The sequence below is a fragment of the Pelophylax lessonae genome (genome assembly GCF_965119305.1).
Source record: "Pelophylax lessonae genome assembly, chromosome: 5".
Classification (NCBI taxonomy): Eukaryota; Metazoa; Chordata; class Amphibia; order Anura; family Ranidae; genus Pelophylax; species Pelophylax lessonae.
Window position 1 is genome coordinate 148,459,097 of NC_138772.1, and position 72,089 is coordinate 148,531,185.

Genomic DNA, 72,089 nt, shown 5'->3' on the forward strand with positions numbered 1-72,089 from the left:
TAACCGGTCTCTTTGCAGTTCGTATGGGTTGTTATTGTTCTAGTTATTTGTAACAACTATTTTATTAAATACATTTTTATACACTCATTTTTTTTGACTGTATGACTCGTTAGATTTATAATACGCCCTCTCACGGATGTTCATAACCAGGGGTTAAAATTTAGAAGGTTAAATATAATGTTTCAAACCCTTTGGAAATAGTTTGGTAATGTGAATGGCTAATCAGCACTCAGCCTGACTCAATTTTGTTCAGGGAAGAGGATGGGATGGTCATTTTAATTATTGTAATGTTCCTAATCCTAACTTGCATGAAGATGCTGATCACCAATGATCCCCGCCCATCATCAAAGAATAGTGAGAGGATGAAGGGGAATGGAGAGGTCACATGATGGAGACTTAAGCCCCGTACACATGTGCAGATTGTCGGCCGAACGATCGGCCGTCTTTTGTCCCCGGGCTGTCGTGTCCGCTGAAAAGTGCAAAAGACTGCACACGAATTTTGTCCGCCAACAACAGCCGACTGCAGAAGTAATGTCATGTGATGGTTAACTTTCCCTGTGTTTTTTCTTTTCTGAGCATGCCCAGTCTTGCAAATCTGCTGTCTGTCGGCCGAAATCTGCACGTGTGTACGGGGCTTAAGTCTCCATCATGTGACCTCTCCATTCCCCTTCAATCGGCATACAAAAATTTTAATGCTTGCACGACAGATTCTGTTAGACCGAAAGTGCGCTGTCGGAAGCATCATACTAACAAGCCGAAAATCGGCCGATCGGTCGTCGGCCGAATCTTTTCGGCCGACAATCTGCACGTGTGTACGGGCCTTTATAATTGATTTTTGACGGTACTCATAAAGACAGTTTGGTTTTATAAAACTGTGATGATTGATCAGGAGAAAAGAGGAGGAAAGTTGGTAATAATCGATTGCTTACAGAGGTTCTGCTTTATGTAAACCTCCTACTTTATTTGAAAAATGGACCCCAGCTTTATTTCCCACTATGCAAAAGCATAGAAGCTCCCATGTCTCCATATACATAAACAACTAAATAATGGAAATGGTTCTTTTTTTTATACAGAATAAACACAGCTTTAATTTCCCTTTTTTTTTTTTTTTGCGTCAGAACATGTACTTTGACCTGTATGCACTTTTTTTCTTTTTTGATATCTTTACTAAGAAGCAAGAATTATTCTTCATGACAAGCAATTGTTATGAAATGAATCACTGCAGCAACAGCCTATTAGTCATGCAAATCACCACAGTTAAGCCTAGGAGACAGTTTACGAACTGACTGCATTTTTCCCTTCCACCTCTAAATCTTTTTTTTCCTTTCCTATAAGATTGAAATCCAGCAGATGCCCTCCAGGTGTACCACAGAGCACTTCTGAAAGATTTAACTGACAAAAAAAAGGCTCATCTCATTAACCATATTGAACTTTCATTTGCATTTCACCATAAAATTTCTATTAATCCGCAGCTACTGGCATAAGATAAAAATATAAATGTAATTAACTCCTCATTTTGTTAAAGCTCAGGGATCTTTTGAAATCTACAGCTACACTTGGGAAAGCACCAAGGATCATTGAACATAAAGCCACTAACGGTCTGCCTACGGTAAAAGTCATCCAGATGACAGGACTCTGGAAGGTCACATTTGTTGCATTTATTGAAGATTTTCTTAGATGTAAACGTTATTTTTGCTGCTGAAAGCACTTGTTATCAAAGGCATGCTCATCGTGAAAGGGCAATGGACAAGTGATATTCCCAGAGAGCCTGTCCTTCTTATGACCGTTCAATAGTGATACTAAATGAAAATTTAATGTTGTTTGAATGGAAAACAGGTTCAGTGCAAAATCCATTCAAAAAGAAAACAAAAGGGAATCACTGAGCTCACTATAAAAAGAAACGGTGTCTCAAAATCACTTGGCAGCATGAGTAGTTACTGTAATAAATGGCACTAAATATTATTTCCCTAAAAAAATGTGTTATATTGATTTTAATTATTTCCTTTAAGATTCTTTAATTTAGACACATTAACCATAATATTTCTTTTCTTTTTTCTTGCCATGTGCTGTACATATGCTCCATGATCCCAGCCAGAAGAATTACCAGCAGAAGAGTGGAAATCCCCTCCACGTTGGTGCCAGAAAAACACTGCTCTTTTCCAGGCCGTATGAATAAACATTTGTCAAGCTTACCTCCTACTACTTTATGTCCACGTTGGCTGATCTGAACTGCATAATGTAGAATTTTGCATTACTGCTTAGAATTGATGGTTGAACAATAAAGTTAGATAATGCTTGTATAAAAAAAGGGCCATATATATTATTAGGGCTTGAGTTAAGAGGATGTGAGTTATAGAAGCATCCAAAGATATGGGACTAGAGGCTTCCTGAATAGGTGGCTCTTTCATTAAAATGTATGTAAAAAGTAGTGAAGGGTTAGATACTCAAGTTTTTATTGCTGCCTGTGTCCTGACTGGGGAGATTCACCCTTTCGTTTGTCCTTGTGAACATTGCCACCAAGAGAAATACAACAATTTAAATTTTAGAGCAAAATAATGAGGGAAGATACTCCAATGGGAACACCTGTTCCTGTGACAACTCTTTAACCACTTAAGGACCGCCCCACGCAGATATACTGTGACAGGGTGGCCCTCCTGCGTGAAATAATGTACAGGTTATTGGTGATTGGACACAGCGGCAGCCAATTAGCAGTTCCAGTGGCCACGATGGCCGCCAGGACCCTCCGATCATTCACAGGAGAAGCAGAACAGCAGTCTGTCTATGTAAACAAGGTAGATTGCTGTTTTGTGAGGGAAAAAGATAGAGATCTTGTGTTTCTGCTAAGCAGAAACATGGATCTCTGGCTTCCTCCAGTCACAGCATTCCCCCCAAAGTTAGAAAGCACTCCTTAGGAGCACACTTAACCCTTTATTCACCCCTGATGTTAACCCCTTCCCTGCCAGTGTCATTAGTACAGTGACCCTGCATATTATTTAGTACTGATCACTGTATTGGTGTCACAAGTGTCAGTTAGGTGTCCGCCGCAATGTCGCAGTCCCGCTAAAAATTCCATAAAAATATCCTATAGTTTGTAGATGTTAGAACTTTATTTATAACATATTGGCCTAAACTGATGTAGAAATTTGATTTTTTAATTTTTTTACTGGATGTGTTTTATAGTATAAATTAAAAAAATATTGTTTTTTTTTTTTTCTTTTTTTAATTGTCAGTCCTTTTTTTGTTTATAGAGCAAAAAATGAAAACCACAGAGGTCCTCAAATACCACCAAAAGAAAGCTCTATTTGTGGGGGAATAAAGGACATATATATTTTTTGTGTACAGCATCACACAACTGCACAATTTTCAGTTAAAATTAACGCAGTGCCGTATCACAAAAAAATGGCTTGGTCATGAAGGGGGATAAACCTTCCGGGGCTGAAGTGGTTAAATAAGAATTCTGTTTGCTTTGGAAAGATTTTCTTTAATTTCATGATGCATCAGGAATGAATTGAAGGGAAAATGGAAAATTGTATCAAATACTTACCGTCATTTTCCTTTCCTGACGCCAATACATGGCAGCATACACATGATATAGCTCCGCCCCTATATCCACCCACAGGACCTGTTTAAATCTATAAAAGTGTGACTGAGAGCAACCTCCCCATTCTTCGTAAAGAGCATAAAGATCAAAAGGGAGGGTCCGTATGCTGCCATGTATTGGCGTCAGGAAAGGAAAATTACGGTAAGTATTGTTCTGGCTGAGGCATCCTTCCCCTTCATTTTCCCGGAAGGAATGATGAAAAGCCTCTCAGATGGTCTGAAGGCAGCCGTTGCCTGTAGATAGGCCTTTAGGATCCTGGGGATGTCCAGTTCCTAAGGATTAGCCTCTGACCCCTCTGGAAATCCCGGGAGTTCCCATTCACTATTGAGATGAAATATTGAAGCCACTTTAGGCACAAAGTGATCCAGTGGTCTTAGTACCACTCTATCCGGAAAGAAAGTTGTATACGGGACAGTAGCACCCAGGGTCTGGAGCTCTGACACTCTCCCGCCCGAAGTTATGGCAATTAGGAAGGCAGTTTTCAGGGTGATATTCCCTAATGAACAGTCCTACGTTGGAGCAAATGGGGGTTGTGTCAGGAAATTTAGGACTACCCCCAGGTCCCATTGGGGAAACCTATTCCTCTTCGGAGGACGAAGCCTAAGAACTGCGCTCATGAACCGTTCCACTAGCAGATTTGCTGACCATTTTTTCTGCGTAAAGGCCGAGATGGCCGAAATTTGAACCTTCAGAGAGCTTAGGCTTAACCCTAGATCTAGCCCCGTTTGCAGAAAAGAAAGGATCTACGAAAGATTGGGGTTACTTGGTTCGAACTGCCGGTTGGTCGCAAAGCTTGCGAACTTCTCCCATATTCTGGTGAATATGGTATTCATGGGGCTCTTCATGGAGCTTTGCAGTGTACGTATGACCTCTGGTGAACATCCTAGGTCTTGTAAACCTTGCCTTTCAACCTCCAGGCCGCTAGGGTCAGCCGAGATGGATTCGGGTGTAGGATGTCTCCTTGCACCAGGAGAAGCTGGGTTTCTGGCAGCATGACCGGAGGATACATGCTCAGATCCATTGCCAGGGAAAACCATGGTCTGCGTGGCCAGTATGGAAGTATCGCAATTACTTCCAGATTCTCTGCCAGTAGCCTCCTCAGACACCTCAGTATTAGTGAGACTGGAGGAAAGGCGTAGGCCAGTTGTGCCCTCCACACGTGTCAAGGCTTCGGTCCCCTCCGCCATTGGGTGAGGGTAGCGCGAGAGGAAGCGGGTTACCTTGTAGTTGGTTGAGGAAGCAAAGAGATCCACTTGCGGGAGCCCTCACTGGAGGACGATCTGCCCAAACACTTCCGGGTAAAGAGAGCCCATTCATTGGGGTTCCTGAATTGCCTCAAGAGAATGTCCGCTTCCATGTTTTGCTTGCCTGGCAGATATCTTGCCCTTAGATCTGCCAGGTGTTGTGCCAATGTCATTATTGGTTCTACCTCTGCTAGGAGAGAACGACTGTGTGTTCCTCCTTGCCTTTGTACATATGCCACTGCTGCTGTATTGTCCATGCGTATTAGGACTTGACGCCCACGTATGTAGGGTAGTAGGGTGGTTAGAGCCATAAAGGCTGCCGGAGCTCCAGGACGTTGGAAACTAGGCCCTGTGTCGGGAATTCCCATCTGCACTGAGTCTTGTGTGTTTCGCAGGTAGCTCCCCACCCTGCTGCGCTTGCGTTTGTAGTGACCGTGATCCAATCTTGTGGACCGAACAGCCGGTGTCCCAATAAAGTGTCTTGGCGTGTCCACCACCAAAGACTTTGGCTAATTTGGAAGCTGACCCTGATGGGTTGAGCTAGTCTCAGTTTTCTCCACTGTGCTAGGAAGCCCAGCTGGAAGATTCTGAGTCTCTGATGTGCCCATGGAAGCATCGGAATACAGGACGCCCTGGTCCCTAACAGGCTCATACATTGGGCTGCTGACATCACCGATATTGTTAGGGTCTGCTGTATCTTTTTCCCTTATCTTGGGGAATTTTTGGAAAGGTAAAAAGACTGTGGCCTCTTGGGTATTAAATTGGGCTCCCAGGTAGACCATATTCCACGTAGGTTCCAGCTGGCTTTTCTGTAGGTTTACTATCCAGCCGGATGTCCTTAGGGTGACCAAAGTCTCTTTGCTGTAGTAAGAGGTCTAAATTTTGGGCTATAAGAATAATATTGTCCAAAAAATGGTGGACCCTGAGCCCCTTCTCTCTGAGGGGGGCCAAGACTGCAATTAGTACCTTGGTAAAGGTTCGCGGGGACGTTGACAGCCCAAAGGGGAGGCAGACAAATTGAAAGTGGTCTTCCCCTAACGCAAACCTGAGGAACTTTTGATATGCTTTGTGTATTGGGACGTGCAGATATACGTCCTGTAGACCCACTGAGATCATCCAGTCCCTTGGCTGGATTATTTAAAATTATCGTGTTGAGGGACTTCATTTTGAACCTCTCCAACCTGATGAACTGGTTCAACCTCTTGAGGTCTATTTCTGGCCTGAAACCTCCTGTTTTTTTTTTTTTTGTCTGGACCAGGAACAGAGGTGAGTAGAACCCTGTAAACCTCTGATAGGCAGGAACTGCTACGATCGCCTCCTGATCCAGCAGGATATTGATATACTCCTGCAGTGCTGACATTTTCGAGGGAGACTAATGTCTTGGTGCGGGTAAAGGAATGGCCAATAGTGGCCCTGCCGAACTGTGGACTGCACCTGCCAGTCCTGACAATGATCCTGCCAGATTTGGGCAAATCTGCGCAATCGCGCCCCAACCGTTTCCCTCTGGACTGGTTTGGCGTCAAAAGGGTTTCTGGGAGGCAGGGGGATTTGTAGGGGCCTTGTTTCTTTGATTTCTCAAGAAGGTGGAGTGAGTGCCTCTCCAGTTCCTTCCGGAGTCTCTGTTGTACCGAGAGTTCCCGTATTCCTGGAAATAATTCGGTATCACTCTGGAGGGTTGTCCCCTCTGTCGCCTGTTTTTTCTGTCTTGGGGCAGAAGACCCGACCTTCCGGCCGTGTCTCTGGAGATGGCCGTCTCCAATTTTGGCCAAATAAGGCTTTCCCGTCGAAGGGAAGTTTGCAGCAATTTTGCTTCGATGAAGGTTCTGCCGCCCAGGGTTTTAGCCATAGGGCCCCCCTGGCTGTCACCGAGCTGAGCATTGCTCTGGCGGACCACCTAATAATGTCTATCGCTGCTTCCCCTTTGAATATCGAATCATTGGGAGAAGTTGAATGGACTTTAAGGCACAAATAAGGGTGAAGTAAAAAACATTTTTATTGATTGGCTTCCCCTTTGAAGTCTGCGGAAAGTTTAATTTCATCCAGAGCTTTAATGATCTGGTCTTTCGGCAGTTGGCTATTGATGGCGCATTCCAAATTCTGCGTCCATACTCTTATGGTGCCTGCCACAGATGTTAATGCTGGTTTACAGGCACTACCTGCTGCAAGGTAGGCTCCTTTTAAGTCAGTGTCGATACACCTGTTTGGAACATACCTGAAGGAGGAGGAATTGGGAGGGTTACATTTATGGCCAGTCTGGTGACTGCCGCGTCCACCACAGGCGGATTGGATAATGACGCCCCGTCTTCTTCTGTGAGGGGGTATAGCTTCTGGAGTCTACTGGAAGAAGCGGATCTTCTTTCTCCCTTCTCCCATTCTTCCTGAAACAGACCTCTTATTTCTGCCTTAAGAGGGAAGGTATCGACCTGCTTTTGCAGCCTGGGGTAGTAAGTCTTCCCCATCTTTTGGGGGGGGGGGGGTTCCGGGTCCTCCCATTCCAGTGCCGCCTTTACGGCTTTTATAAATGGGGAAACCATGAAAAATTTGAATCCGGAGTCCTCTTCCGAGGAGGCCTGGATGGTAGGCTTATGAGCCATTATGGGGGCCGTGACTTGCCCACCTGCCATTGGTTGCGTCAGGCGCCCCGAAAATTCCGCCAGTGAGTCTTGAACTACCCTTTTCAGCAGGGTTGAGACTTGCTGGCTTTCAAGCTCCTGGTCTCTGGCTAGCTGTCTGAAGCAGGGACTGCACATTAACTTGCCCTCCATTTGGTCATCTCTGCACGACCAGCATTTGCCTCTCGGGCGCTGCGCCCGCTGTAGCGATGCTGTGTTTTTTCTTTTTTTGAGAGCATTTGCATCCTTGTGCTTGAGGCCTGCCAGGACTCGAGGAGTCACTTTCTGCCCCCTTTTTTTTTTTTGGAGACACTTTGGTGATCCAGAGAGGCTCTGGACCTCGTGTAGCGGGAATGCGAGCGGCTGGGGCTTGAATAGATAAAAAGGCACGCTCGTCAGGGCATAGGGCACTCTTTTTTCCCGCTTCTTCTTACTTACCCGATATTGGCTCTTTACCTGATATGGTGGTGGTCTTGTGTGTGTGGCGGTAAGCTCATGTTGAAATGGGATACCGAAAGGTGCAGGGGGGGCTGCATAGTCATAGAGAGGAAAGGAAAGGAAGAGGAAAGATTTCTAATAATTTTCTTATCTATATACATGCAAAGATACCTTGTGACATGAAATGAACACCTATGTTTATTTAAATCTATGCCCACACACTGAACCTTTATATATTTTTATCACTATCCCCTCCCACCGCCCTTTCATAAAAACCCCTAGAAAAACATTTTTTTTTTTTTTTTTTTATACATACACGTACACACATATATACATATATACACACATACACATACACACACACATATATATATATATATATATATATATATATATATATATATATATATATATATATATATATATACACATATATATATATACACACATACACATGCACACACACATACATACACACACATACACACACAAAGAAACCCTTTTTTTTTTTTTTTTTAAATAGTCATAAAATACAAAAAACTGCCTTCTCTCTATTTCCTATCCCCCTCCAACGTCCCCACATAAGACACTTACCTGTTTTAGTAGGCTGTCCGTGGCGTGCTGCTTTCTTGGCATCCTGTTCCTATGGACATGTTTTTCCTTGTTGGCTGGGGGTTTAATTAGGCTGTTGAAATAGCCATGACCCTCCCCCCCTCCCAGCTTTTTATAATAAAGTTAATTTGGATGAGGGAAATTACCTTTTCAACATACAATGACTTTTTTCAACTACAAAACTAGCAGTAAGAATACAAAACTGAGTTTTTGCACACACCAGCTACTAGATCACCAGGGAATGTTATATAACAGTCTACATATCGATATACATATAGGGGAATAATTTTGATGCAAACCCCTGCCCCCCTAACAGAGAAACATCAAGGAAAGGAAGGAAAGAACCATGAGATATGCTGCCCCTGCTGCCATAAACAGATCCCACAACATGGAAGCCACGAGAGGGACACTATCTCTACCAAGAGAACTCCTCACCCCAGAAGACCACCAGAAGGGGTTCCTCACCTTGTTGGCGCCATTGGCATGCCTAAGATGCAGGACTTCGACCTGGGAGAGGCTGAACCCAGACGGAACTGCGACATAGTCGGTAGGTAAGAGCTTTTGTCTTGAATATGATGGTCTGTAGGTGTTGATCTTTTGAGGACAAAAAAGGAGAATGGGGAGGTTGCTCTCAGTCACACTTTTATAGATTTAAACAGGTCCTGTGGGTGGATATAGGGGCGGAGCTATATCATGTGTATGCTGCCATGTTGGCGTCAGGAAATCTCTCTAGTAGGGCACAGAAAGAGTATAACCTGATAGGGGTTATAACCATGTGGTATCTTTAGAAAAATATAAGCTCTATGTACAACTTAGATGTCAGGCTCAGATTTGCTGTGTGAAAAAACTGGTTTTACCTAAAGGAACGGTCAATCTGAACTGTGGGCTACTGTTAGCCCTTGTTTGCTGCTCATCACTATTCCAATAAAAAAAAAAATAACATAAATAATTGTAACCCATAAACAATGTCATTTGCATGTGTTAGAAAAAAAAAAAAAGGAAATACATTGTTCCAGCAGTGAAAGAGTTAATACAGCATGCAATATGTTTAAAAATGTCAGCTTAATCTAGAGAGCTCTGCAAACAACAGGCTTGTTTCAGCAAAGCAAGTAATAGTCTGGCCAACATATGACAGAAGAATATGCGTGTTGGATAACGTGCAATAAATTATTACAGGAATTGTCCCAGTTTTCTTACCATTAATAATGCGAATGTTGTTTGTGCTATTATGCAGTATTTCTTGGTTTATTAATAATTATGATGTGGGTAAAAAGCACAATTTTTTTTTTTTTTTTTTGTAAGGTGCAGGATCTGGGGTTAAGGGCAGAGGAAGATGAAAGAAAAAGAGAAAAAAGAAAATGTCATGATTTAAGGACTATGGCACACTAACCAATATATGGGACCTAGGCACAGAAAAAACGCAGGCATGTTCAAACTCAGCAAGAGTTTAAAACCAACATAATTGTTGTTATACAGTCATATTATAATAATTCTATATTAGAACAAAAGGAATTGTTTTCCCTTGCAGATAGAATAAGGGAGGGTTATACCCACTGATAGTTTGTTTACAATGTGTGTCCTATTGGGAAGATTTCCTTTCATTACCTGTCACATATCCACAACAGAAAGTTAGAGGAAAACACTCCCAAATTATGAAAAATCCTTTTTTTCACCAGGATCACTAGAACTGGTGTCCCCATTGAAGGATTTCCCCTCTGTTCCTGTTCTGGTGGCAACCTCAAATTTGGGATTTTCTTCCACTTGCACTCTTTGCAGGGCTGGCCCAAGACATTGTGCTGCCTGGGTCCAAGAATGAAATGCTGCCCCCCCAAAAAAAAAAAAAAAATCACGCCCAACAAAAGGCTCCCGCATCCATTATTTTATATGAATATAACTACTAGAAAATATTATGTATACTGTTATCTTCTTCCATAACTCACCACCGGACTGGTCCACCAAATACCCATATCTGTCCTCAACCCTCCTATCACTCCTGTGTCTGCAGTGCCCCCCACCCCCTAGAAGATCCAGCCTGCCCTGCGTGGGATGGAGTGCGCTGATGTCTGAGGTCACTGCGCACACCACGATCACGTGAGGGAAGTTCCCTGGAGGAGACACTCTGCCTTCTCATGCTCATCAGTTTGCACTACAGGCGACAGAATGAGATGGGGAAATGCCACCCGTAACGCGTCGCAAACTGATGACACCTTAAACTGCTGTAAAAAAAATAATCTTAGGAGTCAATTTGCTGCCCCTTTCAAAGTTCTGCCTTGGTCCAATGGACCCAGTGGGACCCATGGTAGGGCCGGCCCTGACTCTTTGTAATAACTGTAAACAGGACAAATAAAGAGGGCGAATATACCCAACAGGGGCATAGACAGCAATAAAAAACTGGCAGGTGTTCTATTCCTTTTCCACTCTATCCAAAACTACAAAAAGTATTGCTTTTAGTTATACTGTAAACCACGCTTAGTAACTGTGGCATTTATTCCTATACATTTAGATGACAAACACAGATATTGGTACAGTTATGGTTCCAGGCAGATTTTAATCAAATTTTTTAGGTTATTATTACCTCTCTTTATCCCAAGACTTTCAAGGGTTGTTGACATTCTTTCTGTGTAACCTGTCTTATGCATTAATTATTATTAATGCGTAATGTAAGCTACTGTATAGGTAATTTTTTGGAACCACAATCTAGGATTTTTATAAGAAAGTCATCTGACAAGATGAAAGGCCTCTCCAGATGTGACTCAGGGGGAGATTTACTAAAGCTGGATTACTCAGAATCTGGTGTAGCTGTACATGGCAGCCAATCAGCTTCTATCTTCCGCTTGTTTGTATAAGCTTTGGCCATTAAACCTGGAAGCTGATTGGTTTATATGCAGAGCTGCACCAGATTCTGCACTCTCCAGTTTTGGTAAATCTTCCCCACAGTGACAACTTTTGGTGGAGACAGTAGAGGAAACCTAATAAAGCATTTGTGACATTTTTGGCTGTATGGTCCCTTTAAAAAATAATTGTGCTTAATTCATGAAAGCCTTGGAACTGTTTTAGTAAGAGTTCCGACGTGTGCAATAGATTCAGGTAGTTGTAATTTGTGTCACTTTCACAATGAGTAGTTATGGATGAGACAAATTTAAAAAGAATTACCACCAGTTCGTAATTACCAAAGCTAGAAGTAATTTAGAACAGCACTAAGTTGGCAAGCAGAGACATGCCAGAGTTATCAAAGTGGCATTTTAATATTGAAAAATGTTAATAATAATTTAAAAATAAATGTAATTTAACCAATAATGGGCACTTTCACCCCCTTCCTGCCTAGGCCAAATTTCAGCTTTCAGCGCTGTCATTTTTTTAGACAGTTAGAGATTTCTTTTGGTTGTAGGTATTCATCACTGGGTTTTTTATTTTTTAATAAACAAATAAAAAAACACAGAAAAATTTGAAAAAAAAAAAAAACCCGTTATTCTTAGTTTCTGTTATAACATTTTGCAAATAAGTAATTTTTCTTCTTCTCTGATGTGTGCTGATGAGGTTGCACCGCTGGGCACTGATAGGCTGCACTGGTGGGCAATGATGAGGCAGCACTGATGACTAATGATGGCTACTGATGAGGCGGCACTGATGAGGAGGTGCTGATGAGGCTGCACTGATAGACACTGATAGGTTGAACTAATGGGCAATAATAGGCAGAACTAATAGGCACTAAAAGGCAGCACTGATGGGCACTAATTGGCACTGATGGGGCAGCACTGATGATCAGGGCACTGATGATTAAAGCCCTGATTATCGGTGTAAATGTATTGTGTCAAAATTGCTGGTTACTGGCTGTCCTTTCCTGACGCTGTGACAGCACATGAGGAAGGGAAAGCTGATAACCGGCATGTTTGTTTACATGTGATCAGCTGTGATTAGACACAGCTGATCACATGGTAAAGGGCTGCTGTGGTTTGCCCTTTAACATGAATAATGATTAGCTATGTCTGAAGGACACAACAATCACAGAGCCCACTACATGCGTGCCCCAGGGGGTGCGCAATGTCCATGCATGCCCTCCCAGAACTGGACAACCTCTCTAGCCCTCTTTTGGCTATAGTGTGGTCATGGAGTGGTTAATTTTACACTTCTATAATTTTCAAATATCATGTTGTGTATTAACCGAGGTCCTATTAACTAATGACACTGGGCTGAATACTGACAGTGGGCAGGGCAGAGGGCGTGTGTTCAGTGTGACTGGCATGGAAGATGATGTGCTCTGTTTGCAATGGGGTATCTGCTTGCAACCTCCTTCCTAGCAGCCGGTGCCCCAGTTTTCCTGGGACTGCATCTGTGTCACAGAGCCCCTGTGTATCTAGTCATATGTCACAGGGAGAATATGTGAGAGGATCCTCAATAGTTCCCCTTTTCAGGCAATAAGTCCAGCCCACAGGCATGTTGCCTTGTATTGAAGGAGGTCAGATGTGTTTTTCACTCCCTTTTCCTGGTCACCCAGACTGTATGCCTCAAAAAGGGCTTAGAATATAATGGGTTATCCCAAAACAGCTGTACCAGATTCTGTGTGCACCTGTTTTAGTAAATCTACTCCATGGTGTTTGTTGGATTGTTGCACTTCAAGAATAAACAGGGTTTAATAAGGGTATATTGGCTTGTGGGATAAGGCACTTGGAGAAATTACATGGCGAAGAGTAATTATTGAACTGTATTGGCACAATTAATATGAGCTGGGACTTTAGTCAGCCAAACTGGCAAATTTGGACCAGTTGGTTCAGCAGTGTGACAAACCAAGAACAGACACACATTTGACCCCACCCAGAATCTCAGCCCAATCTGTAATTATTGAAACTGTTTCACACACTTTTCTTTTTTTAGGATTAGCCAGGAAGTTCTTCTATGGCTGTGTTCATATTGGTGCGTTGTGTGTGCAGCATGATTGTATACGTGGTTTACATGCTTTGTTAGGGACGCTTCCTATGGATTCTATTAGACTGTGCATTTTCATGAAAGTGCAATCAAAGTCCTGCATGCTGCATCTTTGATGTGCTTTCAGAAAATGCACGGTCTAATAGAAGTCAACGTGAACACGGGGTAATGGGCCATACACACTATAAGATTTTCTGAAGACTTTTTCCTTTAGACTTACCAAAACCATATAATATAAGGTCAAACCTAAACACTTTCAATTTGTATGCAATCTGGCAGGCCCTTGCACTACATAGAAAAGGTAAATCTGAAGGAAATCTACCAACAAAAGTTGGATAGTGTGTATCCAGCTTAAGAGTAAAGGAAAGCTCAACAGCTGATCTTATACCATACAACAAAATATTATTCTTTTCTTGCCTCAAAGAGTTCTCATCTAGGAAAGAAAACAACATTTAAGGGAAGAAAAGTAAAGGAAAATTATTTAGTATAAGGTGGAAATCAGTGCACTATATTGGTAATTACTATGTCGTTATTCCAATAAGAGTCCATTCAGACTAGCGCGACTTGTCAGGCGACTTGGTCCCCTGACAAGTCGTGGTCGGTCGCTGGCCATTGAGTAGTACAGGACCCGTTCTAATAGGAGCGACACAAGTCGCTCGGACTTAGAAAAAGGGTCCTGTACTACTTTGGGGCGACCTGGAGGCGACTTGCATTGACTTCAATTATATGAAGTCCGTGCAAGTCGCGCCGAAGTCGCTGTGCACCGCGACTTCACAGGTCGCCCCACAAAGTCGTGTCGCGCCAGTCTGAATGGGCTGTAAGGGTTACCTGTCAAAAAAACTTTTCTGTGATGATTTTCTTATCTGTGCGCTAAAATGGTCTGACAAATATAAAGCTGTTGTGGTTTAATTACAATCAAAACAAAAAAGAAAATGGGCATAAATGCATGTTTATGTTTTTCTTTTTTTTTGGTTAATGCTGCATATTTTTTTTATTTTTCCAATTAGGGTTTAAACCCGTCTGGAATCTTATATGTCTATAGGGGATGCAAATTAGTGATAGGGGTTCATGTGATCATAAAGTCCATCTATATAAAATACAGCAATCAGGAAAATACCTAACCTCATTACTACCATTAGATAGAGCTGACAGTCATAGGAATTATACATATTAAGTACATTTTGAGGATTATTTGCAATGGCTGTATAAATGTTGAGGCTTTCACGCAACATAATAAGGCTGCTAAATTTGGTCAGGGCATCGAGGCTTCCTTTACCCTTGGTTAAATGGTTAAACGTGTGTTGATTCTGTTTTGCATGAAGAAAATCCTAAATGTATAGAAAAAATGGAAATGTATGCAAAGTATAGCCCTGTTATGGGGGGGTCATATGAAGTTGTCCTGCACACACAGGTTATGGCACTAACCTGCAGGTACTCAAATGAGCCAGAACCTTCACTAAAGGAAGAGTGGACTATAAATATTTAATTGGCAGTGCCTCCACCTAGAACAGGGCTCCAGCGTATGTAGGGGTGATCCCTTTCTAGGACAATAACTAATAACTAACCCAAAATAACGGACAGCAGTAGTACTAATACACCCAGCATAGATTTCAAAGAGTAAAGATATGCAGACAAACCAGCATGTGATTAGTGTAACTTTATACATGATGAAGTGATGGCATTACATACAACCAAAGCAATAACTGGAAGAATGTACAAGAACAGTGTATATATGTATCTATATATATAACTAAAGGCCTTTAACACCAATACCTCCAATTAGCCACTGTGACACAGTTCAGTTGCAAGGGCCCCTGATGAGCTGACTTAAGGCATAACACAATCCCGTTTGAAAGAACGAATGATGACATATCTGTGGAGTGGTGGCTTCCTAGGGACACTTGTGCAGATGAGTACACCGATGGCGAAGATGTCTGGAGTGTACCACCTGCAAGGCAAATCAGGCCTATCTAGCCTATCTCTTGGTCCCTAACCTGACTATAGGCTATCAATGCTACCAGGCCTATACCTATCTAAATGGACATCGGAAGCCTATCCTGTCGTTACCCTGAGCTGTTTACCGTTCCCTAGACTAATACTAGATAGGAACCCCTCAGACCAAAAAGGGACACTGTTGCTTTAAATAATGAAGTGGTAGATATACATTTCAACACAAACCAGTCACTTGAAATGAGCTTTGGTCTCATACACATGAGAATAGCCCAAATATACTGCAGTATGCAAATAGAAAGTTTCAGTGAATCAGAGAAGCCTCTTACAGATATCTCTGATTCCCACACGGGAGGGACAGTAATATAACAACAAACAGTGAGCTACACAGTGCAGTAACACGTGCCTATTGTCCCTTTTCAGTCTGGATGGATGGATATAACACAAAATCAGCCTTCAGGACCTTTGGCTTGCACAGCATGTGGCTGGCCACCCTCCCTCCACCTTCCTGTAAGACAACCATATATATATCCTTGAGGGGTTTCCTGACCCTTAAGCAGGGACAGGAAACAACCTCTTAACAGGAAGAATCTGTTTGTAACAAGAACTCTAAGGTAGATACCAGACATGAATGTAAACAACCTCACAGACAGTACAAAAGAACACTTCCATACAAAAGTAATACACTGTTTTCCAGTAGGGTCACAAAATAACCACTCAAAACTGCCATTTTTGCTTTTTTTCTAGATGCTAGAGATTAAAACACATTGATGGTTTATTTTTTTTATCTCTCAGTTGCTCCAGAGTTGAGATGTCTGCTCTTCCCAGGTCTATACACTCACTACAGCCATTATGAGGTGTTTCCATGCTCCCTGCTACTGTATATTTTATCTTTAATATTAAAAAGTGGGTAGAACTACCGAGATTTGAGAGTCCAATTTAAGAAACATCACAATAAAGATCCAAAAGTCCTGAACATTTGTGCAATAGAAAGAATTTATGATCATTGGAGGGGGGGGGGGGTTATAAAAAACAGGCCATTTCACAAAATGAAACATTTTGGATTCAAAGGCTCAATACTATGACACCTGTGGGTCTAAACGTTGAAATAGATATACATTGTTTCATACACAATTATTAGGGAATAGAAAGTAAAATTCATAATAAGAAATTTGAAATAAAACATCTATGAGCATCTAAATGTAGTATAGAACAATACAAGAGTAAGAACAATGGATGAACAAGGGGAGGTTTTATATATTTTTAGAGGGAAACTTTCTAAGACTCACATGCATATTCATATGTACAATTACGTTTTTATCGATAAAAAAAAAATTATGATGAATAATTTTTAAATATATTTAAATATACTTTTAATTTTATTTGTATTTTTATTTTTATTGTTGTTTATATTTTTGCACATTTATTATGTTACTTATGACTCTAATAATGTGAATGTGGAGATGTGTAATGCTGCTCTGACACAGTTGACATACAAAGTGAGTGGGAAAAAAGATAGAAAGGTAGAGTCATAGAAATAACCAACAGTGACATAAAAGAAAATCAATACAATGTAGTCACACAGTGTTCGGAGGAAGGGACTGCAGATGGGAGGGAAATAAATGAGCAAACAGGAAGGAGTAAGTATGGGTGTAATAGATAAAGGAGGAAGTAGTGATGGTTGTAGTAGGAGGTGCTAACCATATAAATATAGAATCCAATACCATAATCTCCCAGCTTCTGAGGACACTTCCTGGGTGGAGTGAAACGCATTAGGTAGGTAGATACTTCTGGTTATGTCACGTCCGCTCTTTGGAACGCAAACCACGATTTTTGAATTCCAGAACGGCATCATTACATGCTCACATGCAAGAGAAGAGTTTTGTAAGTGCACAATTGGCTTTTATATGTTTTTTTAATAATAAAAAAAGAATTACACTATGGATTTCTCCTGATTCTATCTCCCTACACTCATATGACACTATGGATTTCTCCTGATTCTATCTCCCTACACTCATATGACACTATGGATTTCTCCTGATTCTATCTCCCTACACTCATATGAGGTTCTTTAACCTACCTGCTGGAGTCACAAAAGAAAGAAAAACATTTTTTTTGCCACTGGAGGATTATTTTTGAAACACAGGCGTTTAACCCATCACTAGTTGGTAAGTAAGCACACATAAGGAGGAAAGCACAACAGCACTTGTTGGAAAATATAGGCACTGGAAGAATAAGATAACCAGAACTTTAAAGGACTAATTGTTCATGCACAATTTTTGCACTGCTTGCACTTTTATTTTTTTAAAAGTATGTATTGTGATTTAAATATTATGTTTCTGCACAAATAATGAATAGAAGGATATATTAAGCACTTTATCCCTTCTAGATTGTAAGCTCTAACGAGCTCTAAGGTCAGCCCAGCTGTTTTACATCTTATATGCCTGTCTTTCACGGATGTCTGTAAGTGTATCAGCTTTATTGATATTAAATTGATTTTAGCAATATTACGCTATATGTCCCTCCATTTCTTTCGGTTTTACCACCCACCATGTGGAAGGGGAATCTCTGAACTATTCCATCTACCGGAGATTTGCATGGTTGCCGTTGGAATCGGTGAAAAATCTGTGGGGACACTCCATCATTTTTAAGCCTGTTTGACTCCTACACTATAAGGTGTTTTGGGGTCCCATCCATCTGGTGAGCGCAATATATTTCTACCTTCACTGGTGACGGGATTTGCTGCACTTATATATGATTTGCACCATTATATATTGGACTTTTTCTCACCATCAATTGTTTACGTTACTTGTGGAATGTTTCCTGCGATTGGACAATTTATTTTGTTGGGAATTTTTTTCTTCTAGCGCTGCACATATTTTTGTATTTATTAACAAATAATACATGCTTTCTAAAACAGTCTTACTCTCCCATAATTAATTGTCCTGTATTCATTTTTTTTTCAATTCTTAAGTATGCTGTAAGACCCTATTAATTAATTTCTCCATCCTGGCATCAGAAACAATGGTTTTGTACATATGTCATATGTAGAAATAAAATTAGTTTCATACTTTGTGAGTCACTTCCTTTGAGATGAACATTATGTCAGTTTAAGCATTGACAGATTTATGACACTCTGGTTTATTTCCCTTCCTCTCTGGATTTCATTTAGAAATGATGAAGGATAAATATTTGTTCTCTATGGAAAATTTAATTGCAATAATATGTGGAAATCAGAAAGATCACTGAAGTGTTTCTAGTACTTCAGTTTTGCTGATGTCTATGTTTTTATTTTTAACTTCCTGCTGTGTTTTATGCAAGCGTGTAACTGTGACTTCAATTTCTTGTAAACATCTAGTTATTATCTCTACATGTGTGACTAGTGGGCTACAGGCTTTAGATTTTAATAAGTGAGTAAGTGGATCCTGTAGTCACTCAAACTTCAGCCCCTAAAGGAACCTCTCTGCTAGAATTATCTCTTTTTTGTAAAAAAAATATTTTCCTATTTTCTCTTTCTTAGGTGGACCTTTTTTTTTTTTTTTAAAGTGAAGATTTGCTATGCTACAAGAGGCATCTTAGAATGTTAGATGTGCCTAAACAACACCCTAAAAGATTTTACTTTTCTCTTCCTCCAGAAATGTAGTTCAATAAAATGGGTAATCAGTAGGGATGATCGAACTTTTGAAAAGTTCGGTTCGGCCAGAACATCCGAACTTCCTGAAAGTTCGGCCCTGATTTCAGAACCCCATTGAAATCAATGGGACCCGAACTTCGGTAATCAAAAAACACAATTTTTAAGCCCTAAAACCCAATAAATGCCCCTAAAAAGTCCCTAGGGTTCTGGGTCATGCTCCATTAACTATTAATCACACAAAAAAAAGTAAAAGTAAATGATTTCATTAGCGCAAGCATTTATTTCTGCTACTATCACACCTATATATGTCTAGGGGTATATATACAGACATATATGTCTATATATACCCCCTATACACATGTTCAGATGTCATGTTTGACATCAAACATGTCCTCAAAAAAGCACTGGCAGTGGCAGCCCCTGCAGCATGAAGAATGCTTGGCTGGTGAGAAGCCATATTCCTGTCCCGAAGCAACTCAGAGAAATGATCATTTCTCTATAGCGGTAACCCTGCTATGGAAGGGTTTTGTCACCCTTCCATAGCAGTCACTGTCAGTTAACCCTACACTACACTACGGTCCCCTTACACTTAACACTTTCCCTACAGAAACTAAATTTTTGAAGCTAACTTAAGTGTAAAGGAGCACTCTAACTACACTAGATATCCCTTTCCTCACACTAAAAATAGCTAAATGACACTTTGTAACACATTAGAACAGAACAGCATTCCACTCTCTTCCATGTCCCGTACAAGAATGCTAGGAATTTGGCGGGGGCGATCTTATATACTGGGGGGCGTATTCACTAATGATTGGTCTATGGACCCCCTAGTCACTCCAATCACATTCCTAGCATTCTCCTGCCCCCTCAATTGGCTTTTGCTAATGGTTCTGGTCCAATCACGGGCTTTTAAAGCCCATTTCCTGAAAAATTGCATTTTGGTCGGTTCTGGTTGCCGAATTCCGAACTTTTTGGGCAAAAAGTTCTAAATTCGGCCGAAGCTCGAACACCCAATGTTCGGGCCGAACCGATGGTGGACAAGAAACCGTTCGATCATCCCTAGTAATCAGCCAAATGATGAGACAAATTATTTACTAAAGCTAGAGAGGGCAAAATTTGTCACAATTCTGCAGAAAAACCAATCAGCTTCTAACCTCGCTTGTTTAACCACCAGGCCATTTTTTTGCGATACAGCACTGCATTCCTCTAATTGACCATTTTCCCCACAAACAGAGCTTTCTTTTGGTGGTATTTGATCACCTCTGCGATTTTTATTTTTTGCGCTATAAACAAAAGAAGAGCGTCAATTCTGAAAAAAAAACAATATTTTTTACTTTCTGCCATGAAATTCTCTCAATAAAAAAAAATAGAAAAAAAATAGTTTTCATCATTTTAGGCCAATATGTATTCTGCTACAAATTTTTGGGTAAAAATAATCCCAATAAGTGTATGTTGATTGGTTTGTGCAAAAGTTATCTGCAAACTAGGGGAAAGATTTATGTCATTTTTATTTATTTATTTATTTTACTAGTAATGGCAGCGATAGGCGATTTTTAGCGGGACTTCCACAGATTGGACACCTAACTGACATTTTTGACACTTTTGGGGGACCAGTGACATTACTACTGTAATCAGTGCTAAAAATATGCACTGTTACTGTAATAATGACACTGGCATGGGAGGGGTTAACACCAGGGGGATAAAAGAGTTAAATGTATGCCTAGGGGGTGCTTTCATTTTTTCACCATGCATTATACACTAACCACGTCCGATTCATACACTGAATGAAAATATTTGTTATACACGCCTCTGTGGTAAGAAGTTGATTTCATCTTTGTATCAATGTCTGACCTTAGATGCTACCCTCATAAATTCCCTTACAGGGTTAAATGGGAGGAGGAACTTGGAGAGCAATTTCCAGAGCAGGAGTGAGATGTCATGTGTGTAATGATATCCTGCACTGGATATACGAAAGCAACCATTTTGTTCAAGCAACCATTTTGTTCAGAGGCCATGACAGGCTCAGTGATAATTTCCCCCCCTCCCTACCTTAATTAATTCCTGGAATGCAGAGGGCTTCGACTTCAAAGAAACAGCCCTTCAAAGAAACCTTATCTCAGCACAGAAGGAAATCCTAGCAGATGGTGTTTAACAGGCCGGTCGTAAATCTGAGCAAATCCATTAAGGCTGACCAGGCTGTGTCGTAAATGCCACAACAGCCAAGCTGTTCATTAGAACATCTAAAAATCCATACCCAATTCATGAATGCAGACAGGAAAATGACACATTAACAATAAGTATACATTTGGATGAGAAATGTCATACTGATCGAATTAAGAACAGGCATGACCACCCTATCACATATAGAATAGAAGCTAGCTGTCAGACGCCTTACAGGTCAGAGGTTATTAGGAGATAGGCTGTGTTTGGTATCGATGGATATAAAATTCAATGCTGCACAATAAGCTATCAGTTTCAAGAAGGCAACTGGTAGATGTTGGAAGATATAAATTATGTTATAAATCTGTCTATATGGGAGGTTCCTTGGTATTGTCGTAGATTTTAAGACCGCCCATGGCCACTGTGTTTATTGGTCAGGGACCTCTGTTAACACCCCCTGCGGTCTCAGAGAAAAAGAGAGAGGCAGATGGGGTTAGAGAGTTCTCACGGTAACATCAAAAAAGGAACATCTATCAAGTTTGAGAACCGATCACACTGGCTCAGCTTCTGAAACTCTGATAATACTCAGGACATTACATGCAAGTATCCTTATTTCTCAACTCTATCTTATTTTTCTAAATTGCTGAATTATGTCGCTATTTGAAACACTTTTTCTGTAAATATTTTATTTGCACCAATTTTACCCTTTTTATTATTAAACTTTATTTTGAAAAGTGTTATACTTGTCCCTAAGCTTTTAATGCAAACTAGTAACAAACCTATCTGTTGAAGAGTGCTACTGTGTAGAATAAATCCTCTGAACATTCCTGTCTGTGGTGACAGTGTGTGTTACAGATGATTATTCTAAAGTCATAATTGGTATTTCTAAAATTACGAGCGTCCGCTGGGCTCATCATAACGTAGCGGTGGTGGAAGTGAAAGGGTTAATTGCTTGATTAGCCTGGTGACAATCGTTCTCAGCCTGCTGGCATCTAGATTGTGGTCCCGCAAGCTGGGAAATTTATGTGCCGGGTGCAGCTGAGAGTGGCATTGTTACGCAAGTGACGGCAGGGATGAGATTGCCTGGTCCTTGGTCATGAGTTAGTGAGAAGGGCAGGGATCTGATAGCCGCCACCGTCACAATGTGGACTATCAGGAAATATACCAGATCGCTGCCAGTCTGTGTTACCGCACCTAAATTATTTACTAGATGGTACTATACCTCATTTAAACTCTCTAATCTTTATCCCCAAGCTTCACCTCACTTTTTCTGGGGTTTCTCTCAGGTTGGATTGTTCCTGCATAGTTTTTTTGGAGCTGTGAGAAGATGTCCCCAGTTTGGGCTAGGCTTTTTGACCTTGCCTCTAAGTTAGCTGGTAAACAGATAACTTTAAACCAATTCCAATGTTGGCTATTTTCTAAAATTCTCTCTTACCCTCTGGAGAAGCTGATACATACTTTGTGTATTGCTATGCATTGGGGATAGCTTACCATTGAAAGTTACTATCAGTACTGAAGGTGATTTCTCTTTATATTCACCCTAGATACCTTAAATGTATATGTAAAGTATAAGTCTATGACTTATTTAGCAAAGTCTAGTCTGTTCTATGTAAAAGAAGGCAGAGCTCTGGAGAATGCTTTATCCTGTGAAAAAGACACATGCAACCAGTGTTCAGTCAAAAGCATTCTTAACTTTATTTGGAGCGGGGTAAGTCTTATACAGAAAATCCACAGGAAATACAATTGGGAGGGGGGAGAGTGCTCTCAGAAGTTAAACAATGGGTTAATACAGAATGTTCGTTAGAAATTGCAAAATATGCCTTGTCTAGACCCTAAGACAAATAAGGACCTAATCCTGCCCACCTAAATGGTAGACTTAGAACTTTACATATTCCTGATAATCAAAATGGGTTTGGGTTTGTTGGATCAGCACACCTTGTCTAGCTGTTAGAAATGTGTCAACATTTTCAGCATCTCTGTTAAAGTACAAACTTACATAAGATCCCCCTCTGTTAGCTGAGTCTGGGTTCTTTGTGGTTTTAGCGATTAGGCACATAATAAGCTTAAAACATGCATATAAAAATAGTAGAAAAAGTAAAATCATCACAATCATCATAGCAATGTCTTTTATCCAGGAAAACACTCCTCCAAAACCAAAACCCCCCATACCTACAAAGGGATCCCAGCTTTTAGCAATGTTACGGGCCTCTTCTTGCAACTTATTGACCTCCTTTCTGTGTTGGGCAACTATGTCATAGTAATTTGGCACTTCCAAAGTGGTATTGTATATCCAAGTGCAACACTCATAGTCCTCAGTATGCTCACAGAGGCCAGTCAGTGCAGCACTCACACTCTCTATAGCTAGATCATGTAATTCTAACTTCTTCCTAATGGCCCTTTGTTCAAGATTTAGCAACTTAATATCATCTGAATTTTTTTCCATGATCTCATCAATGATTCCAGAATAATTATTTAATTTTTTCTTCATATCAATTGACCATCCTGTCCAGGAAAGGAACCAGGCCCATGCCAGATCTCCATTGCTGAACAGATCTCGTTTGATTCTATGTCTTAAGGGATATCTTGGATGTGCACTTGCTTCAAGCATGTGCCCATTGTTGTCATTATCCACAACTCCCATAATTGGGACCACTGAAGCTAAATAACACCACCCTGAGACATGGAGGGGGACCCAGGGGTAACGATCCTTTCCAAAACATACATATATATATACTCTTTTATTTGTGCTATTCATTCTTTCTATTATACCTGAACTCTGCGCATAATAATCTATTTTCAAGATTTTAACTAGTTCCTGGCATATTTTTGATATGAAAGTTGGAGCATTATTAGAACTAATTTAAAGCAGGCACCCCCATCCAGGAATAATCTCCTGATTGAGAATGCACGCCACCGTGTGGGTATCTCCCTTTTTGTGGTCCTAAAAGCTTCCACTCATCTGCTGAACACGTCCACTATTTGACTAAAAAGAACTCTTATTTCTTCCCTGCTTTGGGCCTATATGTGAAATCTATTTGTAGATGTGTGAATGGGTTTGATGGGTATTGGAGATGCTCATGTTTGGCCTTATATGTTTGGATTGTTTGTTCCTAATACAAGTGATGCATCTAGCAACATATGCTTGCAGTAAACTGTCAGTAATACTTCATATGTTCTTTCCCACCCCCTGTGTCCTATTCCATAATACTAGGCAATAAACAGTGGGGCGCAAGCTGCGGGGATACACACAAGAGCTCCCCTCTTTTAGAAAAAGGCTATTCTCAACTTTTTCTAAAACATCACCTAAGTCCTTAAAACCTGTTCTGTAGTATGTGTTTTTTTTTTTTAGCTTCAATAATGTGTGATCTTTTGGCTTGGAGCAGGAAATTAACTACAAAAACATCTTCTGCTCCCTCTATGGCTGCCAGTGCCTATACATCATGTTGTGGTGTAACACAACCTTTAATACCAGTAGCCCATTTAAAACTGGGACCTACTTAGAGCAAATGATGTGGCCATCCCTATTACCATCTCACAAGATGCTTTGCGCTATGTTCGGAGTCACTTCAGGCATGCCTTTAGACCTGGACTGCGACTATCTTTGGACAAAAACTATAGGGCAAAGTTTACCACCATACTCCTGGACAAGTACACCTGGCATGGTCTTACAATTATCTTTACATGATCTTTGGACAAAAACTATAGGGCAAAGTTTACCACCATACTCCTGGACAAGTACACCTGGCATGGTCTTACAATTGTCCCTTGCATAAACACAAAACATTTTTCCATGATTTGGGAGGCCCAGTGCAGGCGCTACAACCATAGCATTTTTCAGATAAATAAACGCATTCAACATTACTTGTGACATTTCTGGACCTGTGGTTTGTCTCAAAATGTTATTATAGATAGGAGCAGTCCGGATCCATAACAAGCAATGATCCTGTGGGCGGGCAAGACCCATTGTGGGCTGGCAAGACCCACTTCTTATATGACTGACTCTACTATCACCCTCTGTGAGAACAAAACCAAGGTAAACAACACTTTTCTGACACTACTGTCATAATTCCTGTGACACTTTGTGTCCACATACATGTACATTTCTTCAATAAACTCACTCGCTCTGACTGGCCTCCACAGAGTGACTACATATGTCATCCATATATTGTAGCGGGACTGACCCATGAGCAGGTGTCCATCCCCTCTTGCATGGTCTGGAGAACTATAGAGCGGACAATCAAATTGTCTACTTAGCCCTAAGGCATTTCTACACCAGGTAAGTTACCTGGAATGAAAAATAAGAAACAAAGATGGCTGTGTCTCCTCGTCCAATAGGACGCTTAAAAAAAATTACATACTTAAACCAATCACTGTAAAGTGGGTAGCATCAGATGGTATGGCTGTCAGTAGAGATGGCACATCAGATACCACTTGCATGCTATGATCAGATAAAAAACTTTTTGGCTTAGTGCCAATTTTCCAAAAACATTTTTTTTTCCGTGCCATTCTAACAAAAATCTGGCCAGAGGTTCCCCTCTTTTAATAGAGGATACCCATAAAATATAATTTAAAAACTATAATCAGATAAAAAGTTAATCGGATTTGAAACTTTTGGCTCTGTGCCAACAGGGTCCAATGGTCACACTAATTGCGGTAACTCTTTTTTTCCTAATAAAATAGTGTTTTTATTCATTATTACTATGCTCATACAAGATGGGCACAAATGTATAAATGGCAAAACTTCTAAAAAATTTTATAAAAATAATTGTATATGTGTAGGAATGCTGAGACCGTTTGTTCTACAACTGTTCTGAATTAGGGAACTAATGCAGAAGTGCATTTGCAGCAGTGACCCCCCCCCCCTCTTTTCCCCTTGCGTAAGGGAATGTAGAAGCTTAAAGCGTATATGATAAGGCCTTTAAAGAAGCACACACAAAAATTTGTGCTTGTCTGACATTACAAAGAAAACTACACCTGCCTTGGAGAATGAAACCATGGGGTGCAGGTGTGGTCAGGGGTATTTGTAAGGTAATATTATTATTGTAGGGGGGCCTATGTTGAAAATGCCCTACTCTTTTATTTGCCTCTTCTGATAAGGTCCTTGGAAATGCGCCCTGACAGGCTGTTTTTCTTTAGACAGATCAAAAGAGCCAGTTGCATCGCTCTCTGTTATGGCTTTTTGAAAACCTTACAAAGTTTTAGTAGCCCAAACAGAAACTTGCTGTTTTACAATTAACATTTACTGTGACTTTAAATTAATGACAAATGTTTGAATTAGAAGACTGTGCTACTCAGCAGTGACACTTATCTGCCCCAAAACGCCAAATTGTCTTACCCATCTTCTGTCTATAGGCAATCGCTGTGGTCTATATCTACGTGTTTAAAGACTTTCACTTTCACTTCAAATAGCTCTAAGTAGTTTTTTTTTTATTCTATTGTACTAATACGGGGCATAAATAAACCAATTCTCCCCGCTTTTTCCATGTACTTTATATTACAACTAAACATTTACTAAAAGATTTACTTGTATCCTAATATCTCTAAGGCTGGCCACACATGTCCGGACAACTCTTTATCGTACAATTTTCTGTTAGATCCACCACAAACCACATAAGAGGTCAAAATTAAACACATTCATTTGTATTCAATTAGGCAGACGTTTGTACTACATAGCTGAAGGTAAATTTCAAGAAAACTGCACTGAAAATTGTAAGAAAATTGTATCATGTATGGCCAGCATCAGACCTAAACCTTCAGTATAATTTCACAAAACCATAAACAAAACATGTCTCTAATATTTACACATTCACAAAATCACTTAAATGTATCTGGGTCCTTAGACCCTCCTTTATGGTTAAAAAACCCTCCTGAAAAACCATTTGGTGTATGTATATTACACCTTATACTCCCAGGTATAGTGGCTATCAAGAAGGCTTTCCCACCATTATAGACAAACAAACAATACACATAATAAACATTTATCTTGATTTGTCTGATAACCTACGATCGGTCAGTCAATTTTTACAGTAATAATGAAACTGTTGCTATCAGGAACAGTGTGTTATATTAACAGTCAGCAGGCGCAATTTTTACAAGTCATATATAATTATAGATACAGTTTCCATATATGTCAAACCAGCAATATAATACTCCAATACAATATGACAATATTTTCAAATGACATAACAAAATGAAATAAAATAATCACGTGATCAACAGACTTATCTACTTACCAAATAAGCCTTTTTAGATCAAGCAAACAAATTATCTTATACTCTAAATCTTTAAGTTTCTATACGATAGAAAGATATAAGCAAGAAAAGAGGTAGTTGTTTTCTACACAGAACAGACTGACATATAATACCTTTCCCTGAAAGATATTCTGGCTTCCCTGAAGCCTCTTTATATATATGTTATTATTCCAGCTTCCCTGAAGCTTCTATATATATAAAAAATCCAGAGCGTCTTCCCAGAGCCGCTCTATCATCCAACACGCTCCCTGAGCGTTTGGTGTATGGCTCAGAGATCGGAACCAGGGCCAAAAAAGGCCAAGTCCCACCGGACAGGCAAACAGATAAAATAAAATATCTCCTTACCCAGACCGGTGATCCTTGGACCCGTGATGACCGCTCTCTCTCCAATCCCGGACAAAGCCCCCAATCTGAAGGTGATTTCTCTTTATATTCACCCTAGATACCTTAAATGTATATGTAAAGTATAAGTCCCTGACTTATTTAGCAAAGTCTAGTCTGTTCTATGTAAAAGAAGGCAGAGCTCTGGAGAATGCTTTATCCTGTGAAAAAGACACATGCAACCAGTGTTCTGTCAAAAGCATTCTTAACTTTATTTGGAGCGAGGTAAGTCTTATACAGAAAATCTACAGGAAATACAATTGGGAGGGGGGAGAGTGCTCTCAGAAGTTAAACAGTGGGTTAATACAGAATGTTCGTTAGAAATTGCAAAATATGCCTTGTCTAGACCCTAAGACTTAGTATAACTAAAGAGGAAGTAAATGTGCGATAGTGGACAGGAAACAAAGCTAAGGTGTCAGAACATTGGGGTGATTTATAGATCTCAATGTTCTTGTAACTAACAGCCTTAAAGCAACTTTAAATGAAATAAGTCATTATAAGTCAGAGCTGCATTTAAAATGACGTGATACAGGTCAAGCTATAAACTGGTTGCAAGTAACTAGTTAGAGGTTCTGTCATTCCCCTTCAAGTACCATTTCCACAAATTCATTCTAGAATGGCTATTATGGTAATGGAACAAATTTTTCATGCAATTCACACAATTCACACAAATCCAAACCAGGTATTGATTCTAAGTGTAACCCATGGCTTGTGTATCGTCTTCCTTCATCGGACTGATCTTATTATATATTAGTAGGGATGGGCTCTGTGTTAGAGACGAACATAAGTTTGACTTGAACATCAGCTGTTCGTGTGTCCACAGAAGTTCACCCGCATTGTTGCAGTGCAGTGATTGCTGATGATTGGCCAAAGCATGCACCTGACATGTCTTCTTTGGTCAATAACAGCACAATGTCCTGTCAGAGCCATGATTGACCAAAGGCAGGTTGCCTTTAGCCAATCATGGCTCAGGGGCTTAGTTCATGCCCCACACTGTATACTGTAAGGCTGTTGCTTACACGGCAGCCGTGTATAGTGTGTTACAATAGAGATTAGGCATGTAGTTAGTGGATAGTGTGTTGAGTTAGTTTAGTGCAGTCAGTGCAGTGTACAGGCATACTCCACTTTTAAAATGTATAGATATGTTGTAGTCCTGGGTCTCCTCTTGGTGCTCCCCAAGATTTGTGTCCCTGTCACTTATAGTTCGGGAGCAATGCCATGCCAAGCTATCCAATATTTCCCATAGAAGCCAATGTTAAAGACAGGGAGCAGTGTCATGTAAATCTAATCAATATTTCCCATAGAAAGCTGAAAATTGGTCTAGGTACGAAGGGGGTGAAAGTGTCCTGTATTTAAGTGATAAAGGGGAACCCTATGACAGAATTAAAAAAAATGGCATGGGATCTCCCCCAAAATCTATACTGGGCCCTTTGGGTCTGGTATAGATTTTGAGGGGAACTCCATGCCAAAATTAAAAAAAAAAAAAGGCAAGCCCCCCCCCCCAAAATCCATGCCAGGCCCCTTGGGTCTGGTACAGATTTTAATAGGAACTCAAAGCCAAAATGTAAAAAAAAAAAACTCCATACCAGACCCTTATGCAGCCTGGCAGGCCAGGAAAGAGGGGGGACGAGCAAGTGGCTTCAAGTTAGGGCGGAAGGAGCGGCGCCACCAGGTGACATAGCCAGGTGACATAGCCAGGTGACATAACCGGGTAGCTCCAACCCTTGCCTATAAGAGAGCTGTCAAAGCTGAAGAGCGGGCATTCAACAGCAAAGCGTTTTTTAATTTTATTATTTTTTCGGGTCCGGCGGGCATCGTGATTGATGATAGATTTACTTTGAGGAACACTATTTTTTCTTTTTAATAAAGGACTTGTCAAAAACTGTGTTCTGTGGTTTTTACTTTTTTACACTTTTTTGGTGAATGTGTAGGGGTACTATGTACCCGATACCCATTCACCTAGGGGTGGGGGCCCTCGTGTTGAAGGGGGCTTCCAGATTCCGATAAGCCCCCCACCCACAGACCCACACAACCCCAACCCAGGACTGTTGGAAGAGGCCCTTGTCCCCATCAACATGGAGACAAGGTGCTTTGGGGGGGGCGCTCGCTCATACCCCCCTTTCCAGCCTGCCAGGCTGCATGCTCGCATAAAAGTCTGGGAGAGACCCCACGCCGTTTTTTTTTTTTTTTTTTTAGCTATGGATTTCCCCTTAAAATCCATACCAGACCCTAAGTGCCTGGTATGGACTGGGGGGGGGGGGGGGGCTACACTGTTTTTTTTTTCATTTTTTTTATCTGTATTGCCAGAAGCCGACAATACATTACAGCCGCGAGCAAGTTTAAATTACATTTTTTCCTTTAGAAACGTCAGTATTGCTGCAGAAGGCTCCATACTTCATACAGATGCGCCACTTTACAGGCACAATAGGGGACCCCCCAGGCACGATATTTAATCCCTTCAGCCCTGGAACCTTTTACCTCCTTAATGACCAGGTCATTTTTTGTGATTCGGCACTGCGTTGATTAACTGACACTTGTGCGGTCCTGCGATGTCGTACTCAAATACAAATGATGTCCTTTTTTTCCCACTAATAGAGCTTTCTTTTGGTGGTATTTGATCACCTCTGCAGTTTTTCGTTTTTGTGATAAAAGGAAAAAAGTATCAATTTTGAAAAAACACCAATATTTTCTACTTTCTGCTATAAAACATTCCCAATAAAAAATTAAAAAAATCAAAATGTTTTTATCAGTTTAGGCCAATTTGTATACTGCTACATATTTTTGTTAAAAAAAATTCCAAAAAGCGTATAATAATTGGTATAGCGTTTACAAACTACAGGATAGATTTATGGACTTTTTATTTATTTTTTATTAGTAATGGCGGTGATCAGCGATTTTTATCAGGACTGCGACATTGCAGCGGACAAATCTGACACCCCGTGACACTTTTTGCGGAGCAATGACATTAATACAGTGATCAGTGCTAAATAATATGCACTGTTACTGCATAAATGAGTTGGTCACAGACTGGTCAGTAAGGAGAGCTTGGAATCTTTTTGTGTCTTGTTACACGCGTTGCCCTTTCAATGCTCCTTGCTGCAGAGGCCAGTAACCATTTGCTTGTACTGTATAAATGACACTGGCAGGGAAGGGTTTAACACTGGAGGTGATCAAGGGGTTAAATGTGTTCCCTAGATGTTCTTATTAAATGTTTTGGGGATGGAATGAACGGAGGCAGAGAGAGATCGGTGATTCAGCTTAGCTTTCACGCGCCGCCAAAACCGCGTGCGCATAATCACGTACATCTACATGGTTTTGAGCAGCCGAGCCTCCCTGCCTCAGTAAATCTGAGTGGGGCGGTCGGGGAGTGCATAAAGAAATTTTTCATTTTTATTGTTTCACTTTAAGCATCATTAAAATCAGGAGCAGCCGCTAGACGAACTAGACGTAGCTAGTTGGGCGGGACGAGGACGTTGGAACACACTGCGCCTGTAAGTCTCAATCTCACGGCGGGATACACTGTAGCCGGAGAAGTTTTTATCAAAACAGCATCGCCTAATAATGTTTTAAACATTACAACTCTGCATTTATCCTAAGGCTGCATTCACACTTGAGCGTAGCGTTTTTTACCGCGATTTTACCGCGATTTTTACCGCGATTTTACCGCGATTTTACCACGATTTTTTCAGGCGTTTTTCATTGACATCTATCAAAAACGCTGGTAATCAGCCCAAAAAGAAGCTCATGTACTTTTTTCAGCTACAGGCATTTTGCAAAACGCTCAGATGTGAACAGGGGCCATTTAAATGAATGGGGTTTTACTTGTTGGGCGTTTTGGAAGTGTTTCTTTTGAGCGTTTTTGGAGCTGAAAACGCCCAGGTGTGAATGGAGCCTTAGTGTCAGGAAGACACTTATGAAATGTGAGTGAGATTCTTATTAAATAATTTTTTTTTTATATACGGAATCACACTATGTCATTTTATCCTTTCTCCTATATATGATATATCCCTGCCTGAATTAGATGGCTGTCTGTTTGAGGAGGACTAAGTGAAGGGGGAGAACAAACCTACACACTGACAAACAGCACTATTGCTGATTTATATCTTTACCAGCCATTCCATCCGGTGAGTCATTTTAGGAGGTGACTGGTGAAAGCAGCAAAAAGGGTGCTGCACCACGACCTCTAAAGAGTCAGCACATTTTTGCACTTTAATTTTGAAAGATCAGCACAGTTTGCACTTTTTGCACATTCCTTTTGTTGCACTTTATTGGACTTTATCTTGGGACTTTTATAAATCACTATTACTTGACTATATATTTACAAGAAAAAGTTCTTTCCGTTTTTGATTTTGTCATGAATTGATGCTATTTGATTGTGATACTACACAAATTAGCACCCAGTTTTGTTTTGCACAGATTAGTTTATCCATTTATATTTATTTTTTTATTTATATTTATTTATTTAGTTATATTTATTTTTAGTGAAGCACAATTTTGCACAATTTACTGCAAAAACACAAATTTGATCACTACCTGATATGATCACATGCATAGAAGTTTGTTTTATATTGTAGTCAGTCACTAACCATTTAGCACTTTGCCCTTTTTTGCATCTTGTATCTATAGTTTTTATATACTATGTATACTTTATATATATACAATTGGTGATGCACGTGTCACTTTAGGACACACTCTTTTTGATACAGTTGCACCGATTTCTATATTTTCATCCACGTGTTGAAATAGACATGGTGCCTTGAAGACAACTGTATAAAAAGTATTCCGAATGGAGATGAAATGAGAAGTAAGTTAGCCAGTGTGAACTCACTAGAATACTGTGTAAAAAAGGGTTTAACAACTAACTTGGTGCAGCTTTACTGCAAAAACAAATGGGGAAGAACTTGAGCTTTGTCAGCAGAGATCTGAAGTTGGTAAATTTGAATCAAGTGAGGGTGCCCAATGTTTGCAGCTTCTTGGCATTACGCTTGTTTGTGAATTGGATCTTAATGTATGCTTGATGCGCAAAAAACTCTGTTGCGCTAATAAGTGCACTTTTGGATATTAACCACTTAAGCCCCGGAAGATTTTACCCCCTTCCTGACCAGGGGGTATTTTGCGATTTGGCCCTGCGTGACTTTAACGGACAATTGCGCGGTCATGCGAAGCTGTACCTAAACGAATTTGGCGTCCTTTTTTTCCCACAAACAGAGCTTTCTTTTGGTGGTATTTGATCAGCTGTGCGATTTTTTGATCATGCGCTATAAACAAAAAAACAGCGTACATTTTGCAAAAATAGCAATATTTTTCACTTTTTTTTATATGAAATTCCCCCCCAAAAAAATGTAAAAATCAAAATTTTTTAACATTTTCGGCCAATTTGTTTTATGCTACCTATGTTTGGTAAAAAAAATTGCAAAAAGCGTATTTTGATTGGTTTGCGTAAGGGCTCTTTCACACGGGCGTTCCGTTTTTATCTTCAGTTCCGTCACTTTTTTTTTGTTATGAAACGGACACTGATGACAATTTTTACATCAGTTTGACATCCGCGGACGTCCGTTTTTCCATCCGCCGACGTCCGTTTTTTGTCCGCCGACGTCCGTTTTTTGTCCGCCGATGTCCGTTTTTTGTCCGCCGACGTCCGTTTTACATCCGCTGACATGCTTTTTTTTATCATTTTTCTATACATTTTCCATCCGTTTTACATCAGTTTCATATCAGTTTTTCATCCTTTTTTTTTATGACTCATAATTTCCCATGTCACTTTGCTCTTAACCCAGCATGCATTGGGTTTCCCATGCTGCTTTGTGGTCCCAGTGTGCATACAGTGTGTCTGCCTGTGTGTTCCTGTGTCTCATTTCTTGTGATTTATATCAAAGCGAGCAATGGCCCCTTCCCGATTTTGGGATGATGTCACATGTCTTATGCTACTGTATTATGTGAGGGGAGTGGAGAGCCGGAGGAGGAAGACTGTTCAGCGAAAACGTCGCACCTATTGGGTTCATCCGATGATGCTAAAGAGGCCCTCTGAGGGATTTCTGTCCCTACACTATGCGGATTTAAGACGGTATCCGGTTAAATTTTTCAATTTCACCAGAATGAACGTAACGACATTTGATTTTGTCTTGGAGAAATTGTTACCACGTCTTCAGCGGATGGACACCAATATGAGACGCAGTGTGCCGCCAGCGGAGCGTCTGCTAGTGACTCTCAGGTAAGTCAGCTGCTGTTGTCATGCTTTATATGCTGTTGTCATGCTATATGTCATGCTATATGCTAGGGGCAAATGTCAGATAACATGAAATTACCAACTAAAATGTACTTTTCCGTTAATTCTTGTCTAATTTCCTTATGCCTAGGTTTCTTGCATCCGGGCAGACATTTACGTGTCTGAACCATTATTTTCTATTGGGGATCTCTACAATATCAATGATCGTTCATGACACCTGCAAGGCCATATGGGAGGAGCTAACACCGATTGCAATGCCTGTCCCTGATGAAAATGTGTGGTTGCAAATAGCTGAGGGATTCCTGATGAAGACCCAATTTCCCAACTGCCTTGGTGCCCTTGACGGGAAACATATGCGGATTAGAATGCCTCCTGGATCAGGCTCCAGTTATTTCAATTACAAAAATTTTTTTTCATTGGTGCTGATGGCTATCTGTGATAGCAACTATAAATTTATTATGGTGGACATTGGTGCATATGGTAGCTCTGCTGACTCCCGTGTCTTCAGGACATCCGCTATGGGTAGAAGGCTGTTAGATGGACGTCTGAACCTACCTGCTGACAAGCCACTGCCAGGAACAAATGGACCAGCTATACCTCACGTTTTAGTGGCTGATGAAGCATTTGCCCTCTCACGTCACCTTTTAAGGCCATACGCCAAACATAATCTAACAAGCCAAAAAAGGATTTTTAACTACAGACTGAGTAGAGCAAGAAGGTTTGTTGAGTGCACATTTGGAATCTTAACAAACAAGTGGCGCATTTTCCATAGTGCCATTCAACTTAAAGTGGATAATGCCGAAGAAGTGATCAAAGCATGTTGTGTGTTGCACAATATCGTACGTGATAAAGAAGGCTTGAGCATGGATGATGAAGATGAAACACATTTGCCCTCTGTGCAATATGATGGACTGCGCCCGAACCATTCAGCTCTTGCTCTACGAGATAAATTCGCAGATTATTTCATGACCCCTGAAGGAGAGGTTCCATGGCAGTATGCCCATATGTAATCTTTTTAAAGATTGTAACTGCACTTATTTTCCTTTTGTTCATTAATATAATAGTTTCCATTTGTTCAATAAAAGAATAAAAACAAATTCTTTGTCAGAAATTTTTTTTTATTTAAACAGCATCACACATAACAACCTCTGTGATTTTAATATGAAATAAAAGACAATTCAAAATCCAAAGTCAACCTTATAAGTCCTGATAATAGGGACTTGGAGCATTCCCGAAATGCGTTGATGAGGAAGATGCAGACGTTTGGGACATGTAGGAGTCCTGAGAGCTTGACGTTTGCTGGCTGCTGGTGGGCTTTGACTGGGTAAATGGTGGTGCATGGGATGGGGGTCCACATGGTGGGAGGGTATGGGTTGGCATCCTATTATATGGCAGGGTTGGGTTAGGGGGGTAGGATGGATTATAACCATAATGGCCAGGTGATGTACTTGGCATCATTGGATGCTGGACTGGCCTTTGATACAAATGATATTCTGGTATGGGTTCCCCAGCTATTGCAGCTTTTATACATGTGATGGTTACATGAGATATCTGCATTTGTACCTCCATTTTTTTATTATTAGGGGTCTGGACCAAATGATGATATAGGCTGCGGAGGAATGCAGCATCATAATTGTTTGAGTCTTGGAAGGGGTCCATGGATTCAGACCTACGCATGGCCCTCATATCCTCCATGAACCTCATCATGGCAGTGTCCATTGGTGTTGGTGCAGCACCTCTTCTTTGTGACCCTCTAGAAGCTCTGGGAACCTGTACAGTAGGGAAATTTGTTAGAACATTTGTCTTTACTAAATGTTTACAATAGGGGCTTAGGTTTGGTAAAATTTACTTACATGTTGTCTTGGCGTGCGGACTTGAGCATGTTGAGGAGACACCTGTGCAGAAGTTTGAGGCTGTGATTCATGGTCACTTGTGTCAGCCTCTGCTTCGGTGACCTCTTCCCCCTCCTCTTCTGTTTCTGTAATGTTGGAGCTGGTGCTGTAATACAATACATTGATAAATTATTTGTCCTACTTTTCAAATTGATTAAATTTTACGTAGAATGACAGCTTTGTACTCACGGTCTTAAGTCCATAACATTACGCAGGAATGACAGCATTTCAAAAAAAGGACTTCTCCTCCTCTGGCTGACTCCTGCCCCACTTCTGCTCTCCTCAGCCTCATCGTTCAGTTCCCTCCTGTAGCGGTCCCTTTGTGACCTCCATCTCGTGATGATTTTTTTGCCTATGAAAAATGGATAATATGAACTTAATTACATGACAGATGTCACAATTAGGTGGACCACAAGTCTCAGCAAGCGAACAGTGAAAGATACGGTAACATAACTTTACATTTCACCTATCTGTCTCTTTTAGCATGCTGAGACTTGTAGTCCATCCATATGTCACAATTAGGTGGACCACAAGTCTCAGCAAGCGAACAGTGAAAGATACGGTAATATAACTTTACATTTCACCTATCTGTCTCTTTTAGCATGCTGAGACTTGTAGTCCACCCATATGTCACAATTAGGTGGACCACAAGTCTCAGCAAGCGAACAGTGAAAGATACGGTAATATAACTTTACATTTCACCTATCTGTCTCTTTTAGCATGCTGAGACTTGTAGTCCACCCATATGTCACAATTAGGTGGACCACAAGTCTCAGCAAGCGAACAGTGAAAGATACGGTAATATAACTTTACATTTCACCTATCTGTCTCTTTTAGCATGCTGAGACTTGTAGTCCACCCATATGTCACAATTAGGTGGACCCCAAGTCTCAGCAAGCAAACAGTGAAAGATACGGTAATATAACTTTACATTTCACCTATCTGTCTCTTTTAGCATGCTGAGACTTGTAGTCCACCCATATGTCACAATTAGGTGGACCACAAGTCTCAGCAAGCGAACAGTGAAAGATACGGTAATATAACTTTACATTTCACCTATCTGTCTCTTTTAGCATGCTGAGACTTGTAGTCCACCCATATGTCACAATTAGGTGGACCACAAGTCTCAGCAAGCGAACAGTGAAAGATACGGTAATATAACTTTACATTTCACCTATCTGTCTCTTTTAGCATGCTGAGACTTGTAGTCCACCCATATGTCACAATTAGGTGGACCACAAGTCTCAGCAAGCGAACAGTGAAAGATACGGTAATATAACTTTACATTTCACCTATCTGTCTCTTTTAGCATGCTGAGACTTGTAGTCCACCCATATGTCACAATTAGGTGGACCACAAGGCTCAGCAAGCGAACAGTGAAAGATACGGTAATATAACTTTACATTTCACCTATCTGTCTCTTTTAGGATGCTGAGACTTGTAGTCCACCCATATGTCACAATTAGGTGGACCACAAGTCTCAGCAAGCGAACAGTGAAAGATACGGTAATATAACTTTACATTTCACCTATCTGTCTCTTTTAGCATGCTGAGACTTGTAGTCCACCCATATGTCACAATTAGGTGGACCACAAGTCTCAGCAAGCGAACAGTGAAAGATACGGTAATATAACTTTACATTTCACCTATCTGTCTCTTTTAGCATGCTGAGACATGTAGTCCACCCATATGTCACAATTAGGTGGACCACAAGTCTCAGCATGACAACCCCACCCTCACATCCCCCCAAAAGATACACTTACCACGTATGCGACGTTGCCTATCACTCAAGGAGGTCCAGTTGGGGGTCACGTCCTTGAAAATTTCCTCCCACAGTCTGGATTTGGTGATCCGGTCACTATACTCGGTACAATGTTTGTCCCAAATGCCAGGCCTGGCATGTACTAGCTGGATCAGACGTTCGTGGGACACATCACGGGCCATGACTGCTGCTTGTATTGGGTGTGGTACTTGGGGTGTGGTAACTGGTGGTTGTTGTCACTTCCTAGACCACTAGACCACTACCTGGGTCAAAGTTTACATATTATACTGTATTTTATTGGAAAAAAAAAAAAAAAAGGATATGATCGGAGCGGATGTCAGCGCTAACATCCGTTTTGTGTCCGTTCCGTTTTTTTTACGGAGGAAAAATAGGGTTCTCTTCAGTCCAAAAAAAAGGACATGAGCGGACCGGACGATAAACGGATGTTAGCGGATGTACATCCGCCGACATCCGCAATCCCATTGACTTGCATTATGTCCGTTTTTCATCCGCAATCGGAAGGGATGAAAAACGGACATACGGAACGCCCGTGTGAAAGAGCCCTAAAAGTTATCGCGTTTACTAACAAAGGGAAAGATTTTTGTCATTTTTGTTGTTTTTTTTTTAACGCGTGATGGCGGCGATCTGTGATTTTTTTTGCGGTACTGCGACATTGCGGCGGACAGATCGGACCCTTGACTGACATTTTTGACACTTTTGGGGTTACCAGTGACATTACTGCAGTAATCAGTGCTATACATATGCACTGTTACTGTAAAAATACACTGGTAGTGAAGAGGTTAACTTTATTTGAGAGGGAGGGGCTGTGTGTGTCCCTAGGGGCGTGCTTTCTACTGTGATTGGCTGTGGCTTGAGCTGTAAGGACACTGATCAACGGATCTACATAGTAGATCCGTGTGATCAGTGTTTTTACACCGAGGAGAATGACAGGTGGCTTGTTTACACAAGCCGCCTGACTTTCTCCCTCTCCCCCGCCGATCGCAGAGTGGCTGGCGGACATCGGGTCCGCCGGTCACACGCGCGGGGGGGTCCGTGACCACGCGGGAGCGGGAGCGCGCCTCCGGGGGCGTGCGCTCGCTCCCTAGACCCTCACAAGCAAGCGACGTAGCCCTACGTCACTTTGCCTGTGAGGGGCTGACCGCCGACGTAGATAGTCGTGCGGCGGTCGGCAAGTGGTTAATATACGCCAAGCGCACTTAATCCCGTTGTGCTAAAAAGCACAGTTCTCAGCTCCTTTGTATAAGGTGATGAAGCACACCCAGCAGTTCCCAGTAATATAGACACACAGGCTGTTATCACATTGGATGCTCGATAGAATGTCCTGCCTAAAGCATTGAGCTCCATTTATTTATGGGACAACACAGACATAACAGCAGGAAGTGATGGCTATACAACATCAGCCAATCAGTTACAAATGTACAGTCACATAAGTTATCATAGAATCAGCCAATGACACAGCTGTATACATTCAAATATACAATAGAAAGGGGGAGTACATGATCGTGAACAAGCAGAACAGCATGTACGGCTTACTGCCGTTGGTGCGTTGAAACCTATGTGTAGAAGAATTTGTGCCTAACATTACATCATGAAACCAACGTGTAGAATCGTGAACTCTGCTTTGATCAAACTCAAGCATGCACTCCCGCCACTACTACTAGCTTGAATCCCATTCAGCAAGGCTCAGAGAACAATGCCTAATAGGATTATACTACTGTTCCCACAGACGTGAGGCTATCTGCAGGGAAAGAGCCAATGCGGTTTCCACTGTGGTGATCAGACACAGTAGAAAGATATGAGCGTGTATCTCTTCATAAAGGCAGATAGATATCGAAACGATTGTGACTTTACAGAGCCAATATATCCCCGCCAAGCAAACAAATCTGCACATTATACAGGGGCCCCCCCTGGTGGTCATATCCTTGCTGCTTGAACCTTGAACACCACACCGCAATACAAATAGATCTCTACCGGCAAACAGACCTGTGCATAGCGCATGGCGTCATGGCGTGTTTGCCGGAGGAGATGACTATGTAGTGCGAACACGTCTACACATCTAAAGGAAGGTTTTCACCACCAGTAGTCTTTCCTCAATGCTGGTTCGCCCGTACATGCTCTATGAGCGTATTGAAAGCAAACCGACAACAGGAGCCATGACAAGCTAAATAAAACACATCCTGAAAAATGTCCACACTAGTCCTAATAAAATTTCCACAACAGTCCTGCCTCTCTGTCATATGCTCACAAAGAAAGATAACAGAATCAGTGTTGGCACGTAGACTCAAAAGAAAACAAATGTTGACACGTAGGTTCCATTTTTCGAAAGGTTACTCAGAGGGAGGACATGAGGTGGTGGGTCATATTGATCATCGGTCAATTTGGAATCTTCAGCATTTGGTGCATGGGTTGGATTTCAGAGAGTCTCGTCTCAGCAATAAGGATTTGGTCGTCTGCTGGGACTTTGGTGACTTGATGGATCAGACAACAGGAAAATATCACCACTGTGTATAAGAAGGAATAGAAACAAAAACAACATAAGTATATATACTCCTATTTCCTTCAACCAAGATCCAATGGAGAACAAGAAATCCCCAAAACTTCCCAAAGCCTTAAAAGGATTTCAACCTTCACTAGCTAGAGCTGGTATCTGCTATCCAGGTACAACAGTCTTCTCCTACGAATTCACAGAAACTCCCCTTGGAAGCTAACAGATAATCAAGTGCCATATTTTCCTGCAGTACAAGGATGTTCATTTGTTGTTGTCCCTCCCTGAGTAATCTCCCTTACTGCTTCAACTGACTCATTGAACATCTTATCCACAATTGTTCAATCGCTTCAAAAGTTCAATCCCCCACCCAGTCCAAGCTGGGAACCAAGCCCAGGCCTGGTTATGGTTGGAGAACAGTTCCCTACTAGCTCTCCCTGACGTTCTTGCCTTCCTTCGCACCAACAGATCCTGACGATCGGCTGCAATGTAGGATGCCCGTACAAGCTTCACTAAAGCACCTCTCTCATTAGGGGGAATTACCTTATAAGCGGCAGAACCACATAAGAAATAATAAAGACCTGTCAGAACCGTATAGGAAGAATTTCTCTGACGGTCATGGGCATTAAGTAGTAACATAATAGACTACGGGATTGCTCCCTCAGTCTGAACATCACACTCTTCCTTCCAGCAGATATAATCTGGTCTATTGGTGTCATTAAAGAGACCAGGGGTTTCATTGGTAAGATTGACTGTCATACCTTTCTCACAAGCGGAGAATCCTACAAATCTATTCCCTTTGCCAAAACTAAGGTTGAAGCACATCTGTGGACTACCTAGTTGTTCCGATACCCATACTGGATTAGAAAGCGAAGAGCAGGAGCCAGAGCTAACGTTGAAACTATAACTGATGTTACCCTCTAGGAATGTGTCATTAAGTACTATAGACAAGAGTCTCTTGGTCATCTTTGCAAGTTTCTCATATTTTTTCATACCAATATGAACGTCGTATATAGCATGAACTGCTGCCATTGCTGGGGTGTATTGGCTCGGTGGGGATTTTAAAGCAAACCCAGCAGTTGGTCCTGTTTGCTGTCTGAGCTAGTTGGAAATGCATTTTAAACAATAGGTTGGGATGCTTTTCATCGTTACGCTCGCTAAAATACACTAAGCTAAGAATATGAAAAAAAAATGATACTCCTCATTCTTTGATGTACGGTGCCTTGCGAAAGTATTCGGCCCTGTTGAACTTTTCAAACTTTTGCCACATTTCAGGCTTCAAACATAAAGATATAAAACTGTAATTTTTTGTGAAGAATCAAAAACAAGTGGGACACAATCATGAAGTGGAACAAAATATATTGGATATTTCAAACTTTTTTAACAAATAAAAAACTGAACAATTGGGCGTGCAAAATTATTCGGCCCCTTTAGTTAATACTTTGTAGTGCCACCTTTTGCTGCGATTACAGCTGTAAGTTGCTTGGGGTATGTCTCTATCAGTTTTGCACATCGAGAGAATGAAATTTTTGCCCATTCCTCCTTGCAAAACAGCTCGAGCTCAGTGAGGTTGGATGGAGAGCGTTTGTGAACAGCAGTTTTTAGTTCTTTCCACAGATTCTCAATTGGATTCAGGTCTGGACTTTGACTTGGCCATTCTAACACCTGGATATGTTTATTTGTGAACCATTCCATTGTAGATTTTGCTTTATGTTTTGGATCATTGTCTTGTTGGAAGACAAATCTCCGTCCCAGTCTCAGGTCTTTTGCAGACTCCATTAGGTTTTCTTCCAGAATGGTCCTGTATTTGGCTCCATCCATCTTCCCATCAATTTTAACCATCTTCCCTGTCCCTGCTGAAGAAAAGCAGGCCCAAACCATGATGCTGCCACCACCATGTTTGACAGTGGGGATGGTGTGTTCAGGGTGATGAGCTGTGTTGCTTTTACGCCAAACATAACGTTTTGCATTGTTGCCAAAAAGTTTGATTTTGGTTTCATCTGACCAGAGCACCTTCTTCCACATGTTTGGTGTGTCTCCCATAAATGTCTTTCTTCTTGCCACTCTTCCATAAAGGCCAGATTTGAGCAGTATATGACTGATTGTTGTCCTATGGACAGAGTCTCCCACCTCAGCTGTAGATCTCTGTAGGTCATCCAGAGTGATCATGGGCCTCTTGGCTGCATCTCTGATCAGTCTTCTCCTTGTATGAGCTGAAAGTTTAGAGGGACGGCCAGGTCTCCGTTGATTTGCAGTGGTCTGATACTCCTTCCATTTCAATATTATTGCTTGCACAGTGCTCCTTGGGATGTTTAAAGCTTGGGAAATCTTTTTGTATCCAAATCCGGCTTTAAACTTCTCCACAACAGTATCTCGGACCTGCCTGGTGTGTTCCTTGCTCTTCATGATGCTCTCTGCGCTTTAAACAGACCTCTGAGACTATCACAGTGCAGGTGCATTTATACGGAGACTTGATTACACACAGGTGGATTCTATTTATCATCATTAGTCATTTAGGTCAGCATTGGATCATTTAGAGATCCTCACTGAACTTCTGGAGAGAGTTTGCTGCACTGAAAGTAAAGGGACTGAATAATTTTGCACGCCCAATTTTTCAGTTTTTTATTTGTTAACAAAGTTTGAAATATCCAATAAATTTCGTTCCACTTCATGATTGTGTCCCACTTGTTGTTGATTCTTCACAAAAAATTACAGATTTATATCTTTATGTTTGAAGCCTGAAATGTGGCAAAAGGTTGCAAAGTTCAAGGGGGCGAATACTTTCGCAAGGCACTGTAACTGCTTCTTGCAATGGCTGGCATGCACCCAGTTGTAGCGTTCCTCAAGCTTTAAGGAAGTCGGCATTGTCAGTTGAACCTGAAATGACCCGGTGTATCTCGGTTCTACTGCCATCCTTTTTATGTTTCCTCACAATGACCAAGTCACCTGGTTGAATAGAATGTACACCGGTTATCGTGTTAGGGTCTGGGAGAGATTCCTAAACCCTATGATGGACCTTCTGGAGCTCCCTTTGCAGGTACTGTACATACTCTGTCAGCTGAGAATTTAAAGATGACAGCTGCTGAGGAAAGTACCATCCAGTCTTTGGTTGACTCCCAAACAAAACCTCGTAGGGTGATAACCCATGGGGCTGTCTAGGGGCATTCCTGATGGAGTAGAGAGCTATGGGGAGACATTCAGGCCATGGTTTTCCAGCATCAGCCATAATTTTTGAGATTCTGTTCTTAATGATCCCATTTAGCCGTTCAACCTTACCGCTACTTTGGGGATGATAAGGGGTATCTAATCCCTGCTTGATGTGAAGAGCCTTAAATACCTCTGCAAATATTGACTGGTGAAGTGGGAGCATTGATTTGACTCGATTGTTTCAGGTAGACCCCAGTGACACATTATCTCAGACAGTATCTCCTTTGCGGTTTTGGTGGCATTGGCTTTGCTATCCACACAGACCAAAGCATACTCGTGCAGCCCACTCTTTTAGCAATGTAATGTAATCTATCTGTATGCGCTGCCTTCCAGATAGGACCAAAACCATGTGCCACCCCAAAAGCATACCTCAAGTCCGTATAGGTGTTGATCCTCTGATCATTATGGATCTCACAGGCCCTTGCTAGTGCCCACAGCTCAGCTTCTTGTGCAGACATATGGGAACTCAATGAACTCTTCTCCATAACTTCACTGGTTGCAGTCACTGCATAACCTGTGTGTGGTTTACCACCTGGGGGGGGGGGGGAAGTACCTAGAACCATCTACAAAAAAGGTTCTTAGCGTCTGGGATTGGAGTCTCCTTCCCCCGGACTGGCAGCCGCTGATTCCCATTTCAATATAGAAAGGCTTCTCAACGTGTTGTCCTACAAGGTTGGAAAATTGGTTAGAGGTCAGGAGATTTGTTTTGTTAGTTTGAAAATTGTCATTTTTCACACCATTATCTCCCCCTCTCTCTTCCTCCTCAATAATAGGAAGAAGAGATGCTGGGTTTAAAATGGTGCATGATTTTAGAGTCAGGTTAGTAGGTGTTAGGAGAGCCACTTCGTATTTAGTCAATCTGGCAGCAGAAAGGCATTTTGTCTGGGCTCGATTTAGGATCTCCTGCACTGAATAGGGAGTATAGATGGTCAATGGGGAGTCAAAAATGATGTCACCTACTTTCTGTAACAATACAGTGCAGGCGGCCACAGTTCGTACACATCCAGTGAGCCTCAGATGACTGGATCTAGCAGTTGACAGGCACATGATGGGTTGGTACCTGGACCCGTGTAGTTGGGTCAATACTCCAGTTGCATGTCCCTTGCTTTCATGGTAAAAAAGATAAAAAGGGGAAGTCATAATTGGGCAGACCTAAAGCAGGTGCTTTGGAGAGTTCCAGGGTCAAATCCTGTAGGATTGGCAAGTTGTCATCAGACAATTGAAAATGTGTTTGTGATGTTAATTCGTAAAGGGATCCCAGTTTGGATGATATATTAGGGACCCAGTCTCTGTAGTAATTGAAAAGTCAGAGAATGGCTCTCAATTGCCGAGTGTGCCGAGCTCTTTGGATGTCTTTTAAGGTTTCTACTCTCTGGGTGGTTAAATGTCGGGTACCCTGAGATATGCAATGGCCTAAAAAATTACCTTCGCCTTGCAAAACTGTAATTTTTCCTTGCTAGCCTTATAACCCGTAGACGCCAGGCGGCTAAGCAATAATACAGTATGCTGATAACAAGCTTCCTGCGGGGTACAACAAAGCAGAAAATCATCCACATACTGCAGCAGTACCCCCCTTGGATCCATCGGAGTCCACTAATCCAACACGATCTTAAATTTACAACTGTATTCTGAGGGACTAGTCACTGACCCCTGAGGGAGATGTGTCCAAGTTAGTTGTTGACCCTGGAATGAAAAAGCAAAAAGGTACTGGCACTGGGGATCCAGGGGTATAGAGAAAAATGCATTTGTTAGATCAATGACTCTGAAAAACGTTGCATTTGGCGGTATGGAGGCTAGCAAAGTGTGCGGGTTAGGCACCAGAGGAGCATCGCTAAGAATGATCTTCTTAAGAGCCCTTAAATCATGTACCAATTGGTATGTTGTTTCCCAGTCTTAAGCTGTCTTTTTAGCCATTGGAAATAATGGAGTGTTATAGGGTGATTTGGTTGGTGTGAGGACCTTTATCTGTAGATATTGGTCTATTTTGAGATTTTGAGACTATCCATCTGAGCCACACTCAGGGGGTATTGTGGTAATCGGGGCAAAACGCTCCCTGGCTTAATGTTAACCATTGTTGGCGAAACTTCCATAAGATCCACCCACGTACTTATCAATCGCCCAGATTTTCGGATTCACCTTCACCAGCACATCCAACTCAAGAAAACACCCAGGTTTTTTTAGATATGGCAGCGCTACCATCGTACATAAGCATTCATCAGACAGTGCACTGCTAACCACAATACTTGCTGGAGTGTAATCAATGAATGCCTGTATTTTTGATAAAATATTAGCTCCTAACAAATTAATAGGAACATCACCCGATACCAGTACAGACCTAACCGCTTCTTTGTGCTATCCTGGCCTACAATGGAGAGGTTCAAAGACATTGTCTGACCAGTGAGACCTATGGTTGGTGTTAATTCTCCTGAGAAGGGAACCTTGCCTCTAAGATCTTTAGAACTCAAAATGGTTTTGGCTGCACCGGTGTCAATGAGGCAAGGGAGAGGATATTTTAGTTCCTTGATAAACAAGTTGATGTGGGCTGACACCGGTTTAATAACATCCTATGATTACTCATAGCTGTCGTTAGCCATTCCTACAACCGGAGTTTCTTGATTGTCCAGTAAAAATTGCTACTTACACCGTGGACCAGCTCGTTCGTCCAGGAAATTGCATCTTATATGGCCTGTTTTTCCACATCCATAGCAAACCTGTGATTTCCTGTGTTGGGTGTTATCTCTAAACCCTCGACTCATTGGCTCACCTGTTCACTTTGGGATTCGCTCTGGCTTAGGGACTTGAGAAGCAAAAACCTTAGATGTTTAATCCTGCTTCTTCCGATCCACCTCCCTCTCTATAGCGGAAAGAGTGGATAGAATGACGGGCATAGACATCTTTTGATAATTTGGGTCTGGCTAATAATAACCGGTCTCAAATTTTCGTATGGATCCCTTCTAAAAACTTGGCTCTTAGCATGAGATGAATGGCTTCCCACCTTTGGATGGTACATCGGGACCAACTTCTGGGTCTGCGCCTAATGCAGCTTGTTTCAGGCAACGCCAGAAACAAGCGCATTCCCCCCCTCGGTTCTGGCCCAGTTTCATCACACCTGTGGTGGAGGTTGCACCATACAGATCTGGAAGCTTTCCCAGGAGGGCCTTACAAAATTCCTTCCCCCCAGGTGTTGTCTGTTCATGAGTAGTGATATTACAATGAGACAAGACAACATCCACCATTTCATCTCCTATCTTAGCTCTTAGAATCTGAGCACAATCCATTCCGCTCATGCCATAACTGAATTGGTTCTGACCAAAAATTGTTGCAAACCCCAGCAGATTCATCTTATAGTCAGGCAGTTCAGCCAGGATGTTCCTGATTTTTGAGGAAGTAAAAGGGACATGCCACACTACCCTTTCTCCCTGTGTCCTTTCTCCATTTGCATTGGGAGCACCCTCATATTGTTGCACTCGGACTGGATAAGTACCGGGGCCAGGGACAGGTGTATGATGTGAGGGTGGTTTCATCGGTGGACTAACATGAACAATCTCACCCACAGCTGTTTCTGACGCAAGATGCCCCAGAGAAGTATATAGAATAGGGACAGCGGAATCAAAGTTCCTTAGTGCCCTTATGCAATCCATACAGTTTTTGTTTCTAGTCAAAATTCCCCTTGACTCACACAACAATTGTTAATCCACATTTGAAAAGAGATCATAGTTAGCAGACGAGTGGGAAGGAGAGGCTTTAGATTTTACAGGTGTTGATTGAAGGAGAGAGACAGTGTGAGGAGATTATTAATAATATAATCATTGTTTGTGCTGTTGGATGAAGAAGCTGGAGAAAGAGGAGTAGTGCAATCATCAATAATAGGAGATTCAGGAGAGACAGTGGTAGTTACAGTATTGACTGATCCGGCTAGTCTCAGCAGAGTTAGCCTAGAGAGAGCTTCCTCCGCTTCCCTTACCTAATCACCAGACTCAGCTATCCCCTCAGGCCAAGTATACATAATGTGATTCTTCCAGATTAAAATCGCCTTCTGTACACCTTGCCGATTTCCCATTATAGACCTTTGAAGCGACAATTGCGCTATATCCAACATCTTTGTTGCCTGGAGCCTGGTTCCAAACTCGGTAAAGGAATTTCTTTTATCTCCAGGTATCAAAGGTACTTTCCAAGGGAATGCACCAAGCTGTTCCCTTGGACCATTTGTGCCACTCTTTAAGGGGTCTCATGGCCTGAGCCCCAAACCCAGACCTCATGTATTGCAAAGCTGTTTGGCAGGGGGGGATCTCTTTTTTCCTCCCTAATATGGATAGCCCATAGCCCCTGATGACTCGAATCGGCTTTTAATACAGTGGCCCTGCGTCCAGGGGCACCCTTTTAGGAGCAGTACGGCCCGGTGACTATTCTCACGGTACTGACTTGCTTCCAGACTCCGATTATTTTACACGTCCACACGCCGATCAGCTAGAAACTACAACCCGGTGGTATGTTTACAGCTATACAGCACCTTAGTGACCACACACCCCAACTCTGATTATTTTACACACGTCGGTGGGTTTAGAATCTACTCCTTCACATTGTATGTTAAAACAGATGTTTTGCAATCTCTCGTTTCCTGCCTAAAGTACACACGTTTGTTCTAACCTACTCCGTGTTGCCAAACAACCCAGAGAGTACCATGAAATCCTCCCCTATAGAAATCTTTGTGACTTCTATCTATTCCTAGATGTAGCAACAATTATTGGGATGCCGGTTACCTTCTAATCACAGAATGTACAATGTCTCTACCCAAAACCCAAATTCAAGCACAGAAAGTAATATCTCCACAAAATAGCCTCAAATCAGCAAAAACTTAAATTATTCTACCCAAAAACTGAATCCAGTGCAAAAATGGATTAGTTACGAGTTATACAACAAAACAAAAAAAAAAGAAAAACATAAAAGGCTATACAAAAACAAAAATAACTACACCCGACAAACAAAACTTAAACACAAAAACAGATAGGTTTCACTAAACACTAAAATTCAATTAAAAAATTTAATTCAATTAAAAATTAATAATTTCTACTGAAAACTGGATTTCCTGCCAAAAAAAAAAAAAAACTGCCGCAAACTAATATTATTTTCAACCCAGAAACTGAACAATTTCCACTCAGGGATGAATCTCAGTCTAACAATAGAATATTTCTGCCTGGTATTCTACTATACCACCAAACTCTACACGTACCGATATTCTATTTTTAGAAAACTAACATTGAAACCCATGTGTAGCAGAATTTTCGCCTCACACTACACAATGAAACCAGCGTGTAGAGCCATGAACGCTGCTCTGAGAAAACTCATGTGTACACTCCCGCCACTACTACTACTGTGAATCCCACTCAGCAAGGCTCAGAGAACAATACCTAATAAGATCATACTACTGTTCCCATAGATGTGAGGCTATCTGCAGGGAAACAGCTATGCTGTTTCCACTATGGTGATCAGGCACAGTAGAAAGACATGAGTGTGTATCCCTTCATAAAGACAGATAGATATCAAAACGATATTGACTTCTCAGAGCAAACATATCCCCGCCAAGCAAACAAATCTGAACATTATACAAGTGCCCCCGCTGGTAGTCAAATCCTTGCTGCTTGATCCTTGAACTCCACACTGCACTACACATCAATCTCTATCAGCAAACAGACCCTCGCATAGCGCAGTGTTTGCTGGCGGAGATGTCTATATAGAGTGAACGCATCTACACATCTAAAGGAAGTCTTTCATTGCCAGTAGTCTTTCCTCAATGCCGGTTCACCCTTACGCGCTCAAATGACAATTGAATGAAATTACAAGCAAACCGACAACAGGAGCCATAATGATAAGCTAAGTAAAACACATCCTAAAAAATGTCCACACTAGTCCTAAAAAATTTCCACAACATTTGTGACCTTATTCCACTCCCATGAATATATAGATGGTGGAGGAGAAGGTGCAGGATGGGATGGATGCTTCGAAACTATGTTCCCTTCTTTGAGTAGATGGAGCCCTTCTGTTGTGAATGAGTTGTGGAGCCACCATGCGTGATTTTTAAAGTAGCAGGATATTTTCACTGATACCCTATTTTGTGATTCCACAGAGCATTGCTGATGGAGATCAAATTATTTAGTCTCTGCAGAGTATGTGCAGACAGATAAGGTAGCACTTGCATGGTTGTGGCCTGCTCTGGGAGTTGATCTTTCTTACGGAGTGCAAAAATAATCTTTTTTTTTCGCATGATAATAATGCATTCACAGTAGGACATCTCTAGGCACTTCTTGGGGAAGAAATTAGGATTTTTGAACCTGTGGATTCTGTCAATTGTAGGATCTGCGGGTGTCCCTGACAGTTCTAATGCTTAGAGTAGGTTGCGTGCAAAATGGGGGAGCTGGAAAGGTTTCGCAGTTCCCGGAATACCTCAGATTTATAGGCTGTTACATCTGAAGTGATCCTCCAGGTCCACTACGTTTGAATTTAGCCATTCAATGCCGTCACTGTGGGCTTCCACCATGTTGTTATATGACTCTGTGCATGCTCCCATAGACTCCTCCAAATGGCTCACTCTATCTCCCAGATCCTGGTCATTTGCAGCATATTTAATAAAGAAAGCAAACATATCAGCTTGGAGAGAGGAGTGAAATGACAGTAGCATATCTTTTAGCACAATGTGGTAGATTTACTAAAACTGCCGCACTCAGAATCTGGTGCAGCTGTGCATGGCAGTCAATCAGCTTCTAATTTCAGCGTGCTCAAATAAACTTTGGCAATAGAACCTGGAAGCTGATTTTTTAATTCTCCAGCTTTAGTAAATAAATGCCTATGTCTGATCTTGATTGTCCAACTGTGGGAAATGAGGCAATAGGATCTGAAATCATGGCTTTTGGCTGTGATTGTGTGGAAGCTTTAGATACCTCCTTAAAAGGGACATTGAGAGATTCAGTCTGGGACTACCTTTTTGGGCGTGATTTGGCCAGGCTCCTGGCGCTAGGAGATGCTAGAGGTCAATCTGCTGCCATTTTCCATGTGACCCATTGTGTCTGCTTCTGCCTGAGTGCAAAAGAATGTAGCTGCCACTGGAACACTGTCCGCGGACGTGCATGGATGACTCCCAACGCTATTTTGCTGTAGATTCCTCCAGACCGATGCAAAGAAACCCAAGATTTTATGCAGCTGCAGCTCTTCTCATTGTCATTGGGACATTTCTGGTGGTTGAGGAGGCCAACGAGTTCTTGTTGGTTTGTGGATGTGGCGCTGGGCCATCGTGAATCACCTGTTTCCCCAGGGGACACGTGGAGCTAAAACTTGATGCGTCCATCCTGGATTGCAGTTTCCACGGCCATGTAGATGCCAAGTTTAACAGAATGGGTAATCAGCCAAATGATCGGACAGAGAGTAACAGAGAAGAGTTTAGTTTAGTTTACTAAACAGGTGCAAAGTTAGAACCAAAATTGCAAAACAGATTCAATCATATAGCAATTGTACTGTAGGTACATATATTTTGTTGTTTCAAGACTCACTTTTTATTGCTTTCAAAAAAAAAAAAAGACGTAAGCATATACAAAAAAGAGAAGGAAAAAAAATGTAGGTCCAGTAATCTCACAAAAGTGAGTACACCCCTCACATTTTTAGAAATAATTTATTGATATCATTTCATGTGATAACACTGAAGAAATGATACTTTGCTACAATGTAAAGTAGGGAGTGTACAGCTTATTTTAAAGTCCCCTCAAAATAATTTAACAAACAGCCATTAATGTCTAAACTGCTGGCAACAATAGTGGGTACACCCCTTAGTTAATAATGTCCTAATTGGGCCCACACTGTGGGCACCATAATTTTACAGCAGTGCCTTAAAGAGAAAGTAAAGCTTCCTCTGTATCTTGCACCTATAGGTAAGCCAATGACAGCCGGGGAGTCGGGACATCACTGGTGCATGCGCTCTGAAAGAACGGCACGGACAGCCCTTTGCCATGAACGGTGGCTCCCGCATGCATGCATACTAGCTAATTTTGCCTTTGTATTTCAGGTTTTTTTTTTTTTGTGAGGTTTATTTCTTTAACCCTCTTGAGCATAGAGTTCAACAGAGCTTCTCAGGTCGCCAAGTTAAACTTATTTGGTTCAGATGGTGTCAAGCGTGTGTAGTAGCAACCAGATGAGGAGTACAAAATCAAGTGTGTTTTGCCCACAGTGAAGCATGGTGGTGGGAATGTCATGCTCTTGGGCTGCATGAGTCCTGCCAGCACTGGGGAGCTACAGTTGATTGAGGGAACCATGAACGCTAACATGTACTGTGACATGCTGAAGCAGAGCATAATCCCCTCCCTTCAGGCAGTATTTCAACATAACGACCCCAAGCACACCCCCAAGATGACCACTGCCTTGCTAAAGAAGCTGAGGGTAAAGGTGATGTACTGGCCAAGCATGTCTCCAGACCTAAACCCTATTGAGCATCTGTGGGGCATCCTCAAATGGAAGGTGGAGGAGCGCAAGGTCTCTAACATCCACCAGCCCCCTGATGTTGTCATGAAGGTGTCGAAAAGGACTCCACCACTTCCACTTGTGAGATACTGTATATTGAAGTTACCTGCTGCAGGCAACAAGTACCCCCAGATGTAGTTATACAATTCTTTGATCACCTTCTATTCTTCAAACACACTATACAATCTCATTGTACCGTTTACTTTAAATCCAGCACGAATTGGTTGGGTTGTTTGGGTTTATCTTCATATTGGATTATGTAGGTAAATTATGGAGGAATTATTTAATGACTGTACATTCAGGTTGAAGTTATACACATATCGATTGTTGGATACATTTTATTAATTTTTCCATATTTATTCTCATTAGGCCTGTATTTTAATTGTAATATATTATTATTTTTTTTTTATTATTATTGCTTTTTACCCAATTGATGAACTGAATTGCCATGGTTAATTATCCATCTGAAGTTTAATATATTGATTATCTATTCAATTTTACTTGACTACGTTCTTTTTCCTATACCTTTAGCTATTGGATATTTGGTTTTAAAAATGACCCAGAGGAGATAATATTGTGTTAATATTGAATTGATATAGAAATGCCTTTATGTTTTTGAAGGGGGTGCTCTTGGACCCTTGAAACATGTTGGCTACTTTTTGAATTGTCCCCCTGACTTTAATTGGAATAAGGTTGTTTCTGGACCTCTTAGCAGGAGTGTGGCACTTCAATTTCCATATTTGTTACATTACACTATTGAAGTCAAGGGCAGCGGAATGTTAAAAATCAGCTCTGGACATTTTCTAGGCTAATAGATGAGGGATTGTCAAACAAATCACATGGTGAGCTGGAAACTGCCCTCAGGAACATGTACCAAAGCAAACCAAACCTGTTAAAGATTTCCATTTGACAAGAAGTTGCAATTTTGATAATGGTTAAAATTAAAAACTTTAATGCAAAATTTACAAAGAAAAAAATGCTTTTTTAATTGCTGGAAATTGACAGCTTCAACCTCTTTACATAGCCCATGATTCCCTTAATCTTTACCAGACAATTATCTTAGATAAGTGTCTGCTATAAATATACATTGGGGACCCCACACAAAAAAATGGTGTGGGATTCCCCCTTATTCCTTACCACTGTTCTGGATTCACTTTGACTTCAGTGGCTGCTTATCTTTTGCAGGTCAGGGATTTGGAATAATGTACGGCCAGAAACAACCAGGGAGCCAGCATTTTCAGAAAAAAAGTTGGCAATGGCAACCTAAATATTTAAGTACAGATTTCCTTATAAGTCAATACTTTTCTTTAAAAGCACGTATCATGTTAGTGCTTTGTAGCTATTTAGATGTTTCATTGATAACAGATGCTGACACATCTATCCCACAACTCATCTTCTCTCCTTTCTAATTTTCTGACAGATTGCTTGTCACAGTGACTGGCTTTAGTGGCATAAATTACTGAGTCTTTCCTTGCATTATCATTTTATGTTAAACATCCTTTCCAAAGATTGTTCAGGCTCAGTGCTTTTGACATGATGTTATGCATCTTTCCATAACAGCCCTATAGTGTCCAGATTCTAGACTAAATCTAATAATGCCTTTTTTTTTAACAGAGGAGATTAATTGCATCATGTTTAATTGAGTTCACTGTTTTTTGAAAGGTACATATTTTATATATTTTCTCTTTTCATTTGGGCTTTCCTCCTAAAAGTCTGTATAGTCTGTTTAGTTTTGTACTGTTCTTACTAAAGTCTAGCTCTGGACTTTGTCTCTGCCCCTTGGAGACTCCCCCAAAAATTTTTTCATTCTTGTTTATGCTTACCTGTCACGTACCTGGGTTGTGTTGGGAAAACTTGTCAGAAGTGACTCATGCTAAAAACAGAGGAACAAAGCACCAGAGAAGAAGAACAACATTTAAAGCTTTGGAGAGAGATAAGTAAACACTACAGATTATGTACTTTGCTCAGATTCCATGACTGACTGAGGTTTACAACCACTTTAACCCTGAAAAACCTATACCACTGTGCTACAACCTCAAACATTGAATGGGGTTGCATGGTTGTTGCAGCATGGCCCTATTTTCGTAAATTGACTGGATTAAGTGGTAGTACTGAATGAAACAAGGGGTATATTTTTGCTGCAGCAGCAGCATGTGTGCATCTCCCTCCTTCATTCACACAGTAAAAATAAACTTTACTACCTATAATTTTTAAGGCTCCTTTGTGATAACTCTAGCACTGAAAATGTGTATGTTTACCATGTTTAGTCCTGTCTGTACTGAGCTGGCATATCTCAATATCAGTTACAACCTCCCTCTTGTCTAGTCCCTCCCTGCTGGAGCTTCTTATTATCCCTGACATACAAAGATGGTCCATTAAAGGCATAAATTGATTAAACCTTGGACCAGGAATTTCACCTACCAGACACCTATCTTTTTTAACTATTACCAACTGAGTCACACTATACATAGACAATTTGGAAATTGAATCCCTCTCCAATCCAAAATACCCCCTTGGAAAAGATTTTACATAAATCTGGCCCTAGCAAACAGATCTACAACTACTATTCCATAATATGTGCTAAGTCAAGAGCTAGAAATTTCCAAGCCCAACTTAAATAGATAATGCCCAAATTCAAGCTCACTGAACAAGATTGGTCGGAGTTTGAAGCCACCTATAAGAAGTTGATCTGGCAAACTTAAAGCTATTTTATCACAGCTACTTTACCCCAGCGAGATTGCATAGACTTTGCCTATGACCCACCCCAGACTAATTCCAAGGCTTTGGGGCTACTGCAGATTTTAAAGTGTGGAATCAATGGGTTGAGAGCCCTTTTGCTCTAGCCCAGTGATGGCGAACCTTGGCACCCCAGATGATTTGGAACTGTATTTCCTATGATGCTCATGCAATCTGCAGCGTAGTTGAGTGTCATGGGAAATGTAGCTCCATAACAACTGAGGTGCCAAGGTTTGCCATCACTGTTCTAGCCTCAGGTTAAAGATTTAGACACTTGGTTTCTTGCATTGTGTGTTGATGAGAAAAGACTTAGCCTGTACTTAGCCTTTCTATCACACTATGCTTTCATACTATCCCAGTTTGAACGTTCTGTTCTGTCAAAAGGTCTGTCTTTTGTTCCCAGTACTCATTTCTGCGTATTCTTTACTATACTGGATGTGAATTGCTTTGTTAGAAATGTAATGCTTGGGAAATATTTTAAGGATGAACCTTCTGAAAGTGAATCCACAAAGTCATAATGTTCAGGACGAGACTAGCTCTTTTAGATTTGATCATCTTATGGTGAGGTCTACATTGGAAAGTCTTCAAACAGAATCAGAAGGAGAGTCTTTTAGGATAAAAAAATCTGGTATCAATATGGGAGATAACTATTTCTACCCTATACAAGCCAGAAGTGACATTGTGGATTCATTTCAGAATATTGTGGAATCGGAATTGGTTAAACTGCAAGAATCATGTCAGCAACAAAATACAAATTTAATTTAATTTAAATTTAATGTAACAAATAAAGTACTTTTATGTAACCACTTCAGCCCCAGAAGGTTTTACCCCCTTAAAGACCAGGCCATTTTTTTGCGATTTGACACTGCGTTACTTTAATGGAAAATTCTGCGGTCGTGCGACGCTGTACCTAAATACAATTGATGTCCTTTTTTTTCCCACAAATAGAGCTTTCATTTGATGGTATCTGATTACCTCTGCGGTTTTTACATTTTGCGCTATACACAAAAAAAAGCGACAATTTTAAAAAAAACGCCATATTTTTTACTTTCTGCTATAAAACATTCCCAATAAAATATTTTTTTTATCAGTTTAGGCCAATTTGTATTCTGCTACATATTTTTGGTAAAAAAAATCCCAAAAAGCGTATTTTAATTGGTTTGCGCAAAAGTTATAGCGTTTACAAACTACGGAATAGATTTTTTAACTTTTTATTTATTTATTTTTTATTAGTAATGGCGGCGATCAGCGATTTTTAGCAGGACTGCGACACTACGGCAGACAGATCAGACCCCTAACTGACATTTTTGACACTTTTTGGGGACCAGTGACGCTAATACAGTAATCAGTGCTAAATAATATGCACTGTTACTGTATAAATGACACTGGCAGAGAAGAGGTTAATACTGGGGGTGATCAAAGGGGTTAAATGTATGCCTAAAGTGCTTGCTCACTGGGGGGATGGTTCTGTGACAGGCACAGAGAGATCGCAGTTTCAGCTTAGCTGAAACTGCTGATCTCTCCCTGCGTGTCTGACAGAAGATCCGCCTGCTTTGTTTACATAAGCAGGCGGGTCTTCTCTCGGTTTCTCCGACGATCGCGAGAGGGCAGTGGCAATAGCCGCTGCTCCTCCCGCAGCCCGCCGAACGCTGTGTCTAAACAAAGCAGCCCTGATCCACATGCACGAAGTCACGTAATACTACGTGATTGAGCGCAGCCGAGCCGCCCTGCCGCAGTAATATTACTAGTGGGCGGGCGGGCGGCAAATGGTTAAGAGCATCTGAGTTGCCAGCCTTACTAATTCAAGAAGTTTAATTGTGATATGTTTTCCTTTTTTCTGTCTGAAAAACCCAATAAACATATCTTAAAAAAAAAAGAAAATTGTAAAAACAAAGGGTTTAATATTTAGAAGCTTGGCTTCTTGCATTGTGTGATAATGGGGGGAGACTCAGCCTGCCCTAAGCCTTTCTATTGGGTGAGACTGACTCTGTTTAGTAATGCATGCAATCAGGAATGAGAGCCCTCCTGAGAAACCTTTAAAAGGTTTGGAATATTTGGAAAAAGAAGTGGGTATGTTATATAAATGAAAACACTTAACAAAAACATAGTGGGATTTTCTTAAACTTGATTGCAGAGCTCTGTATTGATGAACATTTACTAAAGCTAGAGAAGAATCTGGAGCAGCTGTCTATAGTAACCAATAAGCTTCTAGACTCTGCTTGTTCAGTTAAAGTGGTGGTATACCATTCCATTTAACCACTAAGGTGCCAAGCCTCAGCTGATACACAGAGATTAAACAAATCCTACATATAATGTACCTGTTCATCTGCAGCCCTCTGTCCCACACAGCCTTATACAGCATACAGTATTTACACAGAATCTCTCAGCGGCACAAAGCTGGGGGCAGGGATCTGAATTCACACACTACACAGCTAAAGGAGAAGAACACTGAGCCTCTTTGGAGGGACACACACCCTCCTCACAGTACATAGAGAACATGCACAGCTGTGGCTGTCATTCACAGGTTGTGTGATGGAGCTCTCCTCTCACACCACCATTTTCTCTTGGTGTCCAGAAAAGCTGTCATTCCGATAACAGAGGAATGAGACAGCAGAAAGAGATCACACTCAGAGCTTTGGAAGGATGGGGGGGGGGGGGGGCACACAATGCAGAAGGATGTGCTTTGTTCAGATTTCTCAGATTTCACATCTTAGTATTATGTCTCTAGTAGGCTTACCCAGATAGCCCAGTGGAACATTCTCAATCCCACAATCCCTTGGTTATCCTTTGAAAACATTTATATTGCTCCATATTGTCTTCCAAACCTACTATGGACAAATTGAAATAATCTCAGTTGTATTTCCTCAGTTGCAATAATATTGTATCAAATTCCATCAAACTTTGGAACAAAAGTAAAAAGGAGTGGTCACTAGTCTTTAGCCCCCCACCGTGGGCATCATTTTTGGGAGATCCTAGAATTAAGGAAGCTTATAGATCTCCAGGCCTGTTAGATGGAGGATTAAAACAAAATATGAATAAAATATCAGACCTATATGATGGGGGTATGTTTTTCTCCTTTTACACACTCCTTATTTCTAAAGGTATTCCCCTCGTTGAGGAACCAAATTACAAACTTATCAAACAATTTTTTGAATTGTACTATCCTAAAGCTACCGAATCCTCTTTAACTATTTTTGAACACATTTGTTCCATAAACCCAAGAGGTAAAGGTTTCATTTCAACCATATATAATGACAATAGCTCTCCTGACCCTGAGATAAAATTTCCCTACATGCAGAAATGGGAATCAGAGTTGAATACCCAAATATCTATTACTGATTGAGCCTCAATGTGGGTGAATTTAAGAAAATGTACTAAGTCTTTGACAGTAAGGGAGACTGCAGTAAAAGGTTTTACTAGATGATATTATACACCTGTTCATCTAAACAGGATATTTCCAGATGTTTCTCCAAACTGTTTTAGAGGGTGTGCTCTCCATGGTACTTTTTTACATATCTTCTGGGAATGTGATAGACTTTCCCATATATGGACAGAAATATTTAACCTTATCGACAAACCTTATCGACAAACTAGCAGGTAGAAACATTTCTCGAACACACTTTAATTGTTTACTTTTTCAAAGTATACCAGATATTTATTTATTCTGTATAGCTACACATTGGACGATATTGGAAGGAAGCTATAGTTCCATTCCCACAAATTCTCGCAAGGATTGAGGAGATCAAATTTATGGAATACTTACACCACACAATAAATAACGCCAAAAGGCTGTTTGACCTTAAGTGGAAACCATGGTTTGCTTACAAAACATCTCTTATTGCATAGATTATTGTCATTCATAATTTACTACTACAAAGTACCTAACAACTCTATCTACAATTTAATTTTTGAATTTTCACTTTTTTTTATTCTTTTCTATCTTAATGGTCTTTTTTACTGCTATAACACACAAATATGGCTCTATATATAAGATGATACTCTATATCTCACAAAGGTTACTTATTTTATATTTTCATAAATATATTTGTATTACTTATGCATATTGTGACAGAATCCGGACACCGGGACTGGGTATCTCCACCAGTAAATTGCTTCCTAAGCTCTGGAGCACGGGATCCGTGAATTTGGCTATAGTTACCCCAAGAACTAGACAGTACAAGTTTTGGAGTCAACCAGAATCAAACTGTTTATTCAAAACACATGCACACAGAGATATACAATCTGAAAACCCCTCCCCCCTAGCTACACAAACATAAATATCCCATAAAAAGCTTACTATAGGCAGACAGGAACAATAGAACAATGGAATGCAGGTATTCAACAACAACAAACCCCCATCCCACTAGCAAGAGTCTGATTAGTGCAGAGCAGACCTGACTGGGGTTATTGGTCAACCTGTGCCCCTAATAGACACAGGGTGACTTACACATAGGAAGGACTGGGGAAACTGGACGAGGAGTCTCCCAACCTCCCTAAAGCAATCTGGGTTCCACAAGCCCCCCAACCAAAGTGACTCATGTCACACAAATATTGTGTTAAAACGATTAATCTTATTTTTATATGTACTGAAAAAACTTTTACAATAAAAGAGGTTATAAAAGTTATGAAAAATCAATTTAAAACAGTGCCTGGAGGGTCCTCTTAGTCTGCGTGTAAAGTGGGGCATCTGTAGCATGTATAGGACATGCTGCAGCAAAAATAACATTTCTAAAGAAAAAAAAACAAAAAAGCATTTAAATTGACTTGTGGTTGCAATTGCCGGCTGTTAAAAAAAAATTTATCAAAAAACGGTGTGGGGTCCTCCCATCAGTATATATTAGGCCCTTTGGGTCTGGTGTGGATTTTAGGGGAAACCCCACGCCAACATTTTTTTAAAATATGGCATGGGGATCCCCTCAAATTCATACCAGGCACTTATCCGAGCATACAGCCAGGCAGGCCAGGAAAAAGGGGTGGCAAGCGAGTGCTTTCCCCCCTCCTGAACCATACCAGGCCACGTGCCCTCAACATGGGGAGGTGGGTGCTTTTGGAGCGGGGGGGTTCTGCCCCCCCACCGCAAATCACCTTCTCCCCGTGTTGATGTGGACAAGGGTCTCTTCCCGGCAACCCTGGGCAGTGGTTATTGGGGCCTTCGTGCAGGGGGCTTATTGGAACCTGGATGCCCCCTTTAACAAGGGGGCCCCCGGACCTGGCCCCCCTATGTAAATAAGTATAGGTTACCAGACCCAAAGTGCCTGCTATGGACACACTGTTTTTTTTTTTTTGTTTTGCCGGAAATAATTTTTATTTTTTTTTAGCTGTCAGCGGGGAAACTACCGAACAGGGAGTTCGCTCAACACTAGTTTCCATGTACATCTGCTCCAGAAGCTGTCTGCCCCAGTTTTAGTAAATCCCCCTTATAGATAATTCTGATTACTTTATTAATCTCAAAGTAAAATTAATAAGGTACAGTTACATTCAACGAAGACAACACAAAATCACAACAACAAATGGAAACAAGACGGAATAACAATAAAGAAAATTACCCATAACAGCAATTAATACATATTAAAACTAAATTAAAACTATACCCTAATAAACCATACCATCCTAATAAAATACTACATAGAAAAAAAATAACACAGATTGAAGAATAACATGAAATTAAAATATCAAAATGCAAACATTACACTATTGCCTTTAGCATTACCCAAAAATCACAGATAAACTAATACCAAAATAATATATAAACTACATAAAAATCAGAATCAGATTTTTTCTAACACGTTGGTCACATGATTAATAGGGCACATAATTCTCCACTTCCTTTAGATTCCTGAAGCCAGTGGCCTTCTAAGCACATTTGTAAAGTACACCGAAGTGTTTTTTAAATGTGCAACTTTTTTTTTTAAAGCAGCCATGGCCATACTGCTGCTTTATAAATTGACCTCCATAGTTAGGCTCTTATTTTACAACTTCAGGTGGTAAATATATTTTTTTCCATAAAAATAATTTATACAACCTACATAAAGATCATTCCTTTTTTATTTAAAGTGGGACCTAACATATACCCTTTTTTTAACTACCAGTAAAAACACATGTAAAATTTAAAAAAATGAGTCACCTATGGTATCTATTTCTAAATAGGGGTTAATATTCTCTTTTGGCTGGATAAATATGAACAGTTAATTTTACTAAACCAATAGGGCAATAAATGTATCAATTCAACACAAAATTGTTTATTAAATGAATTACATCTTTGGATCAGATTGTAGACAGTGTGTGAACAAGGATCTTAACCCTGTGACTTGTTTTTAAGATGAATGTAATAAAATTAACTGTGAAAAGAAAGAGACAAAGTACCTTAGTAGTTCTTATTTAAGGCAATGTTTGACCTAAGATCAAGGTTATTTTGCAAAGATAGATGGATCTTTGAATTATAAGATACACGCTACCTATTTTATTCCCTGGAATATACCAACTGATTTAATAATATTGATAGCATCATCAGTCTTACAACTTGCAAAAAAAAAAATCTTATCTACTCGACTTTAACATGGAGTTCATTAATAGTCATTTATTTTGTGTGAAGAAAAACATTTTTAGATAAGGCAGTTTCTTCTTTATTGAATATTTTAGAATTGTTTGCCTGTGAGGACTAAAAGGAAAAAGGCTGCTGAAAGAAAATTATATTTTCTAGACAAAATAAAACTACTCTCCTTGATACATTATCATCTGTAAAATTAATCATAAATTTTAGGTCTTATGCAGAGTGAAAAGCAAATAGCTCACAAATATGATAAATGAGATTATAATATAATAAACATATTATACAAAGCCTATTCAGCAAATTGGTGCTAGAAAACACATATTACTTATCATTTTTTGGTTTATTGGAAAGTTATATAAACATACCCATTATGAGACACTGTTTATCATTTGTGTGTAACTTCTTAATCTGTAGCTGCTGGAATAAACCTAATTTTATAAAGCTTTGGGTAAAGCTTTGGGGAAAATATCTGAACCACAGTCTCTCATAGAAGGAATGAAAATAATTGTAAAAAGGTGTTTTGCCACCCTAGACTCTGCTCTGCAGTGCCAGTGACCCATGAGTAAATAGAAAAACCTTTAAACTGGGGTAGTCACATGCAAATTACTGGGGTTGCAGAGTCTGAGATATGGGGGGGGGGGGTCATACAATTTTTTTTTTTTATCATTATAGGATATATTTTTATAGGATATTTTGACTTTGCTAGGACTTTGAAAGATGTGGGGCATTTTTGGGTACCCTAAGGAGAATACTGTAATAAGACTGACCGCAAATGGTGGGTGTGTGCTGTGGGGGGGCTTAAAACTCTTGCCTATTTACTGTGAATATGGTAACATACAGCATGCTACAGTCCTACTACCCACAAATTTTGCTTTAATTACTGTGCCACAGTCAGGAGTCTAACATACATGTACAAACCTCAGCACAATAATTCCTAAAAATGAAATTCTTTCACTACATATTCTTTTCTGAACACACATATAAAGCTCACCTCTACTCCCCACCATGTCTACAGCTCACCTCTGTACTCTCTATAGTGACAGCTCACCTCTGCAACTTCATCTACAACTTACTCCTGCACCCCCACCCACATCTCATCTTTGCACCCCTGTCCAAGCTCTGCACTCCCAGCCCACAGGTCTGCAAAAAATACGGTCCATAGCTCACCTCTGCACCCTCCCATCCAAAGCTCGCCTCTGCATCTTCCGATCCAACACTCATATTTTCACCCCGCTTCACAACTCACCTCTGAACCTCCCCATCTGCAGCTTCTGCACCACCCTTTTAAGCTTACTTCTGCATCCACATCCACAGTTCACCTCTGTCCACAGTTCACCTGCACATTCCTGTCCACAGTTCACTTCTGAACCTTCCATCCACAGTTCACTCCTGCACCCTTGTCCACAGCTTACCTCTGCACCCCTGTTTATAGCTTACCACTAAACACACATTTACAGCTCATCACTCTTTCACAGTTCATCTTTGAGCTCCTGCCACACTATCCAAAGTTTACTCATACACAGCTAATCTCAGCAGCCCTGTCCGCAGTTCATCCAGCTCATCTCTGAACCTACATAAAAGCTCTCCTCTTATTTCATAGCTTATGTCTGGACTCCTCCTACCTCATTCAAGACTTACAGCAATGCCTCAACTGCGTACCCCTGCATCTCTCACACTCCTCGTCTGTCTCTTTTCTTTCCAGCAGCCACACTGCCTCTTTTAACCCCAAAAGTATGTGACAGTGGACTTCTCCACTTGTGCACATGCTACTGCCTCTTGTCTGTACTGCACAACAAGATCAAATCTGCCACACGTTTCTCTAATGTGCAGCATTTTAAACATGAATAGATAGATAAATAGTGGAGTCAGTGGAGGCTCGTCCATAGGGGCTCCTGGGGCAGGGCCCCACCAGTTTTTTTTGCATGAAAGATAAAAGAAAATGAAAAAAAAAAAAACAATATATTTACTTTTTTCTGTTGAGCTTTAAAACTTTAATATGTGGCTGTGTGATAAAATGTGTTCTGTGCTTTTAAATGCTAATCTTTCACTTGCAGTTCCCTTCCCGGATTGGTATATTTCTCTTTCTGCTGCTGTTGCTAGGTAGATAAGAAAAAAAAGTCAAATCATGATTAGACTTTTTTTTCCTTTAATTTTCCTAGCAACAGGCTGTTCGTCTGAAAATCATATACAACTGCATCATATACAAGTAAAACAGTTTCTTCACACTTACTGGCTGCCTGCCAGTCTCCCATTGTATTAATTGGAGCTCGTTAGGGTGGGGCGAAATACCGGCCTGGCCTGCCCTTTGAGCTCCCTAATTTGCTTCCTCCACCAGGGGTGGAGATCTTCTCCTGGTGCAGTTGCAAAAGGAAGTGAGGAAGTGAGGAAAGTGTGAGGATGGGAGCAGATCACTGTACATCCAGTGAAGGAGCAGAGTGAGAGACAGAGGGTCCAGGAGGGAGAAGAGACACTCCAGCACATTTCTCTGCCAGCACAGCCCAAACGGCGCTGACATACCAGCTTCAGGATGTAGGGAAGACACCTTCCCTATCATACACATGTCCTTATCACACCGGACCTAGCTGGGGGTGTGCACTGCTCGTTATACCCTCCCCGCAGCCTTTTCCTTGACCAGCCTCATGGGATTCTCACCTCCCATTGCCATTCATTCCTCCAACTCTGCTCACTGACTGACTGCTGGGGAGAATGGTGTCACCATACATTACACAGCCACCATAGGATACTCACCAAACTATAGCTGTACACATCCTCCTCATTTATCTACAGAGCATTCTCTCTCTCTCTCTCTCTCTCTCTCTCTCCCCCTCTCTCTCTCTCCCTCTTTCTTTCTTTCTCCTTAGGTTGTCTCATAATTTAGCCCCTAACCACCACCATTCTACACTCACACTCCAATAAACACCAAATATCCCAGAATAAATCAAGAAACAGAACTCCTGCCCGATGTAATTCAACCACCTATAAGAATATGCCTAAAGAAATGCAGTATTTAGGTGCAGGAGAGTTCCAACACCATTGCAAATCTTGCCATATGTGTTCCACGTGGAAGGACAAGAAGCAACTTTGTCAATTTCACACTAGCACCAATTGCAATCTCTTCTTAAGCAAAAAGCCCCAAAATGGGAGATAGTCCAATATGAGCATGCTCACAGTAATCAGCCATACCCAGCCTTTGAACCAGATGGCATATCACAGAAACAGGTTGGTCAATGGCACTCAGGACTTCCATGGTACATTTGCATTGATTACCTTTTTGCAACCCAGGGACTAAGGGCCGGTTCACATTCCTGCGAGTGCACCAATCGCATGTAATTCGGAGCGCACTGCTCCTTCATTACATGCGATCGGAGGTGCGGATGCGAATTCAGCCATAAACTTTGTATGGCTGAATTCGCACTGTATCTGCACCAAACACGCACAGGACCCTTTTTTTCCAGCCGCATCAGGATCGGATCGCACAGTGGTTCACACTTGTGCGATCCGATCCTGTGCGAACTGTGAGATCGCACTGCGATATGCGATCAAACTAGGGGTGTCGTTAACATTTCATTGACACCCCCTGCGTATCGCATATGGCAGTGTGAACTGCCAGGGGTGCGTTTGCGATGCGGGAACAGGCTGCGAATCCGCAGCCTTCTCGCATCGCACAAGTGTGAACCGGGACTTAAGGTTGTTTAACACCACAGATATGGAGGCTCCATGCATGTGGCAGCACAGTGGCTAACTGGTTATCACTTCTGCCTTGCAGAATTAGGTTCATTGATTTGAATCCCAAGCATGCCACTAGCTGGTTAGAGATTTGTATGTTCTTCCTCTGTGGTGGTGTTATAGCTTCTTTTTCACAAGGTATTATATTTCTGATGGGTTTCACATAATGGAAACAAAAGAAAGGACATTATAAATAAAGTGAGTGTGGGTTTTACACCAAATCCATCACAGTTTTTTTGGTCAGAATGAATTTATAAGTATGGTGTGATCCTGCATTCACATTTAAATTTTGGATGTTAATGACAAATGTGCTTGTCAACAATTTGTGTGAAGCAGCCCTCACAAAGTTGACATTTCCTGCTTTGTACCCTCCACAGTCAGGAGTCAACAACTTACAACTTGAATTGTTTTATTTTTGCTATCACTGATCATGTCCAGAGACTAAAGGCCCGTACACACGATAAGAAAATCTGTAGGGAAATTCATCCGACGACGATCTGCCGATTTTTGGATTGTTAGTATGGTGCTTTCGACAGCCAACTCCGACTTTTCGGCTGACAAAATCCTGATGCGCAGGCTATAAAATTTTTGTCGTCCGTAATACAATGTCCGATTTTCACCTCATTAGTACAGATTTTGACGGAAAAAAATCTTAAGAGCAAGATTAGGCATGCTCAGAGACGAAAGAACACATACAAGGCAATCCAACACATGACATCACTTCTGAAGTAGAATTCTGTCGTACGGGAAAATTTGTATGAAAATAACCTCTTCACTTTCCACATCAGACTAGCATGCCACAAAAAACGGACGACAGATCGTTCGATAATATGATCGTGTGTACGGGCCTTTAGACATTTGATCTTTTCTATTATACACTGCACAGATACATATGCTCATATAGCTGATGTATTCTTTAATTTGCCGAGTATGTGTTCCTGATCAACAGGTGTGAGTACTTGAGGCATACATGAAGAGACAGAATTAATTACACACCTGGGCATGGGCTTTACTGAGTGTTAACCTATGTTATATAAAATCTTGAACTAGTATGTATTGCTTTGCCTGAAATCAGGTCAAATTATTTGTAGGCTGGGTGTGATAGTGTGTATAATGACCCACACCCGCTGTGGTTTGATGAATGTTTTTTCAGTTTACTGTAATTGTTTTGCACTGTGGCCCTCAAAAGTGGATTTTTGTGTGTCTTTGTCCAGTGTGACCATGCGTTTCTTGTTTGTGAGCATCAGCTGACCTTTCTCTTTTGATGGTTACAAACAAATTTCACTTGTTAGATAACACCTACTGTTCTAGTTTCCTAAATTATTTTTATAAAACTGAAGCTTCCTGCTAACCCTAACCAGAAATGTATGTGTGTGTGAGAATTTGGAGGGGCATAGTTATTGCGCTGCCTTTTATTTTGTCAATTTTTATATTTTGTCAGTTTTGTTTGTTTAATCCTGCACTTAAACTTTTGATGGGGGTGGGGTGGTGAGAGTTGTTATACCCTTAACATGGTTAGTGCTCACCTTATTTTTGTCCCTGCTGTACACTATGAAATTTATTTTGTCCAATTTAAGTGTTTCTTTTAGATTGTAAGCTCTTTAGAGCAGGGCCCTTCTAACTATTTTGTAAAGTGTTGTGAAAAATGTTGCAACATTAAATGCCAGTCAATTGTTTGGGCAAAGTAACTTAATAAACAAAATAATGTTCCTATTGTCCAATTAAAATGTAGAATCGATTTGGAATTTGTTTTTTTTTTTTTTTTTTTGAGGTTTAAGGAAATATTTCAGAAGTAGAATGCCTTGTTAACACACCTTCCAATCTCTATTTAATCTACTTTGCTACAAAATAATTTTATTCTGCACAAATGCAAGTCATTAAATAGATAAAAAAGTTTAAATCCAAAACTAAAAGAGCGAGCTTTTAAGCACTCTAATTTCTGATTTTCAGGTTCCAATGATTTTTTGTTATGCCCTAGGTAAACTATTGAACATGTTAAATTAAGTATTCCTTTTCTCTAATCACCAGTCACCCACATCATAAACACCATTTTTTTTAAATAATTATTTAGCGAAATAAGCATATTGAACACATGTGAAAAGATGTTAGCAAATGTGAATTTATTGCGATCGCACATATCTTTTCACGATGGCACACAACTGGTTCCCCGGGCCAGCTCCTGGCCTGGAATTGCATCCTCGTGTGTGGAAGGACATTCGGATGCACTTGCAAGTGTTAGTCCTGCTCAGAGTTGTCAGCAAGTTAACATAGTAAGATCAATTTTTTTATTATGAGATGTTGCTGATTTGCAAGGTAAGTGTGGGAGATGTTTTGGTGTTCCCAGGGATTAGAGGGATGTAGTGTTGGAATTTTAGTGTTTAGTAATCCTCAGAACTCACGTCACTTCCTGATTCTATGCACTGTGGACATCCTGCATTTGTACACGTTCCTGTAAATACAGTGTGGAATCTGCGTATATATTTTAGCAAGTGCTCAACAAGCTGTTGGCTAAAATCAATTCCTGTATAGTCATAATTAACTTTTTCACCACCCCATACATACATGTCTTGTTTTTGGTTGCCTCATTTTGGTGATGTTCACATGTCACCCAATCAAAAGTTCACCATTCACATAAAATGCCACAGATGGTCATCTCTGGTAACATTTTTAAAGTTTTCCCTGACAGCTGAGTGTGTCTGCATATGTCTCACTTAAAGGCTAAGTTCACTCTTCATTTTGCTAAATTCCAGCTCCTCTATGTATCAGTATTCCTCTGTTGCAAAACAATACTATATTTCTTTAATTGAGATAAGGCCTTACCTGTGCTTTTGCTATATTTCCTTAGATTGCTTCATCTCTTCCTGGTATGTAATTATTAGACATAGAAGCCAGTAATGCTGGCCATAGAATATGCGAAAAATGGTTCAAACTAATTTTCAAAAAACAAACAGCCTTGAGAGCAGATGATTGTGCTATCATGTAATGACTAATAAATCGTTCCATAGACATAAATGAATCAGTTTTTTATTTGTTTTTTCACATATACCTAGTGCAAACAGTTTGGATGAGAAACACATTAACCTTTTAATTTATCCTTCATTCGGTGGAACATTTCCAAACTTGTCCTTCATTTTTTGGCTCAAAAACGTCACAACTGATTAACGATTTGTGCCCATTAAATGGCAGAAAAACAAACTGTCCAAATGACAAATTCTGGCTGATTTTTTGTTTAGTGTATGGCCACCATAAGGCACAGGAAGGAATTCATCAGCTGACCTAATTAGCACACACTTGTTGCTGAGTTCCCTCCTTCCAGCAGATCCCAACCACCCCCAGCACTAAGATACCCATGTCCGGCTGCAGCGTGGATGCCGAGTGACGCAGTGATGGCACGCCTCTCCTTGCTGACGCGTTTCCTCCAATAGGATGTCTTCAGAGATAGGAGGACACCTACTTGCTGGAGAGGACGATATAAGCCTTGATGAACCTTGGGAACCTGCTATATCTGTCTGTAAGGAGAGAAACAGTTTTACAACACCCAGGATTTCACAGAGCGTGTTTTATATATCGTTCTGGTAAGAGGCTATTTTGGTTTCTGCACAAGTGGTGAAGAGCACAGTTCTTTTGCGTGGTCACATGCAGTGTTCGTTTGGAATATTATATTTTGCACTTATCTATTATCCGCCGGGTAAGGAGGAATTTCACCAGGTGGAGGGATTTCAACACCATTATTGAATACCACCTTTATTTTACATCTGTTTTTGCGTCATCACATCAATAATTGAAAGAGTTTCATTGCTTTGGACTTTGGGACTTCATGATCATTTTTGTTTTGGTCACATTCATTTGTTTATGTTTTATTGGATTTAGCGCACCACTCACATTTACACATTCATTACAATTTTTTTCTGGTAGCAGCTTAATCCCAGATCAGCGCACCTTTTCTTTATATACACATACTATATGATGGTCCACAGGATCCGGTAAGTGGCTTTAATACTTGGAGTCAGCTGGTGGTGGAAGCACTACGAATTGTGATTGTGGGGACACTGGTGGAGGAGGTGAATCCTGGGCAAATTGTTTCCTTTGGACTTTCTTGTTTATCATATATTTTTTTCTTTTCAGCCCTTGTGTATGGGCCCTTATTAGACACTATTATATATTTGATGTGATTTTTTTTTTTTTTTTACACGTTTTTCACCTTATAAGTTTGATGTCATTATATTGATTAATTTCTGTGTTTTCACAACATTGAGTTAAATTGTTTAGCACTGCTTCATATATTTACAACAATTCTTGCATCTAGTGTCACAGATTGATTAAGCAGCTGCTTATTTGTAATTTATATGTTTTAGTGCGGATATCCTATATGATTTTTGATATACATAATAGAGATATTACTCTTACATCAATGATAATGATATATATATATATATCAGCAAAAAAAGCAAAGCAACTTGCATCTACTCATTTTTTACGATTTAGCAATGATCTTGCATTTGTATTTTAGGGGAATATGGATTCTCTTGATCTATTTTATTTGTTAATCATTGTACTTCTGTATATTCTAACATAACTGTGCTCATCTCAATGGCTTAGTGGGTAGCACTTCTTCCTCAAAAGACTCAGATCATGGGTTTAAATCCCAAGCATGGTATCACCTGCTTAAAATTTAAACAACAGAGTATGTTTGTTTCCATAATTTGCATGCTCATTTAGCAAAAATATTATTGTGTGGAAATAAAATACTCAAACATTAGTGAACACACATGGTGCTGGCATGTCCGGGATTTGAACTGATGACCTAAGTGCTTTTTGTTAATGGGTGCAGAGCACTAAGCCAACATGCTGAATACAATTAGACTTGCATAATAGTTTAGTATAATTAAAGAATGAACATAGAGAACTAGAACTCAATAGTTTCCTAAAAAATAAGTGTAACATGAAAAAACAGATATGTAACCTCATGGAATAGCAGACATTACTCTATAAAGAATCTTTCAGAACAGCATTGATTAGCAAAAGAAAAAACAATCTATGTACAATAATTTTAATATAACACTTTCACAGCCCGCACTAACTCTGGCCACCACTGGAGGCCACCACTGGAGGGAGACTCCATATCAATCCAGCTGGCTGACCACACACAGTCTAGAAATTAGCACACACTACTAGGATTCTTCCAGCTAATCTACAAGCTAGAACCCCGGTGTTAAATGCTCTCTCACTGTCCACACATCCAAACACCAGACACACATCAAACTGTAGCTGTGCACCCTTCAAAAGTTTGCCCGCAGACTGTCTGGTAGGCAACCACACACACTAAGATCTCTGTCTGGCAGATCTGCTAGTTTACAATCTGCATGTGATCTTCCTACAATCTAGTTAGTGTATTCTGATGGAGGAAGAGACCTTGCTGTCAGAATAAAATGATGCAGCGACAGGATTCGACCATTCGCTTTGATTTTGTGGATGGGGGAATCTATGCAGCTTTTTTTTTGATCAGCCCACCGGCTGATCAAAACAATTTGATATGTGTAGGACCAGCTTAAGAATAAATTGCCACTGTTTGACCATGCCTATTTAACCAGGCCCACTCACAGTAAGCCACACTCTTTTTGCTGGAAGAATTGGGTCCTCATTCTGATTTTCTTTGGTGAGCCCCGGACATTTGAGTCCAACACTGATTTAAACTCTTTAAAGTGTCCATTTCTGACAAATTTTCTATAACCTAATAGCACAAAAATAATTTCATGTTACACTACAATATAGTTATATCCTGTAATGTACAGAATCCCACACCATTTGCTGCACAAAAATTGAATCCCAGAACTTGATGGATACTGACTAATCACAGGCTATACATATTTTTAAAAAGATGGATTCATTAGGGACTGTTTTATATGTCTATAGGCAGGCACTTTCACTTTGGTCCTAGTATTCTTATGCACTCTAAATTAATAAAAATTCCAGAATAGAAATCATTTTCTGAAGTGGCTAGTAAAGCAATACAATTATATTTTATTCTGGCCACTCATCTGACCGACAGAATAGCTGAATAACTCAATTTAAATTTTCTAGTGAATTTGTAGAAAGCAATTTTAGTTTAATATTAGCATGAGTTAATCGAAAGTACATGAAACTGATATAAATGCATAGGCTCTTGAATAAATAAGCTGAGAAATGTAGCATCAATGCAAATATCTGAATTAGGCTTTTAGCGCACTGAATCCTCAAAATACATTAAAGATCCATATATCTATTTTAATGCATTTTAATGACATTTTAAATGATACAGTAAATATTTTTGGAAAGTTAACAGTTCCTAAAATCTTTCAAGATGCCTACAATGCACTGAAAATAGAAAAGATATTAATATATGTCAAAGTAATCAAATGTATATGGAAAACTTCACTTAGGGAATAAGCCATTTTTTTTTGTTTTTGCAAATTTAATCCTTAAAAATAGTCTTGTTGGTAGTTCATAGTTTTGTCTGTAAGTAAAAACAGTGTGGATCAACTACATTCATTTACCATAAATCCTTTAAACATTTTTTTCATTAAAAAGGACAAGGACTGTGTAAACTTGTCCAAAAAAAAGACAAGCAGAGAGCAAAGAACTAGTCACTAGTATTGCCCATAGGTGTCCAGCACCTGATCTTCCCCCCACCATTATTGACTTACTATGCATCATTCTGCACTGTGTCCCTGTGTGGAGGTGGTCATCTTGGCAGAGGCAGATCTTTGCTTCCTAATGTTAGAGTTGTCCCCTGGTTACTGGAATTCTGGTAACTGGTGGGGTAATATTGATTAAGCAGCAGTGGGGTGTGAGGTTCACAAAGCACTGATCAAAAGAATAGATAAATATGATTCAGTGGTAAAAAAAAAATCACAATAAAACTAGTAATACAAAATATAACTACAACCAAGATCAATGTGTATAAATAACAACCAGATGTTTGGTTACCTGACTGCTGCATTTCAATACATTTTTGATTCAACTGATTTGAAACTTATCGGTTTGAACGGTTACAATCGAGAAAAAAACGGCAAATTCAAAGAAAATTAAAAAAATACATTGAAGAAATTCCAAATACAAATCCCGAATATGAATTGAACAAATCACCCGAATTTAAGTAAAGTAAATACCTAGATTAACGAATCTAAACAAAATGAA

General features: G+C 40.5%; 1 protein-coding gene across 1 annotated transcript; it reads left to right on the forward strand.

Moving 5' to 3' along the window:
• Window positions 1-6,925: 6,925 nt before the first annotated feature.
• Window positions 6,926-35,042, forward strand: LOC309556450 (uncharacterized protein; the record flags this gene model as incomplete). Its single annotated transcript, XM_082258909.1, has 3 exons — window positions 6,926-7,011; window positions 33,901-34,017; window positions 34,163-35,042. The coding sequence occupies 3 exons, from the start codon at window positions 6,926-6,928 to the stop codon at window positions 35,040-35,042; spliced, it is 1,083 nt and encodes a 360-aa protein (XP_082115035.1).
• Between the last annotated feature and the right edge of the window lie 37,047 nt (window positions 35,043-72,089).